At 35.4% G+C, this 72,089-nt stretch overlaps 1 protein-coding gene across 1 annotated transcript; it reads left to right on the top strand.

The window, feature by feature from the left end:
* Positions 1-31,142: 31,142 nt before the first annotated feature.
* Positions 31,143-62,974, top strand: LOC121389163. Its single transcript, XM_041520771.1, has 21 exons — positions 31,143-31,154; positions 31,614-31,722; positions 32,142-32,328; positions 34,949-35,189; positions 35,899-36,079; positions 39,284-39,424; positions 40,027-40,198; positions 40,687-40,926; positions 41,943-42,130; positions 42,481-42,687; positions 43,583-43,708; positions 45,729-45,872; positions 47,289-47,435; positions 49,273-49,524; positions 49,751-50,023; positions 51,846-52,085; positions 52,474-52,677; positions 55,789-56,041; positions 58,204-58,391; positions 59,364-59,516; positions 60,592-62,974. Exons 1-21 carry the CDS (start codon positions 31,143-31,145, stop codon positions 61,656-61,658), a joined length of 4,725 nt encoding a protein of 1,574 aa, XP_041376705.1. The 3' UTR covers positions 61,659-62,974.
* The last annotated feature ends 9,115 nt before the right edge of the window (positions 62,975-72,089 follow it).

Here is a 72,089-nt window from a genome sequence, read left to right as displayed (position 1 = left end):
GTTGCTAGTGACAGCTATAATAATAATAATAATGAGTACATGAGTAATCCCTCCATATAATCCTATTGCTAGTGACAGCTATAATAATAATAATAATGAGTACAAGTAATCCCTCCATATAATCCTATTGCTAGTGACAGCTATAATAATAATAATAATGAGTACAGAGTAATCCCTCCATATAATCCTATTGCTAGTGACAGCTATATAATAATAATAATAATGAAGTAATCCCTCCATATAATCCTATTGCTAGTGACAGCTATAATAATAATAATAATGAGTACAAAGTAATCCCTCCATATAATCCTATTGCTAGTGACAGCTATAATAATAATAATAATAATGAGTACAGAGTAATCCCTCCATATAATCCTATTGCTAGTGACAGCTATAATAATAATATAATGAGTAAGTAATCCCTCCATATAATCCTATGAGTACTATAATAATAATAATAATAATGAGTAAAGTAATCCCTCCATATAATCCTGTTGCTAGTGACAGCTATAATAATAATAATAATGAGTACAGAGTAATCCCTCCATATAATCCTGTTGCTAGTGACAGCTATAATAATAATAATAATGAGTACAGAGTAATCCCTCCATATAATCCTATTGCTAGTGACAGCTATAATAATAATAATAATAATGAGTACAAAGTAATCCCTCCATATAATCCTATTGCTAGTGACAGCTATAATAATAATAATAATAGTGAGTACAGAGTAATCCCTGCATATAATCCTATTGCTAGTGACAGCTATAATAATAATAATAATAATGAGTACAGAGTAATCCCTCCATATTATTCTATTGCTAGTGACAGCTATAATAATAATAATAATAATAATGAGTACAGAGTAATCCCTCCATATAATCCTATTGCTAGTGACAGCTATAATAATAATAATAATGAGTACAGAGTAATCCCTCCATATAATCCTATTGCTAGTGACAGCTATAATAATAATAATAATGAGTACAGAGTAATCCCTCCATATAATCCTATTGCTAGTGACAGCTATAATAATAATAATAATAATGAGTACAGAGTAATCCCTCCATATAATCCTATTGCTAGTGACAGCTATAATAATAATAATAATGAGTACAGAGTAATCCCTCCATATAATCCTATTGCTAGTGACAGCTATAATAATAATAATAATGAGTACAGAGTAATCCCTCCATATAATCCTATTGCTAGTGACAGCTATAATAATAATAATAATAATGAGTACAGAGTAATCCCTCCATATAATCCTATTGCTAGTGACAGCTATAATAATAATAATAATGATTACAAAGTAATCCCTCCATATAATCCTATTGCTAGTGACAGCTATAATAATAATAATAATAATGAGTACAGAGTAATCCCTCCATATAATCCTATTGCTAGTGACAGCTATAATAATAATAATAATGAGTACAGAGTAATCCCTCCATATAATCCTGTTGCTAGTGACAGCTATAATAATAATAATAATGAGTACAGAGTAATCCCTCCATATAATCCTGTTGCTAGTGACAGCTATAATAATAATAATAATAATGAGTACAGAGTAATCCCTCCATATAATCCTATTGCTAGTGACAGCTATAATAATAATAATAATAATGAGTACAGAGTAATCCCTCCATATACTCCTGTTGCTAGTGACAGCTATAATAATAATAATAATAATAATGAATACAGAGTAATCCCTCCATATAATCCTATTGCTAGTGACAGCTATAATAATAATAATAATGAGTACAAAATGATAATTGCACACAAAAAATCCTGTTTTCCGCAGTTTCTTACTATTGTGTTACGCAGTTTCTTACTGTTGTGTTACGTGTGTGATGGTGAAGACAAATTAATATTGACATTTTGTAAATAAATTGTCTTGTTAGATTGTCAGTGTCACCCTCATGAGGATTAGCTGAGATAACAAACTTCACATATTCTGTTATGTGTCCATGGGGATTGAACAATGTAAGGCCAAGTAAAACAACAAAAATGGTGCTTCTCCCTACCAGCTTGATATCTTGGAATAATGTTTTTTTACTATTTACAAAATATGGATTTGAAGTGAAATATGTAGCGAAATTACAGTAAGATTCATGTTATATGTATTGTGTACGAAGCCAAAACAAGGTGAGGAAAGTGACTGTCATCGACCTTAGAAATGTTTTTGTTTTTTTAAACTAAATTTTTACATGCATGATTGAGTTTGTAGGCATGATAGTTTTGAATGGATGAAGAGTTAACATATTTTAGTTTACGGTTGTTTCACATATCCCATTTTGTTCGATATAGATATGGTAATTCCAGCCCAAGGTAAGAAAATGTTTTTGTAAAAAGGCCTTGGTAAACCCCAACCCTCCTATAACATCTTCTCTTGAGTAGGAATTGCCTTACCTATACCTGACAACAATGATAGATACAGTTCTTAAAACCAGATGTCAAAATAAGCTGCATTTGTTTTGCTTCTTCTTCTTCTTCTCTCTCTCTCTCTCTCTCTCTCTCTCTCTCTCTCTCTCTCTCTCTCTCTCTCTCTTTCTCTCCTTAATTTAACCTTTGAACAATGAAAACTAATTGGCAGGAAGGAAAGTATCAGAGTTGAGCTTCTGTCGGTTTAAGTTCATGTTCTTATTGGAGGTCTCGGTTTGGTTAATTAGGACGTGGATAGTGCCGTGGCTGCCTTATCCAGCACAATTTGCTGCTTGAAGCCTCCAGGTTAGACAAGTGGCAGATTATCGGAACAGCATCGGAACTTGAGGCATGTAAATCAGATAAGTGCCAAGCTGGTGCGGCCTTGGTGCAGAACGTCCATGCAGTAAGTTAGTGCAGAAATACAGTTTGAGGGAATGCTTCACCATTTTTATTTATTTTATGACAACTAAAAAAAATTGTTTTATTTTAAAATTAGTTTTCTGTTTAAAGAGCCATATTACCTTTTTCCCAAAGCAGCTAATCTAATTAAATTGACCTTTATTTGGGCTAACAATAAGTTTGTATATACACACATGTATATAGAAAAATATATAATTTATTAGGAAATAAAATGGAGTTTGATGTAATACAAACACTATAGGACACTGATATTTTATGTTATTGTGCAACCCCTGCAATTGTTCATGGCTGCCATTGAATTTTTAATTCTCCACGTTACTTGTTTGCCTTTTACTGTATTCAGGATTTTTTCAATGGTATGTTTTTTTACTGTGGACATTTTCTTAATTGCATGTATTTGCTGTGTGTAAAAATCATGACTAAATATGGTTTATTGAGATATTCACCATTTGAAGTTATTTTCATTGGTGCTTTTAGAGAATAAAAACATCCATTTTGTTTTTAGAATTCCATATTTTAGCATAACACCAAAATTAATAAATCAGCCTCATACATTGTGACCGATTTGGTCGCATATGCAACCATTTGTTTTCAATTGATGACTAAAACATTTCATACTATCTATATAAAAATATAGAAGTAGGTGCCATATGGCATCTAGATGGAAAAGTTAACATAAATTGTTGTATTTTCATAAATTGTTGTATTTTCAGGGCTATAGGTCTCAGTGGGGACTTTTGTCTTTTGTGAGTGCAGGAAGGTCGTTTTAGGTAGTCATTAACAACTACTGTAGAGGTGTCAATATTCAGAACTGCATTTCAAGTTATTTTAATCTAATTAAACTTAACATTTAAATGGTGTTACGGTGAAATGTTTTGAGTTCATCATGTTTGTACTTAATTTGGGCATGATTATTTTGGGCACAACTTTATCGCTTCAACTTTGATGCATTCTGAATCCCTGACATCTCAACGGACAGTGTTTCCTCCTCCTCCCCCATTCGAACCAGAGCTCAATTCCTGGTATATCAAATACCTTGGTATGTGCTGTCCTATCTGAAAATATACATATAAAAGATCTTTGGTGCCATTACGTAGGAGTAGCCTATGTGATGACAGCAAGTTTCCTTTTACACTGTAGACCCTATGACCCACTGTAGACCCTATGACACCAAATGGAGGTGTTTAAAACACATCAAGATGTAACGAAACAAACAATCCTTTCCTTGAATATTAGACATGCTTTGACGACATTAAGAAAGTGACATTATTACCCATATGGTTAATTTGGTACATATCAAAGTGATACATCCCACTAGAAAGCCAAGTGGGATGTAACACGTTTGACATTACGCGATTACATCATCAATTGGTGCACTGCAACCTTTCACTGTAAGATACAGGAACGTCAGCCAAACGAGTTGAGTGATATAAATTAAGATCGATTATGGGTAATAAATAGAATATTAAACTTGCTACTATTTCGAATGATGTTTATGTCCCTTGTGAAATAATTTTCATTGTCATTCGCTAAAGCTTGTGACAATTGAAACTTATTTCACTCTGGACATAAACATGATACGAAATGGCAGCTTGTTTAATATCCTATAACTCTGTATGAAGGCTAGCTCTGGGTGATCAGGAAAGTTTGCCAAATTATCTTTAAAAATGTATTTCTGTAGCTATTTTCCAACAAAATATTAATCATTACACAACTTTTTTTCCGCCAAAATAAAATTTGCCAATTGTTGTTAAAATTCGCAATTAGCAAATTTGTTGATTTGCAGAGTTAATCCTGTGTGTGTTTCCCACCCCAACCAATGTCCCACAACTGATTCAACAAAGGCCATATTTGTTGATCTGCCTGCGAGAAAGTGATATATGAAAGATCCCTTGCTGCTTTGAAGACTGTGTGTCAGAATGTATGATATCCTGCAGCCAATGATTAATTAATCAATATGCTCTAGTGGTATCAATAAAGAATTTTTTAAAAACTTTTTCACATTGTAAATATATGTGTTACAATAACTATATTATGCTAGGATCATACTACCAACTGCCAGCAGAAAGTTGGCCAACTCGACAGTTTCGTTGTAATTTCCCAACTCCTGACTTATGATGGGTGCACTCAGACTGACAGCTGGGCATTGCATTGAGTTGTAATGCGCACTCAGACTAGCAACAAATGCAGAGCTCAATTCAGTTTTTAAATCGGATACGATGGCCATCGTAGAAGTCGTAAGAGAGCTCAGACTAGCAACTGGACAGTCGTAAAAGTCGTGAAACCAGAAAGTTGGCAAACCTGCTGACAGTTGGTATTCTGAGCCTAGCATTAGACATGAAATAGCGATAGTTTAAAATGTACCGAGGTATAACTAAACAAAGGATCCTTTCCTTGTATATTAGACGTGCTTTGAAGATGTTAAGAAAGTGACACTCTTTATAGCTGACAGAGAAATTTATGTTAAAATGATTAGTTGTGTTTAGTCTTAGTACATCTTCATAATACTTCACATTAGCTTGCCACATAACTTTGCTTTTGCAACTTAAAATATAATCTCTGTAAATACAACACTGATGGTAAAACATTCCGGTATGTACTCATGAGGGAAATGGGTTGGCAGTTAGCCAGTCCAGCAGGCACCAGGCTTGATAATGGTGCATATACACTTTAACCATCGGTTTGCTATTGATTTTATGCTATTGGTGGTAAAAACGGCCATCACACATTGTCAGTTCTAATAAAAAATAAACACAGAAATATCAGCAGCAAACAAACATGGTGTCAAATCAAAGAGGGAAAGTGGGAGATCCTGACAGAAAACAGACTTTATTAATGTATGCATATTCATTATTGATACATATTCATTAGCATTTCAAATTATTATTGATACATATTCATTAGCATTACATTTCATACATATTTATTAGTGTTATATATATTTATTAGTATTACTTTCTACTGTTCTAATTGCTGATTTGTTCATAATATTTTGCAGAAAATTAAATGAATGTTTCATTTTAAATAAATGAATTAATAGTCATTGGCAGTTATTAATATTGAAATGACTGTAAGAAAGACAAAAAGGTAAAAGAGGAAATGGGTGGAAAAGAAACAATAAGAAAAAAACACTAGATTCATATATCTACAATATTTTGCTTTATAAAAAAAATGGTCACAATTAAATTGAAAATGTTAAAATATTGACATGTCCTTACTGTTACTTGCTTAATCACTATGTTGATCAGCTAGTTAGTCATTCAGGCAGGCAGTCAATCAATCAGGAAGTCTGTTGGTAAATTAGGAAGTCTGTCATTAAATCAGTGAGTCAGTCACTAAATGAGTAAGCCAGTCAGTCAGTCAGTCAATCAATCTGTACGTCAGTCAGTAAATTGGTTGGTAATTCAATCAATCAATCAGTAAGTTAGACGGTAAATCAGTGTCAGTCACTGAGTCAGTAAATCAGTAAGTAATTAATTCAATCAATCAGTAAGTCAGTCAGTCAGTAAATCAGTTAATAAATCAGTACTTCAATCAGTCAGTCATTCAATCAATCAGTAAGTCAGTCAGTCAGTAAATCAGTCAGTCAGTCAGTCAGTAAATCAGTCAGTCAGTCAATCAGTAAGTCAGTCATTCAATCATTCAGTCAGTCAGTCAGTCAGTCAGTTAATAAAGCAGTAAGTCATTCATTCAGTCATTCAATCATTCATTCAGTCAGTAAGTCAGTCAGTCAGTAAATCAATCAATAAAATCCCAGCACTCCAACACTCTCTGCCTGCTGTTACAATCACTGGCCTGTTTAGTCACTCAATCAGCAGTTGTGAGTACTGAGTTGTGAACAGTTGGTAAATGTGCCAGATTTTTCAGATATTGTGCATAACCAAGTCACCAATCTGTGCCAATGAATCTCCTTCAATACATGTTCCACAAGAGATGCGACCCAGGGAAGTTATCTGCAGGGAAAATCTTGCCAAACTGCAAAAACCTGTGGGGAACTGCAGCTAGAAATACACTAGCATTACAAGGAAATTGTTCCAGCTGTCTTAAAGATTACATTTCACACAGAAATGAAGTAAAAAAAAAAAAAAAAGAACGAAAGGAAACCTAGCAACCACTTGGTGCATTTCTGCATTCTGTACAAAAGATACACACATGTGTAATGGACGAAATAAGATAATGTTATTTTTGGTTAACTCTTTATTATAATACATATGGATTTAACTGGTGTATAAAACAGCCAAAACTGGGCAGGTATTTAAAACAACAAACAAACCCTGTTATATAAATATGTTACTGGACATAAACAGTTCACAAATACAGTGTATGTAACAGTTTTAGTAACTCTCTTTCTGGAGTCCATTTCCCAGAGCCAAAAATAATTGTGTGTGAAAACCAAGGCATGTTTACTTACACTATGGGGTAGCAAGAGATTTTAGCTGGGTGGTAGAGTGCTTGCCTAATATGTAGTGGGTTGTAGGGTTTATTAAACAGATCTCTACACCAATGTATGTAAATTACAGGGCAGGATCTAGCTCAGTCGGTAGAGCATTCACCTGAGGTGCTTGCATCATAGGATCGAATCACCTCAGTGGACCCATTCTCTGATTGGTTTTAGCCCCATACCAATCAGTGCTTCATGACTGGTATATCAAAGGCTGTGGTATGTGATGTCATGCCTGTGGAAAAGTGGCTTTGAAAGATTCCTTGCTGCTAATGGAAAAAATGTGGGGGGTTTTCTAAGACAATTGTGTCAAAATTACCACATGTTTGACATCCATTGACCAGTAATTAAAAAGGCGAGATATAAGTGTTACTTTTCTGATGACGGTCACAGCATTTGTGGTGGCAACAGTGAAAACGTTTACGTCAACATTTCACATTAAAGTTTCGCACTTAGAAGAAGTTTGTTTTGTTTAACAACACCACTGGAGCACATTGATTAATTAATCATCAGCTATTGGATGTCAAACATTTCGTAATTCTGACTCGTAGTCATCAGAGGAAACCCGCTACATTTTTTCCTAATGCAGCAAAGGATCTTTTATATGCACTTTCCCACAGACATACCACAGCCTTTGTCCTATTGTGGTGCACTGGTTGGAACAAGAAAAACCCCAATCAGCTGAATGGATCCACCTACCATATATTACCGTGTATTAGCCGACTTTTGAAGTCTAGAAATACTTTCCAAAAGAAGAGAAAGAAAGAAATGTTTTATTTAACTATGCACTCAACACATTTTATTTACGGTTATATGGCATCAGACATATGGTTATGGACCACACAGATTTTGAGAGGAAACCCGCTGTTGCCACTACATGGGCTACTCTTTCTGATTAGCAGCAAGGGATCTTTTATTTGCGCTTCCCACAGGCAGGATAGCACAAACCATGGCCTTTGTTGAACCAGTTATGGATCACTGGTCGGTGCAAGTGGTTTACACCTACCCATTGAGCCTTGCGGAGCATTCACTCAGGGTTTGGAGTCTGTATCTGGATTAAAAACCCCATGCCTCGACTGGGATCTGAACCCAGTACCTACCAGCCTGTAGACCGATGGCCTAACCACCGAGGCCGGTCAGAAGAAGAGAGTCGGCTTATACACAGAGGCAACAAATTGATTCATAAAATTCCCATCGAAAACACTCCCGACCCTGACTTACAAATTTTGATCAGACCCTTACAGCCTTTCACAGCTTATGTAACAATAATTTGTGCACAGTATAAATAAAACACCCCATCATGCAGTATTATGTAGTTTTTTGTTCTTTAATGCATTAATAGTTTGATGAATAATAATAAAAATTACTTGTTTTATTGTCATTTCAGTGGTAAAAACGTGTTCCGTCGTCTTTGTTTGACACCTCTGTCTATATCATTTTGTAAGCTCTTATTTGATTGGATCACACGTTTTTGTGTAAATAACAGCCATGGACCAGTCACAGAATCGTTTCTTTCTGAGTGGGGGAAAACAGGCATTAAACATGCCGTAATGAGTTTATTATTTGCTGTCCAGTGAATAATTAAATTACTTATCTGCAGTGATATGTTGTTACAGCTTGAATTGTTTATTTTCTTGTTATGATTTATCTGTGTTAAATTAGTTTTGAACAGCATGGATGACGTTAGCATTGCGATAATTATTACCATGTCTGTAATAATTAAAGGGGAAGAAAATATAATGAAAAAAAAGAGCACATGTCTATTTGTCAACAGTATTATTGAAATCAATACAATGTACAATTGGACAAAAGATGACTTCAGCTTATACACAAGGCCGATGATTTTGTACTTGATATTTAGGGTCAAACTAAGAGGTCGGCTTTTACAAGGAGTTGGCTAATACACGATAATATACGGTAGGTGGTTCAATCCTGCGAATCAAGCACCTCATGCGAGCACTCAAACGACTGAGCTAAATCCCGCCCCTTCACATTTAGATCAGTTTCTCACAAACTATTTTGATCATATTCAGCTGTATTTCATTGTGCAGAAGATAATGGCAGTGGCGACCAGATCATTACCTAGAAGCAGCCAATCGTATGTCTTTAAATCAATAACACACTCTTTAATAAATAACACTAGATGTTCTCACCAATGGGTGTTTAAGAAATATAGGTACATTTACTATATTACATAAAGTGGAAGTATGTGGTCTGTTAATTTCAAATGTTTATGACTGAAACTGATTATGCCCAAAGTCTTAGTTTTCATTAAAAAAAAGTTTCAACACTTAAAAATTTGTTTTTAAATATGAAAAGAAAACATTTTTAGTTATTTGTTTCAAATTATATGCATCGCTCCTATTAAATATATGTTCCAAAAACATACATTTTAGAAAAAAGTAAAATAGGGGACTCCTCATTATTCATTCTGTTAGTCAGCCTCTGATTTGTACTTGATTGAAAGAAATAATTATAAGATGGTATATAAAAGACAGGTTAATACAGGTCAATTTGTATTGTATTGGAAGGATTTGGGAGATTTTGAGTAACCTCTTTAAAAAGGTGACTTCTAATACAGGTCAATTTGTATTGTATTGGAAGGATTTTGGGTAACTTCTTTAAAAAGGTGACTTCTAAATACAGATCAATTTGTATTGTATTGGAAGGATTTGGGAGATTTTGGGTAACTACTTTAAAATGGTGACTTCTAAATACAGGTTAATTTATATTGTATTAGAAGGATTTGGGAGATTTGGGTAACCTCTTTAAAAACGTGACTTCTAAATACAGGTCAATTTGTATTGTATTGGAAGGATTTGGGAGATTTTGGGTAACCTCTTTAAAAAGGTGACTTCTAAATACAGGTCAGTTTACTATATATTAGAATATTTTTTAAGTCAATATGGTCTCTTAAGACAAGTGGCTGCTTAATACAGGTCTGTTTAATTAGATTAGCTGTTTTGGGAGAAAGGTAATATAGCCTGTTAGGACAGTGGCTGCTTCGGTAGGTTCAACTGTATATGTAGGTTTTTTTTGTGCTTTTTTTGAAGATCATGCTGGCTTGTTTTTTTAACCATCATGCTCTGTCGTCAGGCTTAATCTTGCATATTTGATTATTGGAGGCTATATGATACAAGTTATTTCTGTATCCTTATCACTGACAAGTGCGAATGTTTATCACATAATGTATAAACAAAATAACAGAATTGCAAGCCATATGACATTATGGACTGTTTATGGTTAGATAAACAGATGTAATCGCTTCTGCTGTGTCTATGAAGAAGGAAAATCAATGAGACTAAATACTAAATACTCAGTAATACACTCCATGTAATAAATTTGGCTAAATGTGGGCCTTCTGTTTACAATAATTATTTATACTTGGAAAAAAACCTATGTAAAACTATATATCATACGTAATGGTAAAGGTACCATGCAAAAATAATCCAGGAATCTCCTTTCTTGGCTACAGAATTTCAAATCTATCTTAGTGCTAGGATATCGTAAAACCATCATAGGCTATGACGTCACTATAGTGATATCATAGTGTACGGTGGTTTTATAAAATGTTAGTGCTAAGAAAGCTTTGAAAATATGGGCCCAGGTATCCAAGTACAATGTACCTCACTTCCATACCCTTGTAATAAAGTGCTCACCTGATGAGAGGTCGGTCTAGGATTGATCCCTGTTGGTGGGCCCATTGAGCTATTTCTCGATCCATATGGTTACGTGATAGAGTTCACATTTAGGGTCTAGTGGTCATGTATACAGGTATACAGAGTTCTATCTCCTCCCATCTCCACTCAAAGATATGGTTATGTGGTAGAGTTCACATTTAGGGTCATGTATACAGGTACTCCTACCTCCTCCCATCACCACCCAAACATATGGTTACGTGGTAGAGTTCACATTTAGGGTCTAGTGGTCATGTATACAGGTACTCCTACCTCCTCCCATCACTACTCAAACATATGGTTACGTGGTAGAGTTCACATTTAGGGTCTAGTGGTCATGTATACAGGTACTTCTATCTCCTCCCATCTCCACTCAAAGATATGGTTATGTGGTAGAGTTCACATTTAGGGTCTAGTGGTCATGTACTCCTACCTCTTCCCATCACCACCCAAACATATGGTTACGTGGTAGAGTTCACATTTAGGGTCAAGTGGTCATGTATACAGGTACTCCTACCTCCTCCCATCACCACCCAAACATATGGTTACGTGGTAGAGTTCACATTTAGGGTCTAGTGGTCATGTATACAGGTACTTCTACCTCCTCCCATCACTACTCAAACATATGGTTACGTGGTAGAGTTCACATTTAGGGTCTAGTGGTCATGTATACAGGTACTCCTACCTCCTATCACCACCCAAACATATGGTTACATGGTAGAGTTCACATTTAGGGTCTAGTGGTCATGTATACAGGTACTCCTACCTCCCATCACTACTCAAACATATGGTTACATGGTAGAGTTCACATTTAGGGTCTAGTGGTCATGTGTACAGGTACCCCTACCTCCTCCCATCACCACCCAAACATATGGTTACATGGTAGTGTTCACATTTAGGGTCAAGTGGTCATGTATACAGGTACTCCTACCTCCTCCCATCACCACCCAAACATATGGTTACGTGGTAGAGTTCACATTTAGGGTCTAGTGGTCATGTATACAGGTACTCCTACCTCCTCCCATCACCACCCAAACATATGGTTACGTGGTAGAGTTCACATTTAGGGTCTAGTGGTCATGTATACAGGTACTCCTACCTCCTCCCATCACCACCCAAACATATGGTTACGTGGTAGAGTTCACATTTAGGGTCTAGTGGTCATGTATACAGGTACTCCTACCTCCTCCCATCACCACCCAAACATATGGTTACGTGGTAGAGTTCACATTTAGGGTCTAGTGGTCATGTATACAGGTACTCCTACCTCCTCCCATCACCACTCAAACATATGGTTACGTGGTAGAGTTCACATTTAGGGTCTAGTGGTCATGTATACAGGTACTTCTATCTCCTCCCATCTCCACTCAAAGATATGGTTATGTGGTAGAGTTCACATTTAGGGTCTAGTGGTCATGTACTCCTACCTCCTCCCATCACCACCCAAACATATGGTTATGTGGTAGAGTTCACATTTAGGGTCTAGTGGTCATGAATTGCAGAATAAATTCACCAGTGGACAGTTACAGGATGTTTTGTTTAATGACACCACTAGAGCACATTGATTAATTAACCATCGGCTATTAGATGTCAAACATCAGAGGAAATCCACTACATTTTTCCATTAGCAGCAAGGGATCTTTTATATGCACCTTTCCCACAAACAGGAAAGCACATACCATGGTCTTTGACCAGTTTTGGTGCACTGGTTGTAATGAGAAAAACCCAGTCAGTTAAACGGATCCACCAAGATGGTTCAATCCTGCAACGCAAGCACGTCGGCCGAGTGCTCAACCGACTGAGCTAAATCCCACCCTCCAGTCGACAGACACATTTGTTTTTGTTTTATTTCAACCAGTGAGGATTGACTGGTACGTAGTGTAGTATTTATTATACTGTTTGGAAATTTCCATATAAAAGATTTCCTATCTGCAGCTAAATTGGTATGAGATAACAGCAGAGGTTTTTTTTCTTTTTCCTTCTTCTACTCTCACCTCTTCACGACCCAACTTTCTAGACCATTTGTTGAAAATACCATGTTAGATACCTAATAGTAAAGGTTGTATTTTAAAAGGTACTGGGGTATTCTTCAATTTTCCTTTCACACCACACCCTCCTCTTTAATTTGCTGGAATCACTCAAACTTGATGTGTTGCCTGGTCTTTGAAGACTGCATTGAGCTGGACTCCCTGCTGAGATGATGAAAGTCGATGGACAGGTCCGCTGGGGGCTATTGCCATCGGGCTAATGACTTCCTTCATGATTATAGCAGTTAGGCCAAGACCATTGGCTCAGCTTTTGTAATTGTGTTACAGCCATGTTGAAAAAAAGTTAAAAGTTTGTTTTATTTAATAAAACCGCTGGAGCACATTGATGTATTAATCATCGGCTATTAGATGTCAAACATCTAATTCTGACATATATATATATATTTTAGAGAGGAACCTGCTATATTATTTCCATTAGTAGCAAGGTATCTTTTATATGCACCATCCCACAGACAGAATAACACATACTATGGTCTTTGATATACCAGTCATGGTGCACTGGTTGGAACAAGAAATAGCTCAATGGTCCCACAAACGGGGATCGGTCCCAGGCCAACTGAACATCAAGTGAGTGCTTTACCACTGGGCTACATCCAGCCTTATTGAAATGAACAAGAAGGAATATTCCCTTTGCAATTGCACACTTTAAATTAAGGCTGTTCATGGTATCTAACGTATGGTGACACTTGGTCTAGATAGTGAAAGGAAACTTGCTGCCACCATATAGGCTGCTCCTACTGAATAGCAGCAAAGCATCTTTTATATATGCATTATTCCATACACAGGGCAACTCGCACCACACTGTTTGATATAACAGTCTTGAAATATTGGTTGCAACAGAAAGAGAAAAAAAAAGATGGGTCCACCAAAGCAGAAAGAAAAGCTTGTTTTATTTAACGACCCACTCGACATATGTTTAAATTATGGTTATGCGTTTTATGGTACAAGCATGAAATTTGCCACAATGATTCTGTATGCCATAATAACCATTTTAAGATCGGGACCCATTTTGAAGGTCACATGTGATGACCTTGGTGGCCACTTTGAATTTTGCCATATGTGATATAACAGTCTTGAAATATTGGTTGTGATAGGTGGAAAAAATGATGGGTTCACCAAGGTAGAAAGAATAAATATTTTATTTAACTACCCACTCAACACATTTTTACATTATGGTTATGTGGCATTATAACATATATCTTTGTTTATAGGTCCTTATAAGTCGAGTCCCTTTTTCAAATCCTGAAAACAGGACACATAAATGTTGACACATAAAAAAGGGCCTTTAAATGTTATAGTATTTTTTATTTTCAGCAAATGAAAATCACGAATCGTGGCTAATAAGTGCTATGTTTGAACAAAATAAAATTATTTTAGGAACTTCAACATTGCACACTCGTATCCCATTTTAAATAAAATCAACTAGCATCAGTAGAGATACAGATGCCAAAAACTATTTCTCTGTTACCTTATAGCACTTACAGCCAACAACTTTACCTATCAGCAAATCACTACGATATCCAGTATCAACATTGAAATGAATGCATCTGCCATTTTAAGAAGAATATCTGTTGTGAAAACTAAACTGGTTTTTTTATAAAATATTATTTATCACTGTTACATTTGTACCCCAGTAAACTGTAGAGACCAGTCTAAACTATTTCAGTGAAAGCTGATTACAGTTCATGAAGATGATCATGGAGGTGTCAGTGTATACATATTTTGTATAAAAGATTGTATGAACACCCATTAATGCCAATGACCAGATTTCAGAATACACATGGATAGCTTCTATCTCACCAGCCACTAAACATTAACTTCCAGGGATTAAAGTTCTCCAAATTTATTCAGAATTTCAAATTTTTAATCATCTGTACAGTGTTTCTGCGTAGATTTGTCCAAAATGTTCCATATTCTCTGTTGCATATATTTGGTAACCGCCATTTAAAAATAAATAAATATTGTTTTGTTTAATGATACCACAAGAGCACATTGATTAATTAATCATCCCGCCATTTTATATCATTGTGACACCCTAACTCTAGGGCCAGTCTCAGTACCCAACCAACAATGTTAATTTTCAGATTTTGTTTTTTAACCCACTTTCATCTCTGAACTTCATTCCTGGACAGGCAACTCAAATAGCTGAAGTATGTGCCCAGGACAGCCTGCTTGAACCTAGCTTAATTGGATATAAACATAAAAACAAATGAGTCTATCTATGCCAAAAATTTATAATAAAAATTGCACACATATGATAAAATGCACAGAATTTTATTACCTTGGCCTTGAGTTCAATGGCTTCGTTTATTCCAGCCAATTTACAAATAAATCTTAAGAAAATGGCGGCTGACAAACTTTAATAAACAAGGTGCACATGGGTTGAGGCATAAAAGAACTGCATGAGCTTGGCCTTGGATTTGATTGCTGAAATTTGTTTCAGCCCATTTACGAGTTGCGGCTCCATTGAAGTTATGACCACATTAACATTACTGAGTTACTCATCAGGCTCTCCTCTGTCTTAACGACGGTTGGATTATTCCTGTTGCTCATGGCTGTAATGGCAGGACAAGTTCAAAGGCTTCATACTAATAGATGCTCGTAATTTGCATAGATACATGTACTTTCATACATACATACGTTCGTTCCTTCGTTTGTTTGTTCATTCATTCATTTGTTCATTCATTCATTTGTTCATTCATTTATTAATTTTAACTTATTTTTCTTGCTTATATTCAATTAATATTCACTGTTCTGGACATACATCCTAGCCATAAGTTCTATTGAAGACAGTTTGTTGGTGGTAGTGAGAGGACATACATCCTAGCCATAAGTTCTATTGAAGACAGTTTGTTGGTGGTAGTGAGAGAAGTCAGTGTAGTTGCTTATACACCTCATTATAACTTTGCTTTTGGTGGCAGCCGGAACCAAGATATGAACCCATTACCTACCGGCCTTAAGTCTAATGGCACCACTGAGGCTGGTCCCAGCCTGTTGGTTAAGCCACCTTTGGTTAAGCATGTCTTGTTACCCGGGCACATTCTTTGCCATTCATGAACTAAATCAAAGCAAGCTGGAAATCATTCTCCTGGAATGGTACATGGCAAGCAAGAAAGTTAGTTTTGTTTAATGATACCACTAGAGAGCATATTGATTTAGTAATCATTGGCTGTTGGATACATGTCAAACATTTTCTAATTGTCACATGTAATGTTCAGAGGAAACCTGCAACATTTTTCTTTTAGCAGAACGGGATCTTTTATCGGCACTTTCCTACAGACAATATAGCACATACCATGGCAAAGGCAAGCAATCACATGAAGTTTCCAATAAAATGTATACATTTTTTTTATTTGAAGGCAAACAATTTACTGGTATCCTAAAACTTTCCAGACAAGTGTGGAGGGCAGTGGGATAAATCACTCCCCTTTCCTGGCAAATACTAGACTCGACTATGTTTGATTGGAACTCGTTATTTGGGACTAACGTACTTGATATTTAGTTTCATAAAGTATAGCAGCAATATGAAATTCATTTGATGTAATTATATAGAACTAACTTACTGATGTTCCCATGTGGACCCATCAATTCATTACATGTGTTACATATTTGTGATGTTTTGGGGGTTTTTTTTAATAAAAGACACACACAAAAAACCACCCAACAACATCAACAACCAAACCTTACTCAGGGCCCAGTCCTTGACACTACCAAAGTTACATTTATGAGACTATATTATATATATATATTCCATATGTTATGTTCGGGTTTTTTAATTAGTAAAATGGATATAACAAAATAAAAATAGAAGTAGGATTTTTTTTAAATGGAATTTATAACTAAGTAGACCATCAATAGTAAAATGTGCTATTCACTTATGCTACTTTTAATATGAAGACGGGGAACATTTTGTTCAGAGTCTCAGTCTCAGAGATCGCTACACATTCTTAAAACATTAAACAGTACAAAATGTAGTTGCTAATCAATTTTCAACTAAGAGAACTATCGCTAATGAACATTTTGAACACAAAATGTTCTCTGTTCAAGAACTGTATGTGTAGGTACAGACTGGTAGGCTATACATAACTTGGTTTATACTTCAAAAAAATAAATTCTGAATAAATAAGTAAAAAAATATATAGACATACTGATATATAATATATATATATATATTCTAAAGTTTATAAGAAGTAGTGTGTGTGGGAGGGAAGCCACCGTCTTTCCAGCCATCCCAATAACAACGGCTGTAAAAATCTGATCGATGCTGTGTAATTTGCAGATTAATACCATTGAAATAATACTATGGTGTCTGCAATCTCTCACATCCACAAATTAGTTTACCATTTATAATATCGGCTGCTTATTGCATTAGTCACAAATGAGACCATTTGGACAAAGCCATTCAGTGAAATACAGTTAGGCTGATTGATGTTTTGCAAACCATCGACTTGTTCACTCGGAAATCAATAACAAATGGCAGAGATCTTTTAGATTGGGACGGTGTTCAAGTGTACGTTTTATACTTACAATGAATTCTGATAATAAATGGTAAAGAGATATATACATGTGGTCTATTATATGTTCAAATGATGATTATTGATTTTAAACTCGGTAAACAAACATTTTAAACTTGGTAAAACATGGCAGATATTTAATATGTTAAACTTGGTCAAACATGGCAGAGATATTTAATATGTTCAAACGTGGTAAAACATGGCAGAGATATTTAATATGTTCAAACGTGGTAAAACATGGCAAAGATATTTAATATGTTCAAACGTGGTAAAACATGGCAGAGATATTTAATATGTTCAAACATGGTAAAACACGGTAGAGATCTTAAAAAGAACACTGATGTTAAATGATACATGTGGTCATTTATATGTTCAAATGATGATTATTGATTTTAACATGGTCTTTTGATTGTGACTGTGTTCAGGCAACATTTTGTTCAGTATCGTATCGCCATTCACTACACAAGTTTCAGAGATCACTACACAATTTTAAAACATTAATCAGTAGTTATTAATCAATTATCAATTGACTGGAAATATCGCTAATCAAGATTCTGAAAACAACATGTTTCCTGGTGTTCAAGTATATATTTCATAGTTACAGTGAACATGGATAAATGGTAGATGAATACATGTTGTGTGTTCAAATGATGATTATTGATTTTGAACTCATTGTGACTGTGATCAAGTTTCTGTTTCATACTTACAATAAACACTGATAATAAATGGTAGAGGGATACATGTTGTGTGTTCAAATGATGATTATTGATTTTGAACTCATTGTGACTGTGATCAAGTTTCTGTTTCATACTTACAATAAACACTGATAATAAATGGTAGAGGGATACATGTTGTGTGTTCAAATGATGATTATTGATTTTGAACTCATTGTGACTGTGACTTCAAGTTTCTGTTTCATACTTACAATAAACACTGATAATAAATGGTAGAGGGATACATGTTGTGTGTTCAAATGATGATTATTGATTTTGAACTCATTGTGACTGTGATCAAGTTTCTGTTTCATACTTACAATAAACACTGATAATAAATGGTAGAGGGATACATGTTGTGTGTTCAAATGATGATTATTGATTTTGAACTCATTGTGACTGTGATCAAGTTTCTGTTTCATACTTACAATAAACACTGATAATAAATGGTAGAGGGATACATGTTGTGTGTTCAAATGATGATTATTGATTTTGAACTCATTGTGACTGTGATCAAGTTTCTGTTTCATACTTACAATAAACACTGATAATAAATGGTAGAGGGATACATGTTGTGTGTTCAAATGATGATTATTGATTTTGAACTCATTGTGACTGTGATCAAGTTTCTGTTTCATACTTGCAATAAACACTGATAATAAATGGTAGAGGGATACATGTTGTGTGTTCAAATGATGATTATTGATTTTGAACTCATTGTGACTGTGATCAAGTTTCTGTTTCATACTTACAATAAACACTGATAATAAATGGTAGAGGGATACATGTTGTCTCAGGGCTAGCTCTGACACTCGCCAAATTCACCAATTGCAAATTTTGAAAGCAATTGGCAAATTTTATTTTAATTTGGCGAAATAAATTTATGTAATAACTGACATTTTTTGGAAAATAAGTGTTGATTTCTGCCATTTTGGAAGTTTAATAAACAATTTGGCGAAAATCATTTTGCTCACCCAGAGCTAGCTCTGTGTTTGTTCAAATGATGATTATTGATTTTAAACTCAGTAAACATATGGTAGAGATCTTTAACATGTTCAAATGATGATTATTGATTTTAAACTCAGTAAACATATGGTAGAGATCTTTAACATGTTCAAATGATGATTATTGATTTTAAACTCAGTAAACATATGGTAGAGATCTTTAATATGTTCAAATGATGATTATTGATTTTAAACTGGTAGAGATCTTTAATATGTTCAAATGATGATTATTGATTTTAAACTCAGTAAACATATGGTAGAGATCTTTAATATGTTCAAATGATGATTATTGATTTTAAACTCAGTAAACATATGGTAGAGATCTTTAACATGTTCAAATGATGATTATTGATTTTAAACTCAGTAAACATATGGTAGAGATCTTTAATATGTTCAAATGATAATTATTGATTTTAAATTTGGTAAAATAAAATGGTAGAGATATTTAGATTATTACTGTGTTCAAGTGTATGTATTGTACTTAAAATAAAAGTTAAAAGTTTGTTTTGTTTAATGACACCACTAGAGCACATTGATTTATTAATCATCGGCTATTGGATATCAGTACTTAAAATGAACACTGATTTCAGGTTGAGGGATATATATGGTCTGTTATATGTTCAAATGATGATTATTGATTTTAAACTTGGTAAAACATCGGAAAGATCTTTAGATTGTGATTATGTTCAAAATGTATGTTTCATATGTGACTTTAAAAAAGAATCCTGCTGATAAATGGTGCATGGGGGATGAGTGATACATGTTTGTTTTAAAACTTACTTTTCTTGATTAATGATGTAAATAATAGTAGCATGCTTCATACTAACATTGCAGAGCTCGAACTTAACAAGACTATATATCAAGATTACCTAATGTTTGACATCCAATAGCTGATGATGAATAAATCAGTGCACTCTAGTGGTGTCGTTAAACAAAACAAACTTTAACTTTTGAATAAAAATTAGGACAGCAGATATCTTTTTTTTTCACAAAAAAATGTTTTGTAAATGTATACTTAAGTATGTATGTAAGTATATTTGTGTATGCATACACATGAACAAGAGAACACACACAAACATACACCACTTTTTTGTTGTTGTCTGTCTTCATTTTTCTTTTTCTTTTTTCCTTTAACAAACACAAGCCACTTTTTTTTTCTGTCTGTCTTTTTTTATTTCTTCATTTTCTTTAATGCTACTAAAATAAAGTCCTATCATTAACATTTAAAGTACTTTCTAGTAAGCTGACTCCCACTCAAATTCCAGTGTTCACCAAACTGGTAACAATCTTTATTCTTCACCTCAATTTTGTCTTGTTTCTCCAGTTTTCTTCTGTTTTTTCTCTCTCCGATATCTCCCTGGCTCCACATCAGAGTCGTGTTCTCCCGTTTCTCTTGTATTTTCCACGTGTGAGGAATTCTCCATTCTGTAATCGCAAATCTCTGCTATGTACCAGTGTTTTTGAAGATTCTACCAGGTGTGTGTTTGTGACGTGATGAGTCGAGCCTGTGTTGTAGTATTATTATACTTGTACGTGCAGCCTGATGTGGGCGTAACGGACTGTAAACAAGGTATTACTGTCAGCTAAACTGTCAGTGATGAGCTCTAATTTGTGTCGGATTATAACAGTTTGTTTCAGCCAGGCAGCAGTACCGGTAGTTTGTTGGATTCCAAACTGAAATTTTTGTCCATCCATCCATCCATCCATCCATCCATCCATCCATCCATCCATCCATCCATCCACCCACCTACCCATCCATCCATCCATTAATCCGTTGAAGCATCCATCCATCCATTCATTACTTCATCCATTAATCCGTTGAAGCATTCATCCATCCATCTATCCATCCATCCATCCATCTTTGTCTGCTTATTCCATTGTAGAGAATGTTAAATATTTTATTTTTTGTTTTCTAATTTTTATACTTTTAAATTGTCACATTGGTTACTGAGACAGCCATACAGTGTAAGAACAGCTATGAAATATAATAATGTATTTGAAATAGATATATAATTTTTTTTTTTTTAAAACGTCTATTGTCTTTTTTACATTACTGTCATTGAGCTCATAATGGTTGTTTGGCATTATTCTGTTTTTCATCATTTACACGGTTGACTCACCTTGACTGTTCATTATAAGACCACCCAACAACTACAAAATGAAGAGTATTATAACAACTTATTAACAGATGCCCAGTGTTTTCTGTGTTTACTTAACTAGGATGTCTGTTTATCAAGATAACCTAGTTAATCTCAACAGAACCAAGTAGATTCACGGTTTTACTTTCACAGCAACAGGTCCACATGAAGTGGATTGGTGGGGAGGGGGGAGGTGTGTTACAGGCTTTCTCATTTTTGTCTGTTGTTCTGCTGTATATACCAGTAAATAAAGAAAATTATGGCTTGTGTCCCCACCATCCCACTTAAAAAGTATTGTGCTACCATCCCACTTAAAAAGTATGGTGCTTCCCTCCCACTTAAAAAGTATGGTGCTACCCTCCCACTGAAAAAGTATGGTGCCACCATTCCACTTAAAAAGTATGGTGCTACCCTCCCACTTAAAAAGTATGGTGCTACCCTCCCACTTAAAAAGTATGGTGCTACCCTCCCATTTAAAAAGTATGGTGCCACCATTCCACTTAAAAAGTATGGTGCCACCATTCTACTTAAAAAGTATGGTGCTACCCTCCCACTTAAAAAGTATGGTGCTACCCTCCCACTTAAAAAGTATGGTGCTACCCTCCCACTTAAAAAGTATGGTGCTACCCTCTCACTTAAAAAAGTATGGCTTGTATCCCCCACCCACTCACCCCCCACTAGATAATGTGCCACCCTCCCAGTTATATCGTTCCTATGGTCCTGATCAAGTACACCATAATGGTGCTAGTGTATTCTGGACATGGTTGCTGAAAACAATAACTAGGAAAGAAATTTTGTTTATTAACAACCTCTCGCACATTTTAAATTATGATTATTTGGTTCTAATAGTATATGGTCATTTCGACAGTTGTATTATAGGTTATACTATACCAAATAAAATCCCATAGACGACCATGTTCACATTTGTGTTTAAAAACACTGTATGCAATATATCAACTAACTATGACCCATAAATATCAGTACTACAGCTCCTAACTCAAAGTATTACCTGAACAAAATGGTACCTTTCATTGCTCATTTTCAGTATAACCAGATGTTTTTACAACACCCCTAGTTTCGCACAAAATTTGAGTACTGTTTTTACAGGTGCCTCATACATGTTTCAAGCACAAGGCTACTTGACACAATGGTACTAGATGAAATAAAATTGCATACATTTTTTGCCCAGATGAAACTAATTTTTTTTACAACCAACACACTATCAAAAGTTTGATGCACCTCTAACTTTGACCCAGCCGGAAGTTATTTGGTTTAGTACTACCTATAAAAGATACGTCAAGCCACATAAGTACCTCTGTGATCAAACCAGGCTGTGGTGAACTGTGTTGGGAATCATTCAAATTCATCATCGGTCATCGGTTAGGGGTGGAACGTAGCCCAGTGGCAAAGCGCTCGCTCGATGCATGGTCAGTCTGGGATTGATTCCCGTTGGTGGGCCCATTGGGCTATTTCTCGTTCCAACCAGTGTACCATGACTGGTATATCAAAGGCTGTGGGATGGTTCATATAAAAGATCCCTTGCTGCTAATCAAAAAGAGTAGCCCACAAAGTGGCGACAGCGGTTTTCCTCTCTCAATATCTGTGTGGTCCTTAAACATATGTCCATATAACCGTAAATAAAATGTGTTGAATGCATTGTTAAATAAAACATTTCTTTCTTTCTTTCTTTCGGTCATCGGTTATAACAGGGCACAATATTTCACAAGAACAGTTGTTCTGTTCACGTGTCGGTTATGCAACTTTAAAATCATGAGAACCGCCAATCGGTTACGTGGTGAACAATTACATTCTAAAATTAAAAGTACCATATATCAGTAATGAAAGAGAAAATCAGTTTGTTTTTAAATGCATTTGAATCATCAATGTTGCACAGAACCATAGTTCAAGTGTTTTAGGATTAGGTAGGCCTGACTCATGGGTTACGAGAACTATATTCACGATACCGAACAATCAGTTACCAAAAAAAACCTCATGTGAACTGACTTTCGGTTACCTAAAATTTTGAAATATTGTCCCCAGTTATAATCGATTGGCATGAGATGATCAATTTTCAATTATGCAATCGATTAGAATTATATGAAGTTAAAAAGGATTTAAATTATTAGGATTTTAGGCAACAGTTGTTGTGGAATTTTATACTTGTTCACCTCGTTGGTGGAGGCCAAGGAATCAATTTTAGATTGTAATTGCTGATTAGAACATCGCTAATGGTGATTCAGTTACTGAAAGAGAAGTTGAGTACATGTAGCTAGCACCATAAACCTTCTGTCTGAGCAATGCAATCACTTTGGATTGGAGCCCATATTGGGATATGAACCCATCTCCTACCAGCCTCAAACTTGTGCCGTGTTCAGCGACGCTGAGTAATGCTAATGTTAGCAAACTATTTGACTGGTCCCCAGTGAGGTCCTTTGGTTTAACATGAAGCGCATAAACCAGTCTAACTTGGAGATGTCTAAACACTGTGCAATAATCATAAAGAATATGTATTTCGGTGGGATCTAACTCGCCTGATGTGCTTTTGTTACAGGATCAAACCACCTCAGTGGACCCATTCTCTGATAAGCTTTTTTTTCTTTTAGCCAGTGCCCCACCATGGTATGTGCTGTCCTTTCTGTGGAAAAGTTCATATAAAAGATCTTTTGACCCTAATGGGAAAATGTAGCAGGTTTTTTTTATGAGTCAAAAATCACAAAACGTTTTAACACCCAATAGTCAATGATTAATTAATCAATGTGCTCTAGTGGTGTCATTAAACAAAACAAACTTTAACTAAAGCACAGTATTAAAACTGGGCACAGCCCATTGGTAAAGTGCATGCCTGATGCGTGGTCAGTTTAGGATTAGGCTATTTCTCGTTCCAACTAGTGCATCACTGGTATATCAAAGGCTGTGGTATGTGTTATCCTGTCTGTGGGATAGTGCATATAAAAGATCCCATGCTACTAATAGAAAAATGTAGCGTGTTTTTTCTCTTAAGATTATATATAACATTTACCAAATGTTTAACATCTAGTAGCTGGGTGGGGGGGGGGGGGGGGGACGTAGCTCAGTGGTAAAGCGCAGACCTGATGCACAGTCAGTCTAGGATTGATTCCCGTCAATCAGCTCATTGGTCTATTTCTCTTTCCAGCTTGTGCATCACAACTGGTATATCAAAGGCCGTGGTATGTGCTATCCTGTTTGTGGGATAGTGCATATTAAAAAATTCCCTTGCTACTAATGAAACAATGTAGCAGGTTTCCTCTCTATGACTGTCAAAAATGACCACGTTTGACATCTAATAGCTGATGATTAATAAATCAATGTGCTCTAGTGGTGTTTGTTAAACAAAACAAATGTTAACTTTTCCAGTAGCTGATGTTTATTAAATCAATGTGCTCTAGTGGTGTCATTAAACAAAACAAACTTTAACTGAAGTACAGTACTGCAGCTGTTTGGTGTATGTAGATTGGGGAGTATGTGTGACCTTGCCAGCCAGCCTATGGCCTTGTATGACGCCCCATTCTCAGCTGGTCCTGATCACTGCATGCACCCATTCATAACGACTTTAGCATGCCAGTCACCTGCGCTCATCAGACCTTTGGTCTTATAGAGCTCCCTTGGTGGTCTGTACCAGTCAAAACGGTTGAAATTTGATTTTGTGTCTGTGAGTACTAAACCATCGTTTTCACACAATTTGTAACTGGCCTCGATGGTTTAGTGGTTTAGCCATCAGTTTTAAGGATGGTAGTTCACATCTCTCTCTCTTCTTCCTTCCCTCCCTCACCCAATCTGTTTCCCTCCCTCCTTCTCTCCCTCCCTCCCTCTCTCATACGAAGCACACATGTAATAACAAGTGTAATGACGTAATTTTGGGAAGCGATGTCAGACTGTGCATGTGAAATATGATGTCATTTCGTCATCTCCTTCTAGTTGTGGTTGAAACATTTGAGACAGCCCTTAGGCCTTGTTCTTCATAAAAATATCCATCATTCATACTTACTTACTTTCAGTCAATAGTGAACTACAGAAGTATACTCAACCGGAAATATCTATCATTTTTGCTTTTAGTCAATACTGTGGATATTATGGTGAATTATACTCAACCGGAAATATCTATCATTTTTGCTTTTAGTCAATACTGTGGATATTATGGTGAATTATACTCAACCAGAAATATCTATCATTCACACTTTCAGTCAGTACGGTGGATATCCTAGAATATTATACTCAAGCGGAAATCTCCATCATTTTTACTTTCAGTCAATACCATAGATATCTTAGAACATTATACCTTGTCCCGAAATATTCATCATTTTCACGTTCAGTCAATACTGTGGATATCCTACTACATTACACTCAGCTAGATTACTTTCACCGTTCTTACTTTAATTTGATCCAGCATATACCATGCATCATTAACCAGCCATTCTCTCTCGGCAGATAAAAGAAATATTATTTACTTTAACAGTTCTGTTTATCGAACATGTACAGAGATATTTCCTTTCGACAATACACTGGTGTGTACTCTCCAAATACCAGGCTCTTGTGTTTCCCTAGTTACAGATTTTTATTGTTTTCCTCTGTCCACTCGGAGCCCTTAACGTGGTACGCTCCGTGTCTCCCGAGCATGCTGATTTGTGGTGTGCATTTCAGCCACAAGTGTTTGTAGTCTTGTATTGGCGGACAAATTGATTTTCTCCAGTCTCGATGCATCTATGCTCTAGCAGCAATACACTTAAGAGTACATATTTGCATGAATCGAGAATATTTATATGGTTTCGTCTGGATATGAGATTAAAAACGGTCTGACCATAATGGTACAATAAGGTTCTTTATTTACCAGTATATAAAATAGGACGGAAAGATACAAATGAGTGAGCCTGTAACACACACACACACACACACACACACACCCCAATCCAGTTCATATGGAGCTGATGTGAAAGTAAAACTGAAATTAGTGAATTTTCTGTTAAGATTAACAAGGTTATCTTAATAATAAACACTTGTTCATTTATTCTGATACATAAATAATATTCTCAGATAAGCAAATTGTACCTCAGTGGTTCTCCAGTGGTCAAGTAAAAATGTTCACTGCAGTTTAATTTTGAGCAATCACAAACATTGTCCTTGTACTTGAATAAAACATAATAAAACATTGTCCTTGTACTTGAATAAAACATTGTCCTGAATAAAACATTGTCCTTGTACTTGAATAAAACATTGTCCTGAATAAAACATTGTCCTTGTACTTGAATAAAACATTGTCCTGAATAAAACATTGTCCTTGTACTTGAATAAAGCATTGTCCTTGTACTTGAATAAAACATTGTCCTGAATAAAACATTGTCCTTGTACTTGAATAAAGCATTGTCCTTGTACTTGAATAAAACATTTTCCTGAATAAAACATTGTCCTTGTACTTGAATAAAACATTGTCCTTGTACTTGAATAAAACATTGTCCTTGTACTTGAATAAAACATTGTCCTGAATAAAACACTGTCCTTGTACTTGAATAAAACATTGTCCTTGTACTTGAATAAAACAAATCATTCATTGGGACAAGTGTAAATATTGGCAGACAAGTAGATTTCTGGATGTACATGTTCAGTGGACTAGTGAAATATTCTGTTTATTTCTGTCACTGGGGTAGTGGCTATGGTGATTAGGATAGTATGCAGGTTTTTTTTCAATACACATCACTCAGACCACCCATACATGCACATCTCTTAATTACTGTAAATCATACAATTTATTAATACAAGCAAGATATTAATGTGAATTAATTATTATTTGACACATTGTATTCTTAACCAATGTCACCACCAAGAATTAAAAACCCAGACATTTTTATAAAAATAAGCATTTTAGTACACGTACCTGCCCAAATCCGTTGCTTTTTTCAGTATAAGTAGCCACTGTGGTAGCAGTGGGTTTCCACTTTCTCTCAACCAAGTGCTGATACTAAATAGCTGTAATTTAAAATGTGCTAAGACATTGAATAAATAGTACTTTTTCTTTAATTAATCCATTATAAAATCTGAGACGGAGAACAGCATTCCTATAAGGAATAACTGTTCATATTTAATAACATCTAATTTTAAGTGTTTAAATTTCAGGAATGTGTTTTGGGCGGATCAAGGATCGAAGAAAATTGAGAGATCCTGGTTGGATGGCAGTAACAGACGTATTCTGGTAGACAAACATCTTCATTGGCCAAATCAGCTTGCTATTAGCTACTCAACAAGGTATGTGTTCAGGTTTTCACTAAAGTAAAACAACAAAAACAAAAATTTAGTATGATTTTGAATTATTTTAATACCATTATTATAAAACTTACCATATTATACCAATTACTTTTTAAAATACTTATTTTCACATCATGTTAAAAAAAATATATAATAGTATTAAAATAATTATTTTGAATTAAATTTAATTGTAATGCTAAAAAGTTTATTTCTGTCATGAAATAATTATTATTTTCTTTGTGATGAATTAAAATTAAGTTTGTGATGAAATACAATTATTTCATTTGTGAAATAAATGATAAATAATAGTTACTCATTATTCTTCATTTGCTGGTATTATATATCCTTTTCCAAATATTTATTTTTTTAGAAAACTTTACTGGGTTGACCAACGAACACAGAATATTATGTCATGTGACCTAGAAGGCCAGGTAGTCAGCACTGAACAGGACTTGTCCGATAAGATCGGTAGTGATCCTGTGTTTGGCCTTGTTGTCATTGGCAACACAGCTATTTTTAGCACATGGTTTAGTGCAACAGTGCAGTCTACACTTGTTGCAACAAGGATTCCATTTTGGAAAGAGGAGACAACTCTGATGGGAAGTCGCGAGCTCTTCAGTCTGGTAGCCACAGCTCCATCTATGCAACCACCCAGTGAGTACAAGATGGTTTTTAAAATGGCGAGATTATTTTTAAATACATGTATTTGAGATTTGCAATTTGCAATTAGAAAATTCACTGACCATGCCTGAAAATTCACTGACTATGCCTAAAAATTCATTTGCCCAATTTTAACCATAGTTAAAGAAAAATGAATAAATAAAGTAAATAAAATTGTACCGATAATGTTTTTCCTTTTATGGGTTTTTTTCAATGGCGATCAGGCTTAGTCAAAGTAAATATTTGTAATTATTATCCATATGGTTCAACATAACCGAGTTGACAATAATCATACGAAGCACACATGTAATAACAAGTGTAATGACGTAATGTTTGAAATATGACGTCATTTCGTCATCTTCTTCTAGTTGTGGGTGAAACATTTTTAGTTGGGTCTTGTTATTCATAAAGAAAACAACAATAATAATAATAGGATAATAAAGAAATTATTACACTCGCGTGTGAGTCATACTGATTTTACGAAACTTGTGTCAGGATTCATGTATTACCCTCGCTCAATCTCGGGCAATAAAAAAATCCTGACACTTGTTTTATAAAACCAGTACGACAAACAAACTCATATAATAATCTCTATATCATTGACCCTTTGGCATGTCAGTAAGTGACAAAATTTGTAAGGCAGGAACACACAAAACTATTTCAGTAACTTCAGTCAGCTGACAAACTATTTTGGTGCCAAGTTGCCCGTCTTTTAAGGGATCGTATGAATTAACACTAACCCAATAAACAACAACATTGTTAATGGATCACACCACTAATGCAGCCAATCAGTAGCTTGTAGATATGATCACACCACTATTGCAGCCAATCAGTGGCTTTAGGGTGGGATCACACTATTATTGCAGCCAATCAGTGGCTTTAGGGTGGGATCACACTATTATTACAGCCAATCAGTGGCTTTAGGATGGGATCACACTATTATTGCAGCCAATCAGTGGCTTTAGGGGAGGATCACACTATTATTGTGGGATCACACTATTATTGCAGCCAGTCAGCAGCTTTAGGGTGGGATCACACTATTCTTGAAGCCAATTAGTGACTTTAGGGTGGGATCACACTATTATTGAAGCCAATCGGTGGCTTGGTAGGTGAGATCTCACCACTATTGCAGCCAATCAGTGGCTTGTAGGAGGGATCACATTACATTTGCAGCCAATCATCAGCTTTTTCTGTAAAAATTTAGTTTTCAGTGAAAAGAGTGGCCCTTTTTTTTTCTTTTCTTTTTTATTGGAATCAGATTTTGAAATCCATATCACATAGTTGGTACAAATCAGCAGATTTAGTTTATTATTATAATACTGTGTTATTTATCTGTAGGTTTCCACCCTTGTGGCATGGATGACCGTGGTGGCTGCTCCCACCTGTGCCTACCAACCCGCGGTACCTCGTATAGGTGTGCCTGTCCAACATTTGGTGGCCTTGCTCTTAGTTTCAATGCAAAAAGCTGTGAAGGTATGTATCAGGTGTTACTGGATAATAACTCAAATATTACATAAAAAAACCTAAAATGTAATTAAAATTGGTTTATGAAGTTAAATTGAATATTATTAGAAGAAAACTGACATATTATTAGAAGATAATTGAAATTTGTCATGAAGAAAACTAAAATATTAATTAGTGTTTAGGTTTATGAATTTACCTTGAATATTACTAGAAAAAAACTGCAATTTCCTGGAGGGGGGAATGGAAATGCAACTTGAAAAAAACTTAAATATTACTAGATGATGTAACTGAAATATTTTACTTGCAAATTATTTGTTTCTGAAGATGAACTTGCAGAAAAGTTAAACATTGTCAGATATTTTCTCATTAAAAGAACACTATTAACAATGTTTGTATTTGGCTTTTTGTTAATTATGCTGTAGATAAATGTGAAGAAGTTGAAATATTGCTAGAAAGTTTTGAAATATTGAATGAAATTGAAATATTGTTGGAAGAAAACAAAAACTATTACTAGTCTATAATTGATATATATTTATTATCTTCATAGTGCCAAGTGAACTGTTATTTTTCACCCTGCGAGATTCTGGAGATATTGGATTTATCTCGCTGACTGGGGCCCAGTCTCCAGATTTAACCCTGGCAGGTCGTAGCTCCAGCCCAAGTGCAGTTACATATGATCCTATTGAACAGGTAAAATACACTTCAGAGCCAGGGCAGATGCGGTACATAGCCCAGTGGTAAAGTGCTCGCTTGATGCATAGTCAGTCTAGGATTGATCTCAGTCGGTGGGCCCATTAGGCTATTTCTCATTCCAGTGAGTGCACCACGACTGGTATATCAAAGGCTGTGGTATGTACTATGCTGTCTGTGGGATAGTGCATATATAAAAGACCACTTGCTACTAATGAAAAAATATACCGGGTTTCCTCTCTAAGACTATATGTCAGAATTACCAAATGTTTGATATCCAATAGCTGATCATTAATAAATCAGTGTGCTCTAGTGATGTCGTTAAACAAGACAAACATTTTATTTCAACTTATTTTCATGCTTAAATCCAATTAAACTGTCCTGAGCACATACATCAGCTATCTGGGCTGTGTGTCCAGGACAGTGGGTTAGTTGTTAGTGGTTAGTGAGAGAGAAGAGGGTGTAGTGGTCTTACACTTACCCACTGAGTCATTAGAACTTGCTCTGAGTGGGAGCCGGTACCGGGCTGCGAACCCAGTACCTACCAGCCTTATGTCCGATGGCTTAACCACGACACCACTATGATGTAATTCATGATGGTTGTATTAAAATGTTTTGTTTATAAACACTGGATGTTTTTATACTTGTAGATAATGCATATTGTAGAAATATTTTTTTATGTATCTAGATCATGAATGGTACAGTAAAAATATTTTATGTTTGTAATTCATGAATGTTAAAGTAAATTATTATTTTTTTACAATGTTTTAGTAAAATGTTTTTTTGTAGAATATTTTGTTCAGTATCACATCACGATTTGCTACACAAGTTTCAGATATCGCTACACAATTTTTAAATATTAAACAGTAGTTTTTCAATTGATTAGAAATATTGCTAATAAAAAATTTGAAAACAAAATGTTCTCTGGATAATAATGTTATATTACAACATTTTATGTTTGTAGTAAAATACTTTTTATGTTTTTAAGTCAGGAATGTCATAGTATGAATATTTTTTGTCTATAGCTTGTGAATGTTACAATTAAAAATCTTTTAAAAGCTTTTAATCATAAATAATATGGTAAAAATTAATTCCTGTTATAGTAAATTTGATTTCTTGTTTGCATATCATGAATTAACAGTAAAAATGTTTTTGTTTGTAGATTGTGTACTGGAGTGATGTGAAGGAAAATAACATTTATCGTGCCAATCTGGATGGATCAGAGAAAGAAATATTTCTCAACTGTAGCCATGGTATTGGCATTGTAGATGGTATGAGATTCTTTTTTTTAACCAAAAGTATTTCGGTTTAGCAGATGTTTCAGTTTGTGTATGTCTGTGTGTATTTAATTGGATGTTCTAGGAATTTTGATATATTTATTATTCAAAACTGAATACTAACCTAAAATCAGCAAAAATATATACAGTTGATAAAGAATTTATTTATCCTTCTGATCATAAAATTTGAAATATGATATGCATATGCATGCAGACATACAGACTAGCATTTTAATTTCTTTTGGGTTTTTTACCACTATCCTAATCAAATTTTCCTTTTTATTCGATTTGTAAGTTTTTTTCATCATTATCATTTCATAAGTATAAATGATAGTTAAAGATGTATCCATTCTTACAACAATAATTTTTTTTTAAATTAATTATGTAAATGAATGTTTCTCTATTTGCCTTAGGTTTGGCTGTTGACTGGGTTGCTAGGCGACTATATTTCACCAACATGGGACAGTCTGCACCTGGTCTGGATGGGGCAGTGTACTCTTGGCATCGAATTGAGGTCATCAGTCTTGACGGACGTGTAAGAAAAACCGTCATCACAGATGTAGAGCGACCTCGTGGCCTTGACCTTGATATCAGGAATGGGTAAGAATCTGGACATTAGATCAGCTAAAAGCCACTAGTTTGATTTTTATTTTAGACTGAATATATGATTATTTTGTTTGTTGGTGAGAATGACTCGGTGAGGAAAGATTACAGATTGTTGTTCTGGAGATTATATTTATTTTAAGCAGACTTCTTGGGGAATCTAAAACTGCACTTTTTTAAGGGAGGTTGCTGCTCAGTACAGATCAGTTTAATGATTTTGAAGAATACTAAAGTGGTCTCTTAAGACAGGTGCAAGGGGCAGAATGTAGCTTATTGGTAGAGTGGTTGATTGACATGTAATGGGTCGCAAGATCGATTACTTGTGATGAACCTGGGTTTTTTTTTGTTATCATTGTCTCTCATTCACAACTGATATATCAAAGACCAATGTCTCTCATCCACAACTGATATATCAAAGACCAATGTCTCTCATCCACAACTGATATCAGTGTTCTAGCTAGGATTTTGATGGGGCAGGGTGCTAATTTAATTGTAGGGCATTTTTAACGCGAAAATCTTTTTTTGAGGCAAGTGCTGGATATGATCGAATTTTTTACATTCATAAATATCATATATGTAGACATATCCATGCTGGTTTTAATTTACAAAACATTTTTGGAGGGAGGGGGGCAATCAATTTCTAAACCCAAATTTATTATTCTTGAATTTGGATGTTTGATGAAACAGTACATTCATCACTGTATGCAATATTATTGTACTAATGTACTAAATATAGACACTATTAAAAAAATCTTGTTCCAGCCAGGGCAACACGACTGGAATGTGCCGTGGTATGTGCTATCCTGTCTGTGGGATGGTGTATATATAAACGATGAAACTAATGGAAAAAAGTAGCAGTTTTTTTCTCTAAGACTAAATTTCAAAATTACCAAATGTTTGACATCCAATAGCCAATTATTAATAAATCAGTATGCTCTAGTGGTGTCGTTAAATAAAATCAAACTTTAACTATTAAAATGTTTTACAAAAGGTTGGATCACCTAAAAAATCATATTCTTTTTTTTATTATATATAGTATTTATACCATTTAATATCATGCCCAAATGTAATTTAAACTAAATAAATAAATGAAATAATTAAAAGAAATCAAGAAATGAAAAAAAGAAAATGATTAGAAATAAATAAAAAGAAACAAAGAAATAAAAGAACAAACAAATAAAAAAATGGACATAAGGATATATTTGTAACAAGTTGCTCACTGCATTTAAAAACGGCTATTACTGCATGTCAAGGTCTAGATAGATTTCATTAAATAGCTTTTGCAGACATGCTTTTAACAAAACACAGTTATGCCTTCATAGACCAAATAACCAGTATTGCTAGTTTACTCTGTGCCATATTATAAAGATGCAGTCAATGTGTCATTGATAAGGACTACTGACATCAGTTAAAACTATATGTATCTTGGTCTGGGTATTTGCAAAGGCAAAAATTACTTTCAAAAATTTACTTATCAAAATAAATTTCGCATTTGACGTTCTGTCGAAGTTTATCATGATGGTCTACTTTCAACTAGGTGTTTGCTAGGTGGTGTGTGGTTATGTGCGTGACGGTGTGAGGATTACTTCGCATTCAAGCTTTGTAAGACCGCTCGTCTGCAGTCATATCGACTAACAATAGAAAAGAAAAAAACATATCACGTTACTGCAGTCTGCTTTCACAACTGTGGCCAAACAATGTATTGTCAAACATTTCTTAATTGGGAATTCAGACTCGTAACAACACTGTACATGCTTTGAGAGGAAAGCAAGATTTTGTATTTTTGTTTGACAATAAATTAGGGCTGGGCGGCGATAATCAGGGGTGGTACGGAGACAAACACGGCAGGGTGGCACAAAACGGGGGCAGGCGCAGCGCCCCTCTATTTATTGCTAGCTAGAACACTGGATATATCAAAGACCAATGTCTCTTATCCACAACTGATATATCAAAGACCAATGTCTCTCATCCACAACTGATATATCAAAGACCAATGTATGTGTTGTCCAGTGTATGGGAAACTGCAAATAAAAGATCCTTTGCTGCTATTCTGTAGAATTACCCTATCTAGCGGCATCAGGTTTTGTCTGTTAAGTATAGAAAAACCCGCATGTTGGACACTACATAGTGATGATTTTAAATAAGCTAAGGTGTCATTAAACAAATATTCCTTTCCTTAACACAGGCACATACTTAATAAACATGACCACAAGTATATTAAAAGATCATGAATAGTTAGATAATCCAAACAAGCAACCAAAGGAATTTCAGAAATTGCATATTACTGTTTTAAAATATTGGGGAAGAACCAGTGACTATGAATGTTCAAATGTTTAATATTATTTACTCCAACTTTTAAATTATTTGTTTTATATGTTCCATTATATGATGCTAGGTGTTATTTTGTAACCTGCCTCATGCATGTATTACATCCAATAGCCAATATATTTTTCATGATGGAGTGTTGTTAAACATTCATTCATTCATTCATTCATTCATGACATCTCTTGATGCTAATAAGATGGATTGAATTGAAATGAAATAGACCTTTTTAGGTCCAAGATATTTTAACCTGCTCTTTTGTAAATATATCTTAATTTGACCTTTGACCTTGCAGGTTTCTGTTTTATGGAGACTGGGGCAAGCATCCGAAGATTGTCCAGACTCTGCTGGATGGTTCGGACGAGACGGTCATACTAAACTCGGGACTCAGCAATCCGAATGGCCTGACTTTCTACAATGGTCGACTGTACGTAGCCGACTCCAACTTCAACAACCTGACATCTTCTCCACACCTCATGGTCTATGATGTGGCTAAGTCAAGCTGGGAACAGCTCAAGCTCAGTGCTAATGTGTCGGTAAGTGCTGTGGTGTATCAAAAATCAGGGTTGGAGGAGGGGAATTTAGCTCACTGTTGAAAGTTACACCCTGACACATGTAATAGACTATTCTGTGGTTACTATAAGTAGCCCAGCTTAAAATTTTGAACTGTCTTCAACAACTAGATATTACCAGTAAATGTAAAAATAATAAAACAAATTGGGTTCATGGTGTCAAAGATCATGTGAAAGTATTACTTTCTGCTTGTTAACTTTCAAATGTTTAGCATATAATAAAATTAATTTATTTATTCAAGACCTTTTAAAAAAAAGCTATTTGGATTTTTTCTCTCTCTCAGAACCTTTTAAAAATGGGTGGTGTCCCAAATTATGTTAAAGTTCAATGACCTAGGTGAAATAGAAGCCTAAAATTTTAGTTCAAAGGTTTATCACTAACTAGGCTACTATAAGTGTGCCAGATTTCATTGAAATCTGTGCTCAAGACCAAGCCACTGGCCATGCCAGAGGCAGGTCCTAGGGTGGATATGCCTAAACCGTGAATGGGTGTAGGCATGATAAACTATTTGGATTGGATTGAAATTTGTGAGGGTGTGTTCTGAAAGTGATTAATATGACACTGAATGTACACGAGTCTTCAATAGTGTACTAGGGTTGTATTAAATATTAGTTCATCTTCCTTTACCCTGTTGTTTGGTGGATTTGGATTTATTTTATTTTGTGTTTACAGTTGCCCATGGGCCTTGCAGTGAGAGGAGATACACTGTACTACACAGACTGGGTCTCCATATCAGGGCCCAAACAGGGATACCTCAAGTCCTATGATCTTCGATTTGGTGTGGATAACAGTGTAATCTTAAGTGGTCAGAGACCTACTGGGCTATATTATACACCCCTGGCCAGGAGACAAGGTAATTAAAATACATATTGATATATATGGTATATGCACTTATGGAATATTAAACAAGTTTCTATGAATGTCAGTATGTAACCAAATGTGTTAATAATTATACATGTTAGCTGGTAGCATGTTTATACATGTTTTGTCAGTATGTAACCACACATTTATACATCTTTTGTCAGTATGTAACCACATGTGTTTATACATGTTTTGTCAATATATAACCACGTGTTTATACATGTTTTGTCAATATATAACCATATGTGTTTATACATGTTTTGTCAATATATAACCACGTGTTTATACATGTTTTGTCAATATATAACCACATGTGTTTATACATGTTTTGTCAGTATGTAACCGCATGTGTTTATACATGTTTTGTCAATATATAACCATATGTGTTTATACATGTTTTGTCAGTATGTAACCACATGTGTTTGTACATGTTTTGTCAATATGTAACCATACATGTTTATACATGTTTTGTCAGTATGTAACCGCATGTGTTTATACATGTTTTGTCAATATATAACCATATGTGTTTATACATGTTTTGTCAGTATGTAACCACATGTGTTTATACATGTTTTGTCAATATGTAACCATACATGTTTATACAGTGAAACCCCTCAAAACCGGACCCTCAGTAAACCGGAATTCCCTCAAAACTGGAGGTTTTACACGGTCCCGTGATTTGCGTATCTTTTAAAACTAAAATTTACCCCCTCTAAACCGCACCGGACGAAATTATCCGGTCCCATTTTGTTCTTTTAGTGCAAATTTTACCTCAGAAAATGGACGGTCACACCAATGTCAATCATTACTGCATTACTTCTATTTTGAATACCCACTCAGCCGAGGACGTGATTGCGTACACAGAGCTTATTACATGTGCACATGCTCGATTCTCGATCTCCGAGACCGATATTATTTTTTTTAAACATATGTTTGCCGCTCCCACTTCTGTCATTCATGTCGGTCCAAAGCATGTGTTTGTTTTCATTATTTGCGGGGGGGGGGGGGGGGGGGGAGGGAAGGAGGATGTGATTTTTGGCGGTGAATCTGCACATGTTTATTTGTCTACATCATGATCAATAAACTGATGCGGATTTTGATTCTCAAGACTTGAACCGGTCCCAAATTTAATAAAACAAATGGTCACTTGCATGCACCACTGCACTAGGCTAGACATTCGTTCAAATTCGCGGAGTCGGTCACGAGATTGAACAGTCGTTAACAATGACACCAATCTTGGTGAGAAAGCTATCAAGGCATTACACTCTAATTAAAACAAAGGACCCAGAGATTGCAATCATTGTCCTGTCTCGGTGGAAGTGTCGTTGCAATCAACACCTGTGTACAGAGGCCTGTCGGATCGAGTGTCAAAGAATCCCGACAAAATTGCAAGAGGCCTTTGTGAAGTGAACACTGCTTTAAAATAACATAAAATCTACTGAAATAATCTATAAATGTATTTATTGCGAACTATTCAATGTAGTGTATCTAATAATTATAAAGGTCTTGAAAATTATAAATGGTTTCAGCCTCTTGTTTTTGTTTTTGTTATGATAACTTGAGCCGGTAGAGGTCAAGTGATTGGTCAGCCAATCAGAGATGTCGTTAGTAATCAGTTAGTCTAAACATGTGCTAGATGAAGCTGTCAAAAGCCTGAATGGTGTCATACCTGCTCCTTGTGAGTGTTTTGTACAATAAATTAAATTGAAATTACTGAATGTCGTTAGTAATCAGTAAGTCTAAACATGTACTAGATGAAGCTGTCAAAAGCCTGAATGGTGTCATACCTGCTCCTTGTGAGTGTTTTGTACAATAAATTGAATTGAAATTACTGAATACTCGTACTTTATATACATATAACTTATATTAATTTTTATTTATTTATTCCACTGGGCTAAATGTACACAATTAGATTTTATTTTTTTTGCCGATGTGATCAAACGGACAAACGTTTCTTTCTTTTCTTCATGTTTAGATGTTTTTCCATTCGTGATTACTATATCAGTAGAGAACACCAACCAACAAACGGTTTACCACAATACTAAAACCTCTGTAAACCGGATACTTCTCAAAACCGGACTTTTTTCTTGGTACTATGGCTGTCCGGTTTTGAGAGGTTTCACTGTACATGTTTTGTCAGTGTGTAACCACATGTGTTTATACATGTTTTGTCAGTATGTAACCACGTGTGTTTATACATGTTTTGTCAGTGTGTAACCGCGTGTGTTTATACATGTTTTTTCAGTGTGTAACTGCATGTGTTTATACATGTTTTGTCAGTGTGTAACCACATGTGTTTATACATGTTTTGTCAGTGTGTAACCGCATGTGTTTATACATGTTTTGTCAGTGTGTAACAGCGTGTGTTTATACATGTTTTGTCAGTGTGTAACCGCGTGTGTTTATACATGTTTTTTCAGTGTGTAACTGCGTGTGTTTATACATGTTTTGTCAGTGTGTAACCACATGTGTTTATACATGTTTTGTCAGTGTGTAACCACATGTGTTTATACATGTTTTGTCAATATATAACCACGTGTTTATACATGTTTTGTCAATATATAACCACATGTGTTTATACATGTTTTGTCAGTATATAACCATATGTGTTTATACATGTTTTGTCAGTATGTAACCACATGTGTTTGTACATGTTTTGTCAATATGTAACCATACATGTTTATACATGTTTTGTCAGTGTGTAACAGCGTGTGTTTATACATGTTTTGTCAGTGTGTAACCGCGTGTGTTTATACATGTTTTGTCAGTATGTAACCGCATGTGTTTATACATGTTTTGTCAGTGTGTAACCAATGTGTTTATACATGTTTTGTCAGTGTGTAACCACATGTGTTTATACATGTTTTGTCAGTGTGTAATCACATGTGTTTATACATGTTTTGTCAGTGTGTAACCACATGTGTTTATACATGTTTTGTCAGTATGTAACCACATGTGTTTATACATGTTTTGTCAGTATGTAACCACATGTATTTATACATGTTTTGTCAATATATAACCATATGTGTTTATACATGTTTTGTCAGTATGTTACTACATGTTTATACATGTTTTGTCAGTATGTTACTACATATTTATACATGCTTTGTCAGTATGTAAACACACCTGTTTTTACATGTTTGTCAAAATGGTTTGTTTCATATGACCTGACAGATGTATATATTTGTGTTGTTAGAGTCCTCCGATGTGTCCTGTAACTCGGCAATCTGTAGCAGTGAGTGTGTACGAATTCCATCGTCACCAGCCAGCCCATTCACCTGTCAGTGTCCGGACCAGTCAGCCAGGATTCTGTCCAGCAACAAGGCGTCATGCGAACGTGAGTAGTAGACACTTCAGTGTCTTTCAAAACTAAATGGCTCTTTGGAAAGATAGTCTTCGGTGTTCTAGTTTAAATTTGAATCTGAACACCCCTAGAAATTCTGTCCTGGGTAAATATTGTTGTGTAGAATATGCATCAGTGCTATGTGTATTGTCTAGCCGATGCCTCACAAGAGGCTCTGGCTAGTGAAATATGAATCCCTCACTTGTCCATGTCAATATAAACATCTGGTAAATTTCACATTCAGATCCTGGTTGACATAAATCATTTTGTTTTGTAAATTTCAAATCCAGAATGGATCACTTACCTGTCCTGGTATTATAAATAAGATTGTTTTTTGTAGATTTCAGATTCAGAAACTTTCACTTGTTTTTCATGATCAACATAAAAAAAAAAAAAGTGTCTATTTCAGATCCAGAAAGTTTCTGTTATCTTTCCTGGTCAACATAAAATGTCTGTAGATTTGGATCCAAAAACATTCACTAATCTGTCCTGGTCAATATAAATAAGATTTTTTTTTAAGATTTCAGATCCAAATATTTTAACTAGTCTGTCCATCCTGGTCAGCACAAATCAAAGTTTTTTATTTTTCATTTCAGGTCCAGAAAACTTCCTACTATTTGCCGACTTGAACACACTGAAGCTGTTGAGTCTGGACCCCGAGTCTGAGGAAGGGACACACACACTGCTGTACAGTGACATCAAGAGTAACTTTGTTGCCACAACGTACGACGAACAGACAGATACAATCTACTGGACAGATCTCGCAAAGTAGGTGGATGTGACTAGCATTTTAGGGTAGCAATTTTGTCACCATTTAATCACATCAACTATGCTGCTTACAGATTATTGTCATCCAATTAACAGTTAAAGTTTGTTTTTTCCATGTGTGTGTGTCTGTCTGTTTGTGTGTGGGTGGGTATGGGTTTTGGTGTGGGTGTGTATAGTAGGACCTAAAAAAGTAAATGTTTTGGGCTCAAATATATGAAGGGTCCTCGAGAATAACCTGTGATGTCACATTTTAAGTAAGGTGGTATTTTAAAAAGGTAAACCCTACCCCATCATTAACCTTCTGATTTTCTGGATTAATTTTTGACAAAAAAAACAAAACGAGGGAGTACAAATTTTAAACTTTTACTCAGATATTTTTACTTTAAAAAAGTATTCAGAAGGTTAAGAGATGTTCCTTTTTTAGTGCTTTGAGCCTTGAAAGGATATCAGCACGTAAATGTAGTTTAAAATATGTTTTGCCTTTTTAGGAAAGCAATTCTGTCGTCCCCGTTTAACGACATTGAGCCAGCGGTGGTGATAGAGACCGATCACTTCATCGATGGTCTGACGGTGGACACTGACCGACAGCGGCTCTTCTGGACCGGCTACATCCACAACGGCACTGGGATCATCGCCAGGATGAACCTACAGCGAGGACGGTCATCATATAAAGAAATCCTCACAGATCTCCGGAAACCAAGGGCCATCTTGCTGTGGTCAAAGAAGAAGTGAGTTCAAAATGATTATGTAATCTCTCCGTAGGTGAGCTGCTGATTCCTGTTAGTGTTCTGCATATATATCGGAACAACTGATTTTATTAGGGCTCGACCAGTCCAATTAGAGCAGATTATAGGTTTTGTCTCTGTCTTTCTGTCTGTCGAACATACATGGTTTTCCAGACTTTTGTTTTGTAATGCCTCAAGATATTGAGCTTTATCATGTATTGTTACAGATCAAGTTTGACTTGTGTAGCGATTTACCCATTTTTCACAGAGTTATGGCCCTTGATTCAGTTTGACTTTCGTGGCGATTTACCCATTTTTCCAAGTTATGGCCCTTGAACATAGGAGATACGAAAATTTGTTGGGCCTGGTAGGGAACATGTATTACTTAAAGCAATACTCAGAATGCTTGTTTTATTTTAACTTCAAATATTCATCCTTACACCCTTTTATTGAAGCATGATGTCATGGGCATACATTTCAGCTATCTGGGTTGTTTATCCAGAACAGGCCTTAATGGTTAGTTTACAGTGGTTAATGAGGGAGAAGTTGGGGTAGTTTCTTACACCTCTCTACTGAGCCATTAAAACTCACTTTGGGTGTGAGCTGGTACTGGGAATATATTTACTTTTACATTACATTACATTACATTACATTACATTACGTTACATTATGTTACATTACATTACGTTGCATTACGTTACATTACATTACGTTACATTACATTACGTTACATTACATTATGCTATATTACGTTACGTTACGTTACGTTACATTACATTACATTACATTACGTTACATTATACTATATTACATTACATTACATTATGTTACATTATATTATGTTACATTATATTATGTTACATTACATTATGTTACATTATATTATGTTATGTTACAGTACTTTATGCTATGTCCATCACTTTGTGTCACATCATGACACGTCATGTCATATCATGTCACATCACATCATATTCTTAGTATGTTAGATTCCATTGCAGTGATGTATTGTTACATTACAGGTGGCTATTCTGGACTGAGTATGGCAGCAAGGATTCGCCGCCCAGTGTTCGAAGATGTCGATCTAACGGAAAACACCAGAAGGTGATCATGTCATCCCGACTGTTCTGGCCAAATGCACTGACCAGTCAGGACGAAGTTCTCTATGTGGGGGATGGCTCCGGCAAAGTGTTTTCTATGAAATATGATGGTACGCATGTTTTTTTTATATGTCATTCCATATCTTGTATTTCCCATCTAGATCACAAAATATATATTTTTTTTTTTTGTTTTAAGTGTTTCAAATGAATAAATGTGTGTATGTTTGTTTTTATTTTACCTTGATTTTGATCGGAGCAGGTATACCGGTATACTGAAAACCATAAAAGAAAATACATACCTCTAAATTTCTCATCATTTTCATTGCAGATACCAATGTTATTTGTGAAATGTACATGTCACCAAATTGTACTATGGTGTATAGTTGCAAAAATACCCAAATATGTTGCAGTATTAGTCCGTTTTACATTGTGTACTAACAGAGCTGGTCTTTACTTCCAGGCTCTAATCAGAAAGAACTGACATTCCTTGCCGACTCCGTCTTTCATATCTACGGTATGGTCGTCTTCCACAACGTACTCTTCTACTCGGACTGGTACACTCACAGCATCTACATGGTCGACATGATAACTGGAGAACAGGAAACAATGGCCTCTCACCTGTCCCGACCAACAAGTGTTGTTATCTACCACCCGGCAGATCTCTCAGGTTAGTATTGTTATTATCTACTACCCAGCAGATCTCTCAGGTTGTAGTGTTGTTATATACCACCCGACAGATCTCTCAGGTTAGTATTGTCATTATCTACCACCCGACAGATCTCTCGGGTTAGTATTGTTGTTATTTACCACCAGGCAGATCTCTCAGGTTAATATTTGTTCATTATCTATCACTTGGCAGATCTCTCAGGTTGTAGTGTTGTTATCTACCACCCGACAGATCTCTCAGGTTAGTATTGTCGTTATCTACCACCCGACAGATCTCTCAGGTTAGTATTGTCGTTATCTACTACCATACAGATCACATAATAGTATTGCAGCAAATGTTAAAGGTGCAGGGTCTAGCTCAGTTGGTAGAGCGCTCGCCTGAGGTGCTTGGATCATAGGATTGAATCCCTTCAGTGGAGCCATTCTCCGGGTTTTGTTCCTATTCCTATATCTAGTACCCCATGACTGGTATATATTAAATGCTGTGGTATGTACTGTCCAATCTGTAGCAAAGTGTAAATAAAATATCCCTTGTAGCTAATGGAAAAAGTTTGCAGGTTTCCTCTGAAGAGTATGTGTGAGAATTACCAATGGTTTGACAACAAATATTAATGTGCTCTAGTGGTGTTGTCAAACAAAACAACCTTTACCTTTTGCTGCAAGTGTTGGTGGTCTGATTCAAAACATTAATTATGTTTTATGCATTGGCATCATTGTATCACTAGATGTCATGGTATGTGTTGTGCTGTCTGTGATAAAGTGCATATAAAAGATCCCTTGCTGCTAATGAAAAAAAAATTGGGGGTTTCCTTGAAAACTATGTCAGAATTAACAAATGTGCTCTAGTGGTGTAGTCTTGAAACCAAAACAAACTTTGAACTTTGCTTACTTTGCAGTTCACAACCAGTGCAAAGAAGGAAGGCAGAAGTGTAATGACACGTGTGTTGCTGTTCCTCGGTCCTACCACTGTACATGTCCTGTGGGGTCGAAGCTCGCGTCCGACGGAACCAGCTGTATTCAAAGTAAGTTCAACGTACATGTATCAGCAGGGATTTATCTAGGATGTATCACCAGGGTCCCACATCCGATGGGATTGGGAAAATTAGTGGGAATAAAGACCAGCCTCGGTGGTGTTGTGGTTAAGCCATCTGACATAAGGCTGGTAGGTACAGGGTTTGAAACCCAGTACTGGCTCCCACCCAGAGCAAGTTTTTAATGACAATGGGTAGATGTAAGATCATTACACCCTCTTCTTTCTCACTAACCACTAACCAACTAACAACTATAGATAGCTGAGGTGTGTACGCAGGACAGCGTGCTTGAACATTAATTGGATATAAACACAAAAATAAGTGAAAGAAAGAAAGTGGGAGTAAATCATATTTAGGATATGTTTTCAGGCCACTGAATGATGCAGTACACCACTGTTAAATTAATTTATTAGAACAGACATAATTAAAAATATATATTGGGAATTTTTAGTGCAGAAATTGGGAATTTTCAGTGCCACTTTCTTTTGGGAAGGGGCCCATGTTTGGACCCACAGAATGCCTGGATAAATCCCTGTTTTGGTTGGATTTTTATTAATAGCTACAGTGAGACCAGTGTTTAAGCTAAACACCTGGTACCAAAGTGGGTGTTTAGCAGGGATCACACTGGAAATATTTTAGTGTGAGCCAATTTTTTCATTTTTCATTGAAAATTATTAAAATGTGTTTTCATTAGCCAAATACTAAATATTTAAAGCCACTTTGTAAAACAATTAGCAGTTGGCTCATTTGGCAATGAGTAGGGTGAGCTCTGCATGTACTTGGTTGCACTTTATTAATATCTACAGTCAGACCTGCATTTAAGCAGTCATCTTGTATCAGAGTGGGTTTTTATGACAGATGGGTGTTTAAAGGGATAGACCCTAGTTTCAACCCGTGAAAATTAACACGAAGTTTAGTTAATCTACAAACCTGTAACATATTTGGATAAAGTTACATTTGAGTGAAACATGAGTCTGTGACTTTGAAATGCCCTCTAAAAACAGACAAAAACTCACTCCATAACTGTTACTTCTCAGACACATGTGCATTTTTAAAAATATGAGAAATGCATTTTGTGATATTAAAAACACCAGGATGACCAAAAACACTTCGAATGTACAGAAATGGATAATCTAAACAATAAAATCTAAGTAAAGTATGATTTCAGTTATCAAAAATGGCTCTAATAGTGAAAAAAAAAAATGCCTTAGTGTTTAAAAACTAGGATATGTCCCTTTAATACAGGTCAGTACTGTAGTAGATGATTTGGGAAAACAGTAAAATGGCCTCTTAAATGGTTGGCTGTTAAGACAGCTTAATTTGTATTGAGTTAAATATTTTTGATGAAAAGTAGGGTGGTCACTTAAAACCAGTGACTGTTTAATTGAGGTTAATTTGTACTGTATCAGTTGGTTAAGGAGAATGCCGTATCTTAGACAAGTGGCTACTTAATTGAGGTGGTCACTACAGAAAGACTCATGCCATAAATATATTTTCCTTTTGCCATTAATTCATTGTTATTTGCCATGCATCATTAAAAGAAGATTGAAGATTATCTTGTCTTCTACTTGGTCCAGTGTTAATGGTTTGTTTGTTTGTTTTGTTTAACGACACCACTAGAGCACATTGATTTTTATTAATCATTGGCTATTGGATGTCAAACATTTGGTAATTTTGACATATTGTCTTCGAGAGGAAACCCGCTACATTTTTCCATTAGTAGCAAGGGGTCTTTCATATGCACCATCCCACAGACAGGATAGCATATACCATGGTGTTTGAGCGTTTTATCACTGGGCTACGTCTTGCCCCAGTGTTAATGGTAGTCTGACAGGCCAGTAGTTTTACATATTTTCTGGCGTCTCTCTTTTGAGGACAATAAATATGTTGACAATTGAGATGGTATAGATGAAATAGGACAGTCTCATTAATATTAAATTTGCTAAGACCAGACAGTGAAAGTATTTCTCATGTTTATGTTTGCTGTAAGATTGAACGATTGTGTTTTCAGTGTTGAGTCCGTGGGAGCGAACCGAGGACATGCGTTGTTCTCACAGCTGCGGAAAACATGCTGTCTGTGCTCAACTCATCCCCACACTCAAATATCAATGTGTCTGCAAGGCAGGTTACCATGGTGATGGAAACGAATGCAGAGGTATGAAACTGACTTGGGTATAGATGTGAACATGAATTGATATTAAATGCCTGGTATATTTTACTGTGATTAAATCATTATGTTACAGGCTGGTAGGTGCAGGGTTCATATCTCAGTGCTAGTTAATTGATGTTTGAGTTCAATTAAACATAATATTTGCTATATCAATTAATCTGTAGTGGACTCGGTCCAAACTGGCATCTGTGTAATCCAGATTTTTGGGTAAAGTAGCACAGTAGTTTGGGTGAATTCTGTCTAATCTGGCATTCTGTGTGTACTGGCCTATTCCAAGTAGTGCCACACGACTAGTATATCAAAGGTGATGGTATGTGATGTCCTATCTATGGGAAAGTGCATATAAATGATCTCTGGCTGCTAATGGGAAAATGTAGTGGGTTTCCTCTAAGACTATATTTTAATATGATCAAGTATTTGACATTGAATGGCTGAAGATAGAAAAAGAAATCAATGTGCTCCAGAGGTGATTAAGTAAAAAATACATAATGATTTGTATATATCAGTTCATGTTTGTCTTGTTTAGACAGAGTTTACTGTATATGTAAAAATAATTTAAAATTTGACACAAAAAGGTTATGAATTTTATTTCCTGGTTCAATGCACATAGTCTTGGAAACGTGACATTTTGCTAAATGTATATATAATAAATAAATCATTTTATGTGACATAAAAATTACATTTGTGAAAATCCTGAAATTTATTTATTTATTTATTACCCCAGCAGTCATCCATAATGGGGAAAATATTGTTCTGTTTTTCTCAGTAAGAAATATTCTGCATTGGTGTGACAGACAATACTGTTGGACGATTTGACGCTTATAAACCATTGACCTTGTTAGTACTAAATATGACGTCATCAAGATTTGGCAGATACACAAAATAACGTCTTGTAGTTTAAAGAGTTTGCGTTTATACGGCTCTCTGTTTTTTTTGTTAAATTTGTAATAAAATTTGTAATAAAATGTTATTTTCATACAATTCATTATAGATTTTTTAACAGAATAAATATAACTATAAGTTTTGGAAAATTATCTGTGAATGTGATTAAAATACAACGTTATAGCAATACTTAGAACAATACGTAAAGTGGTTAACATTGATTCTGTATACATGTGCATATATGTATATCGAAAATAAAAGGCTTTTTAAAAAATATGCTGGGTTAATAAATAGAATAACAAAATTTATACCAGTTATTATTAAATTTATGTCCCTCGGGAAAACATTTCATTTCATCACTAGAGTATTTAACTCAGGACATAAACTGGTAACTTATTTACTGTCCTAGATGTATTGCATTAGTCATATCAAGATGAACAATGGTACTTAAGAATGATATTTGACTGATTATTAGACAATATTCGTCTCTCTAAATATTATTTTCATAACTATTTTAAGGGTGTCCCCAAGATTCCTTTAAGCCATTGCTAGGCAATGACTCATGTCAGCCGTGTTCGCGAGACATGACTACCAAAGGTGTAACCATGGCAACTGAATGTGTGTGTGAAGACTCAAATTTGTATCCTGTAAATGGAATATGCACAGGTAACATTTACTTTCAAGAACAGTTTGTAATTGATGTGATGTTTTCTGTTTTATTTGTAAAATAATACATTTGACTATTAAATTGGCATGTGCAATAAAAATAATTTTAGACACATTTTTACTTTTAACCTTCAGACTACTGGATTAATGTTTGACAAAAGACAAAAACAATGTTGAGGGGTACCAATTTATAACTTTTACTCATATATTTTCATTTAAATTTTTTATACATGCATAAAATAAAATTTATATTTTAATAGGTAAGTATTTTTCAAATTTTTATGATATCAGTTATTATTGATTAAAATTAGGCACAAAATAGAAAAAGCTGCATTTGTGACCAGATGTCCAGTATTTATGTCCACTATTCCCAATAACTCGGTTTTTCTGACTGGAAATTTTTGGGAAAACGAACTATGCTTCATATTCCAATATTTCATGATTTTCGTTGTTGTAAACAACAAACTGTCAATTTCAGCACATTTTATACTATGGCTATTTGATGTCTAACATAACCAAATTAATAAAACCTATACGACGCACATGTGTAATGAAAAGTGTAATCATGTGTCCAACCAACAACGTAATTTGGGGGTTTCCTAGTTAAAACATTTTAACATGGTCCTTGTTGTTCATAAAAAAATTAATAAACTAATATGGATAATAAAGACATTATTATACTTGCATGTGAGTCGTGCTGATTTTTTATTAAACTCCTGTATTACCCTTGCTCTAGCTCGGGCCAAGATAAGAATCCTGACACTCATTTCGTAAAATCAGTATAACTCGCAAGCTTGTATAATATACCGACCTCGATGGCTACGTGGTTAGGTCATTGGTCTACAGGCTGGCAGGTACTGGGTTCGGATCCCAGTCGAGGCATGGGATTTGTAACCCAGATACCGACTCCAAACCCAGAGTGAGTGCTCCACAAGGCTCAATGGGTAGGTGTAAACCACTTGCACCGACCAGTGTTCCATAACTGGTTCAACAAAGGTCATGGTTTGTGCTATCCCGCCTGTGGAAAGCACAAATAAAAGATCCCTTGCTGCCTGTCGTAAAAGAGTAGCGGGTTTCCTCTATAAAAAAAAACGGTGTCAGAATAACCATATGTTTGACGTGCAATAGATGAGATAAAAAAATCAATGTGCTCTAGTGGTGTCATTAAATAAAACAAACTTTACTTTACTTTGCTTGTATAATAATTTCTTTTTATTCAATACTTGACCTAGCAGGTGAAAGAGGAAACCTGCTGTAACCACATAGGCTGTTCCTACTAAACAGCCAAGGTGGATGGATTACATGTACAAGATATGGGCAGGACAGCACATACAATGGTCTTTGTTATACCAGCCCTAGGACACTGGCTGCAACAGATAAACTTTGATGGTCCACAGACTGCAATTGAAAAAAGTTTTATCTTACGACACCACTAGAGCACATTGATTAATTTATTGGATGTCAAACATTTGGTAATTCTGACACGTAGTCATCAGAAGAAACCAGCTACATTTTTTCTAATGCAGCAAAAGTTCTTTTATATGTACTTTCCCACAGACAGGAAAGCACATACTATGGCCTTTGTCCAGTTGTGGTGCACTGGTTGGAACGAGAAAAAAACCAATCATCTGAATGCAATGGATTCACCGAGGTGGTTTGATCCTGCGATGCAAGCACCTCGAGCAAGCACTCAACTGACTGAGTTAAATCCCGCTCCCCTGAAGACAATTGAACCCACTGCACCATATTAAATGACTACTTTTTTAGTTTTTTAACAAAAAACATGCTTGAGTTATAAACATTTTAAGAGTTTTTTGTTTTTTTATATTTGTTATAGAAACGACCCCAAAAACAGAAGCATCAACCGTTGTTGTCAAAATCACCACACCAGCGCCAAAATCAAATAATGTTTTCAACCATTCGGGGAACACCGTTCTCTTGGGGTCAGAAGTCACTGTAGGTGATGATGTCATTACAACTTCCAGTGATTATCCCGAGGAGGAAACTGTCACCATGACAACTGAAGTAACCAGCAGTGTTCCATTTCTGATACCTGTTGAAGGAAATGGTGATCAGAAAAAAGCAATTGGTAATTTTTCTGAATGTAACTTCATAGAGCAGGTGTCTTTTTTCCATCTGGTCGGAACTATTTTTCTGTAGGTATCATAAGATCATAGAAATATGAAATTAAAATTAATACATCATAACTAGCATGCAAATATTGGATTATCTTTGATATTAACTTTATGCTTATTTTTTACCATGCAAATAACCAGTAGTTTTTAAATCTTAAATCATCTTACCTTTACTTTCAGGAAAACCTTATTTTGATGGCTGTCCCCATGGCGATGTCATGGTGATGTCATTGTCACCTCAGACGAAGGAAGTAAAGCTTCCAGTGTCGGCATGGGTGGCTCGGGATTCCTATGGTAACCGCCTGCCCATCACGTCCAACTACCCGATCATTGAGGACCAGGTGACCTTGGAGTGGGTGGCCAATGGCCAGGACGGCCAACAGACAGTCGTGTTTCAGGCGGAGGACAACTGGAAGCAGAAGACGACCTGTCAGTTCCAGGTCCTCATTGACGGTATGTGGGTCATTAGTATTTTCAACATACAGTGAAACTCCTCAAAACCGGACGCTCTGTAAACTGGAATTCCCTCAAAATCTGATGGTTTTTGTGATCCTTTTTTAAATATTCATACAGAACAGAAACATCTCTAAACTGGAATTTCCATAACACTTAACTTTTTTCATGGTACCATGAATGTCCGGTTTAGAGCGGTTTCACTGTATATGCTTTCCAGGGCTGGCCAAAAGTACTCGTCCGCTTGCTCCAGACAAGTAAAAAGTTGCTCGGACGAGCAAAATTTACAGTTCAGTAATTCCACCAGGGACCCAAAATTTCCAAACATTGCAATTTTTGTAATTCTGTAGTCTGCAGCAAGCATGCATGCGTACGTGGGTGTGTGTGAGGCCCCTGATTGTTATACCGAGTACCGTATTTGACCGGAAGTAGGCCCACGTCTTTGAATAAGTGCCCCTCCATTTTGAAGGCATTTAAGAAATTAGGCATTTATTTGTAACTCATGGTATTTTATGTTGATGTCCGTGAAGTAAATTGCTGAAAAGTTGAAGAATCAAGAAAAAGCTGTTTAGAACATTACAATCCAGCACATTACTAAAATGGATAAGTAGACTCTTTGTAAAGTTAGTTTTCACTTTATCTATGTGAGCTCGTTCAACACATGTTTGACGTAAAATGAGGTCAGGGAATTTCCACCGCACGGTCGGTTTTTCACTAATGTAGCATTTTGTATTACGAAATTAGGTTGTCCATCTGCAAGTTTTCGCATTTGTTTCCCAATTAAATTGATGTATTAAATATACATGTAGTTAACATTTAATTGACTAAATGTTAAAGAACAGTGAGTAGGCGTGCGTGCAGGAAAATTGGTAACCGGATCAAAGCATTCTCCGACTGAGTCTGTGTGTCGGACTCAAGTTGAGAGTGCCAAAATGCTGGAATTTCTAAGGAAAACTGAGGGTATATTCCCCCTGAAAATTGTGAAAATTAAATGTCCAGAAATGGAATGTTCTGCATCTACAAGTAAAATGTATCTTGAAAAATAGAAGGGTATACTTTTTTTAATATTTAAACTTGTCCGTTATGAACCCTCCCCTTTCAAAAAAACAACAAAACAACCCAGACCCCCCCCCCCCCCCCCCCCCCAATTTTTAAAAAATAATAATGTTATTCATTGTAAAAGCATTTACCCAAAGTAGCATATTTTTGATGATCATTCTAAAGGAAAGTGTTAAAGTTTAAAAAAATCATAAACTCATTTCCAATTTTGCTTCATGTGATTTAAGCTGCTTACATTTTGGGATGAGTTAATGTTTTTGTGGGTAAGTGAAATTTGAAAGTTACTTGCCCGGTGGGCAATTGAAAATTTTAGGATATGACCAGTCCAGCTTTCCATATGTTCAGTTATTGCCCAGGCATATCAAAATTGCCTTTATCAGAATATATAGATTAATACACCTTGGTAACATAGAGAGGAAAATAGTTTCTTTTTGATAGTATGTATAATTAAAATTTTGAAGGTACTTATTACTATATGTGCAGAAATTACATAGGCCTCTCAAAATTACCGTTAATATAAAAATGGATTTATCTTAACATCTGTAATATCCTTTTTGTAACACAAAGAGAAAAATAGTTTTTATTCTTGGTACATGTATACTTAACGTTTTAAAGGTTCCATATATTATCAACTATTGGTTGACCTTGGATCTAGTCCCTGATTTCAAGCCTCATAGTATAGGGTATGTGGTATGATTGGGACCTTGCTAACTTGTCAACAGTAGTCTGTGGTGGCCATTGGTATGAATTATTTATATTACAGATCTGGTTCCGCCAAAGTTCACCTACTGTCCCAGCGATCTGGTCATCAAAACGCAGCGTCACACAGAGCGGGTTCTCTTCCTGAACCCTGTTGCCGTGGACAACGTGGGCATCGCCTCACTGTCGGGCACACACAAATCCGACTCTGAGTTCCAACAAGGGTCGACTCTGGTCAGGTATACGGCCATCGACCGCGCAGGAAACATGGCCACGTGTAACTTCACTGTCACAGTCATACAAGGTAACAACAAAAACATTTATGGATTTTTATTATTTTTATTTTATTATTATTATTATTATTGTTTTACGTTGGGGGGTTTTAAAGATATTTCTAAATAGCTTAATGAAATCAAGTAGGTTTTAAAGAAATATATTTTTCTCAACAGTTTGTTAGATACTACAGTTCTTACAATGTGCATTCTTTGGTTCAAACAAAAACAGTAAGTAAACAAATTGGCTATGGCAGATGGTAGACAGTAGATGTCATCGCCATAATCAGATTGCCACAGCTGTAAAAAGAAGAAAGAAATATTAATCTTTAAAAAATATTGCTGTAGCCTAATTAACTTGCGAAATAATATAAATATACTCAAAATGGTAGCTTTTAATTATCCATTTGAATCTTTCAGAAAAACAATGCAATTTGCCAACGATTAAAAATGGTGCATTTGTCTGTGGCCATGACCCAGCACCGGTAGAAAACTGCTACATTGTGTGTGAGAACGATTTTGTCGTGAACCCGGTTGGTGTGTTCGGCCGATCTTTCAACTGTCTCATTGTTGAGGATGTTGTACGTCTCACTACTCTGATGACTTCACAAGAGCCGTGCTTACGTAAGTTGTAATGTGTGCTGACCTATGTCTTACATTTTAGGTATGGTTTAAGCTGGATCCCCAAAAATTATTAGGAATTAGGCAAACTGAGTTTTAAAATTTGCAGCCAAATTCAATTAGCCAAATATCCAAAGTAGCAGTAGGTCAGCAAAACAGGCATATGATATGATATTCAAAATAACTTTTCAGCAATTTAATAAGGAAAGTTCAAATTGCATTTAATGTGAAATATGAAATATGATTTGTATGTACCTCAAGAACTAGGGTCATTGCTTTTAAAACATGAATACATCACATGAATAGTTTAATTTGTTCTGCACATTCCAAATAAAGTCCAAAGTGTTTATTAGAAGGCAGCAGACAAGAAGTTTTACTGTGCCTGCTGCTTACTATTGCTTACAGTTAAACATCTCACTGCTCTCAGAAAATATAACTGTCTACTTTTCTCAAACAGGATAAACATGCTGAAAATCTAATAATGAACATCCTTAAAATTTAATAATGAACATCCTTAAAATCTAATAATGAATATACTTAAAATGAATATACTTAAAATCTAATAATGAACATCCTTAAAATCTAATAATGAACATCCTTAAAATCTAATAGTGAACATACTTAAAATCTAATAATGAACATCCTTAAAATCTAATAATGAACATCCTTAAAATCTAATAATGAATATACTTAAAATCTAATAATGAACATCGTTAAAATCTAATAATGAATATACTTAAAATCTAATCATGAACATAATTAAAATCTAATCATGAACATACTTAAAATCTAATCATGAACATCCTTAAAATTTAATAATGAATATACTTAAAATCTAATAATGAATATACTTAAAATGTAACAAAACCAAAATGGTACACAGTGAAACCTCTGAAAACCAGAATCCCCTCAAAACCCTCATGGGCCCTTTTTAAAATATCTGTACATAAGAGAACCTCTCTAAACCGGATACCTCTTAAAACCGGACTTTTTACTTGGTTTGAGAGTGTCCGGTTGAGGAGTTTCACTGTATATATTATCAGAGTAATATTGTATTATGCAAGCCTTTGGCAAGCATAATACATTACTTTAATTCCTAATATATTATATTGATGATACCGAAAAACACAAGGGTAATAATCTCTTTATCACATAATCTCAAGCTTAATACGTGTTTTTGTAAACTCTATACGCAACTTTAATTCCAATCAGTCATTACCGATATTCAAATGACGTAAGAATATGTGATGCAGTATCTTTTTGAATGGAAATGATGTCAAACCTGAATGATGTTTTTATGGATATCCTTACATAAAAATAAACAAGTGTTTAACGTTTTTGTTTTCAGAACGCTGGATGGTTTTCAGTGTAAATTTGCAATTGAAATGTTTTTCTTTGATGACTATGAATGCATACATCAATTATAAGAGTGTCATCTTAGTACGGTTACTCAAATGTCAATAAACATAGTGCCGTGACCTTAATTTACATCTAATTTGCAAGGTTATCAAATTCTTAAAGTATGTTATCTGAAAAATATCACATACTTTGATTGCACTGAAAATGTATATATATGTAATGAAACTCCGCTATTACGACTATCAACGGGACTTATTACAATTGATCTTAATTTTGGGATTGTCCTAATACTGAATTACCAACATTCGAAATCATGATTGTTTGGAAAATATTGATTGCAAATTTTATGTCCCACCCTCCTTTCTGGTTGTTGTCAACAATGTCTAAACTGATAAAAGTAATAGGTGTATTGACGGCGTATTGACATTTACATTGAAATGCAAGAATAATCAAGTCCACTGGGACAGTTGTGACTTCTGTCTTACTTGACTGATTGCAGCTATTCGTTGCATTTGTTGTCAGTTTCTGTGAAAATAAAGTTCTAGGATTGTATGGCATTTGTTTTTATTAAAAAAAAAATGTTACTATGTGTAACTGTTACTTTTCAACATTATTGTGTGCAAGGTATACCATAAACTGACTGCGCCGTACCTTCCATAAATTAACCTTCTAGTTCGAAAGTAATCTTTTTTTCTTTCTTTTTTTAAATATTTATTTTCCCCAGTCCATTCGGACCATATCATGGTTGGGGAGCCTTGAATTCATGGCCTTACATCAAAGTAATATAATTTATATACAAGTACATATATCAAATTTGTAGTATAATAATGTTATATAGTCACATATAACAATTTGATACATAAATGAATTTGTAATGTTTCTGTATAAATTAAAGATTGGTAAAAAACCAAACAAATTGCTATGACGCATATAATGGAAAGGACTGGGAAATATAGGAGAAGAAGATATAATGGTTAAAACACACAATAATAAATTGATTAATAAATAAATAAGCAAACAAAGAAACAAAACAAAATAAATAAATAAATAAATAAATAAATAAATACATGGGGGAGGGGTAAATCTATACTAGCACGAAACGAAAAAGACCTGGAATTCGAAACAAGCTATTGTTAGGAAATACGTTCGAAAGTAATCTTTCCAACTAACTAGATATCAGACTATTTAATTACTAGTTTGAGTAACACATATACCTGCAATTAACTTTAACACCATAATGTGTACAACTAGGCAACATTTTACTATGTTATTTGTTGTTTGTAGCTTATGTGACATGACAAGTAAATGCTGTGGTCACATTTGTGGTGTCCAAATGCACTGAAAATTACCACTGGGTCTGACTTTACTGGTCACAATCCGTAATAGCAGGGTGGTCTTAATGTTTTAATAACAGAGTAGTTTGACTTTGAAAGTATACGGAAATATTCCGGTCTTTAAGATATTGGTCTTTATAACGGGGTGGGGTGGGACATGGCCCAGTTGTAAAGTGTCTGCTTAATGCGCAGTCAGTCTGGGATCGATCTTCATTGGTGGGCCCATTGGGCTATTTCCCGTTCCAGCCAGTGCACCATGGTATATCAAAGGCTGTGGTATGTGTATCCTGTCTGTGGTATGGTGCATATAAAAGATCCCTTGCTACTAATGAAAAAATATAGCAGGTTTCCTCTCTAAGACTATATGTCTGAATTTCCAAATGTGGTAAATTACTTTTACTCTGGGTTTTTTTGCGTGCAGGTAAAAGAAAACCGACGACGGTTCACCAAGAGTTCAGTGTGAGTTTCAACGGGCCGTGTAACCCGCACGACACGACCCTGATCTCCGAGCTGTCGACCGCCGTGCTCGAGTACCTGGATGCAAGGAACCTCTGTACGTGGGCCGAGTGTCGCTTCAGCAACATGACCATTCACTGCGGACCCGACCACACCAACAAGAGACGATATGTGGAGGACAAGTTCCGAGTCAAGTGGAACATAACCATTGACAACAGGTCAGTTGTGTTTACTGGTGTTAGTGGAACATAACCATTGACAACAGGTCAGTTGTGTTTACTGGTGTTAGTGGAACATAACCATTGACAACAGGTCAGTTGTGTTTACTGGTGTTAGTGGAACATAACCCAGGCCCGTACTCAGAAATTTATATGGGGGGTGCGTAATCGACGGCCCAAATGGTCCGGGGTATGCTCCCCCGAAATTGTTTTAAATCTAGAAAGCAGGAGGTGCATTTTTCTGCATTCTGGGAAGTAAATTTGTCACATCGTCGGACTATTTTTATTTGTTTTACATATCCACGGATGGACCTCGGCAGACTATGGTGGTGCTTATGCACCCCTCGCACGCCCCCCCCCCCCCCCCCCCCCCTGCGTACGGGCCTGTAACCATTGATAACAAGTCAGTTGTGTTTACTGGTGTTAGTGGAACATAACCATTGATAACAGGTCAGTTGTGTTTACTGGTGTTAGTGGAACATAACTATTGATAACAAGTCAGTTGTGTTTTCATGGATGACAGTGGAACATAACCATTGATAACAGGTCACTTGTGTTTACTGGTGTTAGTGGAACATAACCATTGATAACAGTCGGTTGTGTTTACTGTTGTTAGTGGAACAACAGGTCTGTTGTGTTTACTGGTGTTAGTGGAACATAACCATTGATAACAGGTCATTTGTGTTTACTGGTGTTAGTGGAACATAACCATTGATAACAGGTCAGTTGTGTTTACTGGTGTTAGTAGAACATAAACATTGATAACAGGTCAGTTGTGTTTGCTGTTGTTCTATCAGATGGAACATAACCATTGATAACAGGTCAGTTGTGTTTACTGGTGTTAGTGGAACATAACCATTGATAACAGGTCAATTGTGTTTACTAGTGTTAGTAGAACATAAACATTGATAACAGGTCAGTTGTGTTTGCTGTTGTTCTATCAGATGGAACATAACCATTGATAACAGGTCAGTTGTGTTTACTGGTGTTAGTGGAACATAACCATTGATAACAGGTCAGTTGTGTTTGCTGTTGTTCTATCAAATGGAACATAACCATTGATAACAGGTTACACCCAAAACATACCAGATCTGATTCTGGGTCTGGCGTGGGTGACACTGGTGTATTTTGACGTCTGGGTCTGTAACTGTAACGTGTTATCAATATATATTAATGTGTTCATATATTTAGATAAATTTACTTCTATAAACATCAACAATAAGTATAAGAAATCCACATTGTTTAATATATAGCTTTCCTGTTGATTATTAAGAAAAATTAATGAGTGAGGTTCGAGTCTGGCAGTGTGAAAAAAATAGCACATGTTCTATGACGTCTGTTGCCAGATCTGTAGTTGACGTCAGCACAGACGCTACAGGTATGTTTTGTCACATTCGATTCAATTTGTTTCATTTTGGACTGGCACCATATTCGCCAGACCCAGACCCAGACCCGGTGTGTTTTGTGCCTTAGTTGTGTTTCCTGCTGTTCTTTCCATAATGTGGATGGCTTTTATTAATATTTTGTTTACGTATTTTTGGTGTTAGTGGAAAGTTCTGTCATGATGCATATACAATGCAAAAAAACAAGAAGACCAAAACACTGCCAAACATTTAAAAAGGAACCATTTTGATCATTTTGTTATTAAACATTTTAAGAATTTGGTATGTATATCTTAATTAATACATGTGTAAGTTTGAATATCAGTAAATTCTAAAAAAAATTTTTTTACTACAGTGTTGATTTTTTAAATTATGATAAGTGATAATTTTCAGTGTTTATTTTATGTATTTATAGATTCAGTATTTGTTTTCTTTATGATGTTATATTTGAATTAATTTTCTGTATTTTTGCATTAAATTTCAGTAGGCCTACTGTAAACCGGGAAAAAATTGTGTACATATTAGTTTCACGTCATTCACGCCCAACCTCAAGTTGTGAAATTTATATGCACGCATTATTTCATACACATTATTTTTAACAGTTATTCATGAAATTTAAACATTGCGAACATGCGCTAAGGTGCGCAATATTAATCCAGTTTACAATATATATTTACTGGATTTCTTTTTTCGATTTTTTTTCAGTATTTCTTTTATTTAATTATTTGTACAGAAATTTATATATTTATTTTTTACATATATATTTTTATTTACTTTCAGTACTGGTTTCAGCCGGAGTCAGGTGGAGGCGATTCTCTTCAATATCAAGATAGAGCTGATGAAACTGGCCGCAGCCCTGTCGATAGTAGTCGACAAGCAACACTACACAACGGTTCCCGGCACAGTGATGACGTCACCGCTAGCATGGGTCTGTCACCATGGAGAGATGGTCTATGATGACGGGTGTGGTCAGTGACATCACGGAATATTTTATTATTATTAATTAAAAACACTGTCCTGAATTTGCTGCTATTGTAACATTTTCTGACTAATGGAGCAAGTAAATGTTTTATGTATTAAATTTAATTTGTTTAGAATATCAGTGTCTGTATATCCAATGCATTTCTGATTGTCCTAATGTGTGTAGTTGTTCATTTTATGTCTTAATATATATTATACAAGTTTATTTTAAGGTAAAATCCAGTTTGGACCAGAAATACAATGAATATTCAAACACTTCAGGCCTTTTGATTCTACGGAAACAATTGTTTCCAGTACCGTGTCGGTAAAATTACGGCACCGATATTTCGTTTTCCATGATTATTATATCAAGTACGACTATTCAGCAGAACCTAACAATAGTTTCCAATGGGTTCCCGATGGATTTCCGATGGATTCCCATTATCACGAGGCATGGAACTGAAAAAGTGTTTCCCATGTAATTTGAAATCCTATGGCCTGCACTTGACATTCTGAACAAGAAAATGTAAATAATATGTATTTTAGTCGTTAAAGAGCTCTATTAGTCGAAAAAATATGATTACAATGGCAGCGAAATCAGGACAGTCTCTTTAACAAAAACCAACAGTAAGACACAATGTCTTTTGTTTCCATCAGTTTGGTTATCTGTCACAGCATGAAATTGGTCTTTGACAACATACAGTATTTTATTGTTATTACTTTACAACAAAACCAAAATAACAAATACAATACATCAGTTGCTTCCATCAGTTTCTGTATCTGGTTATCTGCATATAATTACTAAGTTTTCTGCATTTTTGCCCTGTGACAATTTCATCACTGTTTTATAAATGTTACTTGCATATGTTAATGTGTTTTTATCAGTGAGTGACTTAACATGAAAAATAATTTTTTAAGAAGAGTTCATTCAGTTAAAGACTGTTAAAACTTTATATTAAATTATGTTATGTTGGTTTTAGTTGCGTGTCCCGCTGGCAGCTATCTGAATTCGACAATCCAGCGGTGTGTGCTGTGTTCCCGTGGTTACTACCAGGAGCAGAAGATGCACACTGAATGTCACATGTGTTCGGAGGGCTTCACCAGGGAGGAGGGATCCATCACCGTCAAACAATGTATGACTCTTTTTTTTCAAATCTGTTCTCACATAGTCAAAATAATATTTATTGTATTGTACACATTAAAATGGGATTGGTCAACAGGCATAGCCTATGTGAAGGTCTCTCCCTTCATTTTACAAATGGAAGCATTACACAATATTTTGACATCTGGTGCAGATCTAACCTTTTTTGGGGGGGGGGGGGGGGAGGATCCAGAACGAAAAAGGCACAATAAAATTTTAAAAGGGGCACCATTGCAACAACCTCTTTTGTCTTTCCAAAGGTCTACGGTGGCACTTGTCAAATTTGAAGGGGGGGTGGGGGCTGGAGTCGGGACCCATGACCCCTAGATCTGCCCTAAGACATGGTATAGATTGAGTTAAGTTTCCAACATATATATTGAGTGTTTTAACAAATGCAATTTAGTAGAAGAAAAAATTTGAAGTAAATTTAATATTTTTTTCCGTTTGTTTTAATGTTCATATCACAGGGAAGGAAAGCTATTATCATGCCCACATTCACTAAAGGGAATGAGTACCGTAACTGTAAATGGATACTCATGACTCGTTAGAAGATTTCAGCTGATCATTGCTATTAGGACAATCAGATACGTACATTGTAACACAGGTAAATACATATAGGTAGAGAGGTCAGGGCTTCTAGAATTTTTTTTACAATCCACTAGCCATGGAATCAGTGATTTCAAAATGTACTAGCCAGGATTAAAAATTCACTAGCCCTACTTTACTATAAGTTAATACAGTTTTACTAAATAATAGTAATAATCAGAGATGTCACCTAAAGAGGGAGATAGAGCTTAAAAACATTAATGTTGGGGTGAGAGCAGGATATTCATACTTACAAAATAGACTTAACTGCAACTTTTGACATTTTGTTTTCACTAGCCGTCGGGCAATGCGATAGTAGTTATTTACTAACCCAACATTGAATATCACTAGCCATGGGAGTTGGGCTACCATAATCTAGAAGCCCTGAAGTATTCATGAAATGAATATTTTTTTTAAGTTTTCATCATTTCCCTTCATTTAGCAGATTTTAGTACTTACATAATTAATATTGCTTCTTTCAGGTGTGACGTTTCCATCAATAGACGAGATGAGTAAATTTCTCATTATAACTGCCTGTACATTCGGCTTCGTCTTCCTGTGTATGGTCATCTTCATGTACACTCAATACCGACGTCAGCAGAAGCAGGCACAGAAAAGTCTCATGTTGACCAACTCATCACGTTACATGACACCCAACGTTTACGTCGCACCCCCACCGATGATGCCAAAGTCCAAAAACATGTTTGACGAGCCTAGAGACTATATCGGGTCACACGACTATGAAGATATAGACGGAACGATAAATAAAGCCAATTTTGATGGATTTTATCGAATACCACGAGTTCACAGAGATTCGCTTAATTCCTTTAAGACGGCTAGTGATATCATTTACCGTATCCCTCCATCACCTTCGCCAAGAGAATCAACGTGTACGAACTCTTTCAAGACATCAGATGACACCTTGATACCAAATTCTCCAATAGAATCGGCCAAATCCTTCAAACTGTCGAATGAGGGGTTCTACAATTACAAGCCTCCAATGTCACCGAGGGCATCAACGGCAAACAATTCGTTCCGATCATCGCCAGACTCGTCTTACAAAAGTCCACAGAGTTCACGGGACGTCTACATGAGCAACGTGCATCGTTTCCGCTCACCCCCCGAATCGCCATATCGGAGTCCACGCATGCAAAGAGCGTTCCCGAATACCTTTCAAACACCAGACGAGACGTGCGGTTCTCCAACATTTCGAAGCGTGCCTGAGGAAAGCCAGAGTCCACGGTTTCATCAGCGAGATATGCCGCCATCATTTAAAATGCTCCAAGACTCGCACTACCGCAGCCCCGTGTTGCCGCGAGATGCGCAGAATTCCTTCAAGCCTCTCGGTGACTCTCTGTACAAGCGCCCACCCTCCCCGATCTCCCCATCATCGTCAGGGCGAGTGTCGAACGAATCCCTGCACCGAGCACCATCAACTCCGCGGGCCTCGCCTAATGCTTCACGTGCTCGACTCGAACTGATGTTCCGAACACCACCGTCGTCTCGGTCAAAGAAAATCACAGAAAACAACTGTTATGAATACGAATAGACCATCAGCAGCAGGATTCTCAAGAAAAAAAAAAAAAGGTTTCTTCCAGCTTTGTAATCGGTAAATTTGTAAATTTGTGGAATAACAAAGATCCAGTAAAAATAACTACAGCACTGTGGTGTTACAGATTAATACATTGAAGTATTCAACAGAATGATTTTACTAACGGAAACAACTCTGCATAGACAAAAATCTATGAAAAAGATAAATTGAAGCCAGGAAAAGAAAGAAGAAGAAAAGGCCTATTGAATTTTGAGTTTTCTCTGGCAATGTGTTTACAAACAGACTTGAATTTTGAGTCTTGTTTTTCGGTATTGTATGAAATGTGTATCTTAGATAACATTATATGGCATTAAATATCAAATTTAAAGGGACAGAATCGACATTACATCTCTTTTATAACTGGGGTTTTATTCTACAAACACCTAATGACTCGGTAATTATTGGAAAATACCTGGCTTGCATATTATACAAATAGTTCATAATGTGTTTTTGTTTAAAATAATAACATCTATTTGTGCAAAACTGTACTGTGCACATTTGATTCTGTCTCTTTAAAAAATATATATAGCACATCTTAGATTTGTAAACTGTGTGCTGTACTGAATTAGAAAGATAGATTTTTGTGGTTATAATATTGAAAATCAAACCCAAAATGACTGTATTAAGTCATTTAAAAGCGCAAGATATTTTCTGTTCTTACGGTTTTTCTTTTAAGTTTTCTATTGTGTTTATAAAAGTTTGAATGGAAATAGCACAAAGTTTTAGAGAACAGTGTACATATCCCAACTTTTGTTCTTGTTATTAATTTTGTCAAATTAGTTCTGCTTGGTTACCATTATTTCACCATTCATTAATGAATCATTGTTGGGATGTCCATAAAGAACATGTCTTGTTTTACAATTATATTTATTTAAGAATATTTTGTGCCAAATGCCACCACCAATTTGAATGTTCTAAACCACAGTAAGGCCAAAGAAAATAAATTTTTGGGCTCTGGTCAGCATGCATGTTGATTTTTACCCTTGTGTGACAACATTTTATTTGTTTAATTTCCCATACTATGGTGTAGTTTTTTGCTGGGCTTTTCTTGCTATGACGTAAAACCGCATTTGGAGGCAAAATGCTATCGTGCATGAACTAGAACATGCATTCTGATTTCAAATTAAATATGCCCCTTATTTAGGTGTCAAATATACCCACCATTTCTGTGCAATCCATGCTTTAAAAAAATGTTTACAAAAAAAAAAAAAACCCTCATCACTGCATCAGTTCTGGAACTTTGGTCTGACCAGAGACCAATTTTTTTTTTTCTGTTTTTTTGGCCTAACAGCTATTTTTGATTCTTTTGTTTTTACATTGAAATTTCTTATAGAATCTCATTCATAATAGATTCCATCAATCATCTTCATAGGATTTGAATGTAAATTTTGTGCTGTAACATATTTACAAGTATTTAACAATTGATCGGTGTTGTGTATAAAGTAATGAGTAGTTTGAAAATAGTGATTATGTATGTGATTATTGTCTGTTGGGTACCAAGCTTTTAAAACATCCAATTTGAATGTGTGCACCACATAGTTATGGTGTTATTGTGTTGGTGGGTGTAGCAGTAATTCTTGACCACAATCCTGTCTGTGGGAAAGTACATATAAAAGATCCCTTGCTGCATTAGAAAAAATGTAGCGGGTTTCCTCTTATGACTACTTGTCAGAATTACCAAATGTTTGACATCCAATAGCTGATGATTAATTAATCAGTGTGCTCTAGTGGTGTCGTTAAACAAAACATACTTCTAGATGAGAATGTGTGATAAGGCAATGGTTTAAATTTTGGCTCTCAATACAAAGATGATTTAGTTGATGAATTATATATTTATAAGACCGAGTATTAGAAGCAGGAGGCCAGGTTAATTCCAACCAAGATGGGGAAAATTGAAATATAATGATTAACTGATTGCCCCCAGCAAAACTGGAAATTGCAATACATGGCCCTAGGTATAAATGGCAAATCTGCTACTGACTAGGGAAGTGGAACAAATTGACATCACTCATGTGCAGCGCATGGTCAAGTGTATAACACAAGTTATTCCCATCGCCAAACCACCCCTTTCTTATATTTATATACCGTATTGTTCCTATTTGTAGCGCCCCCTCTAATATAAGCGCCCCCTATGATCACGAGAAATGTGTCATGAAACGGTACCCGTAAAATAGTAAAACTGGCTTACCTGACTGCCGACTTGCAATGATTATAATCGGTAAACAAATAAAATCCAAACAGGTGAAGCACTACGACACTAGTATGGGCGAACAGTATGTCACACATGTCGTTTATCAAATGTATGTCACTGTTATCTCCACGCAGAATGAATGCACGACACTCCGTTAACACTGTTCAAAACCGGAAGTACAAACATACCGGTAGGTATTTACACCGACACCGTAACACCGTTTAAAAAACGGGTAAATGATAACTTTAACTAACTGCAAACTGCAAACGAGTCAAATGTCAACAATTTAACTTTAACTAAACTTAAAACTGGAGTCAAATGACAATAATTTGTGTACACAGTGACAATCGAAACGTGTCAGTTACAAACTACCGGCCAGAGCTATCGTAGTCTGTGCTGTCTGACTGATGATCCTCGTCGTCTGTGGAATCGTCGTCGGATAGAACAGCTGGCACGTTCATAGCTTCCAGTAACTGTTCGTCCATTTCCACATCTTCAGGGGAAAACCCGTCAGATTGGTCGTCACCATCGTCATCATCATTAATGCAGTTAAAAAGGTAGTCTTCACTGCCGTCTAAGGCACTAGTGATGCCACACTTCTTGAAAGACTTTCTGATGATGTCAGGGGTGATTGCCGCCCATGCTTCTTTCACCCATCGTAGCAATAACGGTTTAGGCGGAGTTTTACGATTACCGAATCGAGTGTTTTCAAATAAAAATATATTCAGACTGGGTGACAAAATGAAGTGGGCGAGTATGAGGGGTCTCAATCACACACCCCTCCCCCACCCCACTTTCAAATACACTCCGCAGGCCCTGTATGCCTACGTGCACAGTACCATGTATTTCGATAAATCAGCTGACGATGTACGGTACGCTACGTCATTTCAACAAGAAAACGTCACTGGTGGAGTGACTCGGCAGCAAAGCTTTTGATGTCTCAGCGAGCCAGACGCATTGACAGTTTGATACGAGGATTTTTCACACGTATTACGAAACGTGTTCTAGTACTCTAATTAGCGCGCCCCCTTTGTGTTTTGCATCGTGCCCGGGCGCTACAAATAGGAACAATACGGTAACTCCAAGGTGTGATTCCCATTTAGAAACAAAAGCTAAAAAAGGTACGATACCTATTGAAAACAAAAGCAGAGATGATCTTTAAAAATCAGTAAACTGGTTTATACTTCAATAATGCTTAGATGTACCAACTTAGACTGTCACATCCATGTTATCGCAGACTTCACACTGATTAGTCAGCGACGAAATGTTGGGCAAAGATGTGACAGTCATATCTAATCTGCAGTTCTGCCTCGGTTAGAATTTGTAGACAGCATTAATTGGTAGGTGTGCAGTTCACATAGAGATATGTTTTCAGCATTTTGGATTAAATTACTTTATACATAAAAAGTTGAAATTAGATGCAGGGTCGGGGGTGGAAATCACAATTCTTGTAACTGTAAATTACACGTAAAGAGGACCAAGGTCAGAATGTATTTGGGGTCCACTCTAGAGACTGGTTGTGTTCATGTGTCATAGAGAGATTCATACACCGTGTTGTGACTGCTTTTGTGTGCGACTGTCGGTCGTTACGTGTACTGGCTGTGTTGTGCAAATAAAGCTGCTTTCTCATGCTGCAACCAGTTATAATGACTTAACACGTGCAATTTTTAGTTTTTTGACATTTCTTAGGATCTCCCTCTAATTCCTTTTATACATGTCATTTTGTAGTATTTCCCGTAAGATTGGCCAAAATTCATTGCTATTTGTGGTGGAAAAGTTCCATAGGGAAATATTTTGAAATAAAAGTATCAGAATGAAAAACCCAATCATAGCAATCTTGTTAGATCAGTGCTTACCTGAGGTGCTTGAGTCAAAGGATCAAATCCCCTTGGTAGACCCTTTGTCTGATTGGGTTTTCCCCAATCCCAACCAGTCCCACACTATTGGAATGTTAAAGGCCATGGTATGTGCTATTCTGTCTGTGGGAAAGTGCATATAAAATATCTGTTGATGCTAATGGAAAACTGTAACCGATTTCCTTGTGAAGACTTACAATTACCAAGGGTTGGATATCCAATAGCCAATGATTAATCAATTACCAAGGGTTGGACATCCAATAGCCAATGATTAATCAATTACCAAGGGTTGGACATCCAATAGCCAATGATTAATCAATGACCAAGGGTTGGACATCCAATAGCCAATGATTAATCAATGACCAAGGGTTGGACATCCAATAGCCAATGATTAATCAATGACCAAGGGTTGGACATCCAATAGCCAATGATTAATCAATGACCAAGGGTTGGACATCCAATAGCCAATGATTAATCAATGACCAAGGGTTGGACATCCAATAGCCAATGATTAATCAATGACCAAGGGTTGGACATCCAATAGCCAATGATTAATCAATTACCAAAGGTTGGACATCCAATAGCCAATGATTAATCAATTACCAAAGGTTGGACATCCAATAGCCAATGATTAATCAATTACCAAAGGTTGGACATCCAATAGCCAATGATTAATCAATTACCAAAGGTTGGACATCCAATAGCCAATGATTAATCAATGACTAAGGGTTGGACATCCAATAGCCAATGATTAATCAATTATCAAAGGTTGGACATCCAATAGCCAATGATTAATCAATGACTAAGGGTTGGACATCCAATAGCCAATGATTAATCAATGACCAAGGGTTGGACATCCAATAGCCAATGATTAATCAATTACCAAGGGTTGGACATCCAATAGCCAATGATTAATCAATGACTAAGGGTTGGACATCCAATAGCCAATGATTAATCAATTACCAAGGGTTGGACATCCAATAGCCAATGATTAATCAATTACCAAGGGTTGGACATCCAATAGCCAATGATTAATCAATTACCAAGGGTTGGACATCCAATAGCCAATGATTAATCAATTACCAAGGGTTGGACATCCAATAGCCAATGATTAATCAATGACTAAGGGTTGGACATCCAATAGCCAATGATTAATCAATTACCAAGGGTTGGACATCCAATAGCCAATGATTAATCAATGTGCTGTAATGGTGATGTTAAAGAAAACAAACTTTAACTTTATATAATTAAATTTCCGTTAAATTCATTACAATATAGCGTCATCACATTGGTCCAGCTGTAGCAATGTGAGTTTGTTCAATTCTTGATGAACTCAACGTCATCCGGAAACGTCATATCTGATGACATCATTTTATATTGATAGTTTGTCTTATTGAGTATTATTGTATAGAATCAAAATAATAATTGCAAATAAAATATGCACTTTTAACGTTATTAGTAAGCATGTTTTAAATTTAATTATAAGGATTGTCTGTTATTTCTTTTATGTTCATCTGGGTATGAACAAAAAAAAATCTTGCAAATTTATGTGAGAGTGGCTAATTTGTGTAGTTGGATTAGTTCTAAACTCACGATATATGCTTGGTTATTTGTGACTAAACTCGTTACAATAGTGGAATTATCAGTTTACAATCTGAATGCATACAACAAGTCATTATAACTGGTCATGGAGAGAGAATGTGGTTTGAGCAATATTAAACATTCAGTATTGTTTACTTTGGATGTAATTTAGTTTCAGTGTCTAAATGTAAACTACAGATGCTTTTCATATTTCATATCAGTTAAAATGTTGATGCCTTCTTTTATACTTTAGTTACATTTACAAAAAATTTATTTTATTCGATCATGTTTATTTGTGGTTTTCATTTCTTTGGTTGAAACTACATTATTTTTTAATATCTTTGAAATGTTGTTATGTATTTCTGCTGAACGAGTTAAATTTCCATTTCTTTTGTTTTAATTTAGTGTATTATTTCTTTTGACTGAAACAGTATATATTTGTAATATTTCAAAATGTTACATATTCTGTTATGTTGATAAGTTTGTGAATGGTTACAGACAGCAATAACATGAATGTAGAAAACTTGTCTGAGAACAATTTTTAATCATCAGTGAGTTATCTTTTTTGCCTTTTCTGAACACCAGATCAGAATTTTATTCAGCAAATATTTGATCATATAGCAACAGAAAAAAAAAATTCAGTGACACTTTTGAGATTTTTATGGTTAAGTTTACTTCAGAGGAACAATACACGGTGTTAATTATGAGACAGTATCTTGGAATTTCATATGTAGAAGCTCAAATTGAAAACTGTGTACTGCTGTATTGTTACTGAACTCAAATATGGCAGAATCTCATTGGCTCGAATACTGTCATGTGATAGTGTGTACAAACTGGTTTCACCCTCTGCAGATATACGATAGACATTCAGACAACCTTGTGATCCTACTGGAGACGTAGTGAACATGCATGTAAATAATAAATATGAAAATGAGACAAATGATTAGCGACAAAGTACTTAGTGTAACAGATAAGCTAATATTGAGGACCACTATGGTGATTTGAAACTAGCATCCTCTAGCAGTAATTTTTATATTAGTTAGCTACTGCCAGCAGGGACATTTCATACAGGTGCTGAATGTATTTAGTAAAATGAGACTTGATAAACCAAAACAGAATTTGGTAAAAGATTTTATCTGACCTACATGTATATTCAAGTTCACTGCAGGAGCATTTCAGAATTTTGTGGACAATGCAAAGTATTCGATCCAGATGCATACGAGTCATTGAGATTCTACTGTAGAAATAACTACATAATTACATCATGAGAAGACTCGTATATGCAATTTACCACATGCCTGCAGTTTTGGGCATGTGCTGTAGAACTTGTTTAGTTAAGTCTTGGAATTTATTCATTTTTAGTATGTGTTACGACCACTAGTTTACTAGTACTTGTGAGCACATCATAATAAGAGCACATCATCTGATATTAATCTTCATCATAGATCATCAATTTAACTGCTTATTTAAACAAACTTTCAAAATAGTAACTGGAGAATTGACAGAAGAAAATTCCGGGCAATGGCTGTTTTGGGTGTAATAGGATCCTGTTTTTAGGATCATTTTAGTAGCGAGAAAGTGAGTGACATAATGTGTAAAAGGCGCAGGTCAGACCAGCACAAGTCTAATGTACAGTATATGAATTGATAATGATTCTCACGGGTGCATGTATGCTTAACTTGTCCACACATCTACTGTTCTTCTCTATTCAGTCTGCTAAACATGAATAATAGTGAAAATTTACTAAAGATTTTCTCGTGTTATTTAAATAAATATCTTATAAATCAGCAGTTAAATTGGTTCCCTCATAGAAAATCATTTGTGGTAGTCAATGTTATTCTTAAAATGTTTTCTATGCAAAAAAAATTGACTGCTGACAGAGAGAAAGATAGTCGAAGTCAAAAGTGTTAGATCGCATGTGGTCTTTGAAATGATAACTTGATGATTTACAAAGAAATCTTGGATCAAGCATTTAGTTGGCAATACACTTATGAAATTGTGCACGTATATACACTGTTGTCCAGCTCTTTATTAAGGTCACTCCAGTAAAATGTGTCCATGCAACTTGTATAGTTTAAAATACTCATGAATATGTTTCTTTTGTTCTTGTGATGATTCTTTTTCCATAATGGCGTTGAAGTGACCCACAAGCGTAGGAAGGTGCCAAAAAGGGGGTGGGGGGCACACTTTTATATTTACACACTTTTACACTATTATAAAGCAAATATAAAGCAAAATATCTGATAAGTTGCCCCCCGTTTCCTACGCCAGTGCGTTCCATTGTAATGTTTTTTTTTTGTACTTTATCAATGGATAACATTCTATTTTTTTCAGTGATATTATTCAATCAGAATTGAGTAAATCAGAAAGTTGTTTGTAATTACATAGAGTGAAAAATACTTTGATGTAAAGGACATATCTGAGGTGCCCATAATAGACAGTGTTTTTTTTAATACAAGGTATTCTTTTTATTAAATCTGATGGTAGTTATTGTTTGTTATCGGTTACATTTTTACTATCATTTTTGTACTACTTTGTTTTACATTTTTATCAAGTTGATCTATCAGTATTTTGTTGTGAAAGATGTACTTTTTTCTACCAGTCTTACATTTTTTGTATAAAGTGAGGTGTGATATTTGTATGTTTAGGTATATATTGCATGCAAAGTTCCATTTTTTATTGAGATTTGTAGCAAATTGATAACAGTTGTATTGAAAATGTTATTTATATGAATAGTGTTAATGATTTTGATTTAAAACTTTAAAAACATCCTTTTTACCACCAAACATTTACGAAAAACTAAATACCAGTAAATGTGTTTAAACTTTCATACAAAGTAATTTTCCAAATTTTCATTTTTAACAGGAATAAAAACTTTAACACTGTATAGGTGATACTTTTTCTTGCTTTCTTCATAAAGCAAAATAAAATGGCTACTTTCTCTGGAGTTAAAAAATATCAGATTCCTGTGGGAATATAGATGTTTTGTATATTTGTGCAATATTTAAAGTACCTATTTGTTTTTCTTTTATAAAGAATACATTTTTAGTACTATAGTACAATACTACAACATGGCCAACTATCATACTATCACACGGGGCCGAGATGTCTCGGACACGGGGCCGAGTTGTCTGGGCCGAGTTGTCCCCCGGGCCGAGTTGTCTGGTCCCCGTCTGAAGTTTGCTCTCATTTTAAATATTTGGATTATTGGACTACAAATTATGTATTTAAGTGTAATTATTGTTATAAATAATTAATCCCAGGCAGTGTTACTTAATTAAGATGTATAAATCCATTGTGGTCTGCTTTCAGGTATGCTTTTGTCAAATTCTGAAGACATTGTGCTTTTGCAAACATCTCAGTGGATAACATGTTTAAAAACAAAAAAAGTTTTGTTTAAATGAATTTTGACAAAGAAAGAGAAATAGTTACAAATATTTACAGATAAAGGTCAAGAACAGTCTAGAAAATATAACAGAATAGACAAATATTTAAATAAAGAGGGCCGGAACAATCAAGAAAATATAACAGAATATACAAATACAGTCGACCTTCGATAACTCAAACTTCGATCTTTCAAAAATGTCGATCTCTCGAAGTGAAACGGCGGTCCCGGCCGAACTGCTATACAAACTAGTAATAACAGACTTCGAACACTCAAACTTCGAACATTCGAAAAACTCTTATCTCTCAAAGTAATTTTTTGGTCCCACCATAAAAAATTAAGGGATATTGCACTTCCAAAACTCGAAGTTTGTGGAGTGACTGAGCCTTTTAACTGTACCGGTAATACTTTAAAGAAAAATGAATTGTCACCCAAGCCAAGCGTGAGTGCCCCGACTGGTCTCGGCTATCGATGATACACTCGGTAATTACAGAATAATAGATCGCCGACTATGCGGAACGAAATGATCCTACATGCCTGCATTTGGTTGTCGGTGTTTGTACACAGCAGTAGGCCTCATTACACAAAGTACGGATAGTCTTGTAATCTTCAAAGAACTGTTGTATTAACAATTAATGCTGGTTGTTTTTTCTCTTAAACGAGTGAATCATGTCAAATTTGTTATTTGCTATTTAAGTATGAATTCAAAATGATTCATTACTAGTCATGTTAGAAACTGATACTTCAGAGATCGAGCAATCTGGGGAAGGACCCGGCAATGGGGGTATAGCCAGATCGGTTAATAGTCACGCTTTCTTGTCATCCAAGCAATCTGGCGAAGGGCCCAGAAATGGGGGGATAGCCAACGTACTTAGTGCTAATCGACATCCAGTATTTTAATTTATTAATAAATACAATAAAAGTACATAGAGATGTACGTCAAATTGATTGGATTTATCTCGTTTCTGTTAATATTTACTTAGTTTTATCATATACACACAAGGAATGTGCTAACATCTGTGTTGGGGACAGGGATGGAGCAGCAAACGTGTCTTCCGATATCAACGAAATGATAATACTACAATGCAGTTTCACTTTGGGGTCTGCTGTACGAATTTCGAAAACTCGAACTCCCTGAGACTCGAACTATTTCGTCATCCCCTTCAACTTCGAGTTAACGAAGTTCGACTGTATTTAAATAAAGAGGGCCGGAACAATCAAGAAAATATAACAGAATAGACAAATATTTAAATAAAAAGGGCCGGAACAATCAACAAAATATAACATAATATATAATTTTAAAAAACCAAATAGTTTTTCATGATTTCACATTGAAATCTGGACAGACCAAGTTAATTTTATTACCTGGGTTGGGG

The sequence above is a fragment of the Gigantopelta aegis genome, chromosome 14 (genome assembly GCF_016097555.1).
Source record: "Gigantopelta aegis isolate Gae_Host chromosome 14, Gae_host_genome, whole genome shotgun sequence".
Taxonomy (NCBI): Eukaryota; Metazoa; Mollusca; class Gastropoda; order Neomphalida; family Peltospiridae; genus Gigantopelta; species Gigantopelta aegis.
Note: the sequence above shows the minus strand (reverse complement) of the source record. Positions and strands in the feature narration are given on the sequence as shown.

Bases quoted from the DNA above. Each gene is read 5' to 3' on its own strand.
- LOC121389163 (XM_041520771.1), top strand. The intron at 50,024-51,845 runs GTATGTGGGTCA...TTTATATTACAG, and splicing joins GTTCCAGGTCCTCATTGACG to ATCTGGTTCCGCCAAAGTTC. The intron at 59,517-60,591 runs GTATGACTCTTT...TGCTTCTTTCAG, and splicing joins ATCCATCACCGTCAAACAAT to GTGTGACGTTTCCATCAATA.